The sequence below is a fragment of the Python bivittatus genome, unplaced genomic scaffold (genome assembly GCF_059951505.1).
Source record: "Python bivittatus isolate LINGU-HERP-01145 unplaced genomic scaffold, Pbiv_v1 ctg000020_np1212, whole genome shotgun sequence".
In the NCBI taxonomy this organism is placed as follows: domain Eukaryota; kingdom Metazoa; phylum Chordata; class Lepidosauria; order Squamata; family Pythonidae; genus Python; species Python bivittatus.
Genome location: NW_028277030.1, coordinates 83,257,272 through 83,329,360, shown reverse-complemented (window position 1 = coordinate 83,329,360; position 72,089 = coordinate 83,257,272). Strand labels below are relative to the sequence as shown.

The following is a 72,089-nucleotide window of genomic DNA, read 5'->3' as shown; positions in this document are numbered from 1 at the left end:
TGAGGACTACCTGTACATGGAGGTTATTTGGCCATATAGGGAGAATGAATGAGAGTCAAGTTACAAAACAAATAAATGAAGAAAACTGAATAAGTGAAGAGGAAGGGGGAAACCAAGAAATCTATGCTTGTTGGATGGAGTGAATTAGTCCACAATTTGGGGGTCCTCCTGAACTTATGGTTCCTGCTCAAGGAGTGGGTGTCAGTCATGGCCAGGAGGTTCTTTGTACAAATACATCTTATGCATCAGTTGCACTCATTCCTAGATCAAGAAATGCTGCTCATGGTCACTCATGCCTTAAAAATTTCCTGACTGGATCATTGCAATATGCTTTGCATGGGGCTGCACTTGAAGAATATTCAGAAGCTTCAGCTGGTCCAGAATGCAGTGGCACATGCAGTATTGGGTATATCTCAGTAGGTTTCTGGGTGCAGTTCAAGGTGCTGCTTGTCACCTTAAAACTCCTACATGGCATGGAACCAGGTTACTTACAGTGCCTATCCCTGATGGTTTCTGTCTGTCCCACTAGATCCGGCAGAGTGGGCATACTCCAGGTTCCTTCAGTGAAGCAGTGTTACCTGGTAGACCCTAAGACGCATGCCTTTTGGGTTACAGAGACCGCCTTAGAGAACACCCTTGTGGAAGGCTTTTCCCCAGGGACTGGAACCAAGATGTTAATGGAGTCTAGGGTGTCATATGTTTTATTTATTTATTTATCCCATTTATATGGCCACCCATCTCAATGAGTGACTCTGGGTGGTGAACAGAATTAAAGTAAAATAAAAACAATTACACGCATTACAAAAGTTAAAATACAAAGCACCTGAGAAACAACAAACCCAAATCATTAACACAGCCAAGAAGCAAGTCCCTGCACACAGTTGGGGCCCCAGGCCTGGGCACGTGTCGATAAGGTGTTTGCCACAGTGCCTCAGTGGAGCTCTTTTAACTGATTTTTGTATTATGTTTTGATTGTTTTGTTCACTGCCCAGGGTTCCGTCAGTAGATGGGTGACATATACACTTGCCAAATAAATAAATGTCAAAAAAGAGAATCATAAAGAACAAAAGACCATGTATGATATAATGTAGAGAAGTAGCGGGAGCAAAGATGGCTTGCAAGAATACTGTAGAAAGGTATAAAGTAGTATAGAGAACAGTGTTGATGCAAGCTAGATTGAACTAAGTTTCCATTTCTCATCTCATCCCTTTAATGTGTTTGGCCTACTGTGTCTTATTCCCTTTCCACACTTTGGTTAATGTTGCTTCCCCCCAAAGGGAATAGTATGATGGGCATCTGTTTATATATAATACCTAGTAGCATAGCCAGTGTTCATACTGAAAAATAGCTTTAAGCGCCTATACCTTCATATGGAAATGCTACTGATTGGAATTCTGCCTCCTTTTAATACGCCTCTCACAGCAAAGGCTTACATATATTTTGGGATCTTAGTGTGGGTTTAGGTGAGCACTTCCACCAATTGATCATTGCATGTCATAACTGGAGGCTTGTAATTGCAAGCTATGTTGATATAGCCCTATGCCATTGCATCCTAAGTGTAAACAGCGAAATACTGTTTCAAGGTAGCAAATCCTGTTTCAGGAATGGGAATGTATTAAGCTTGAAAAGACAATCTGTGCTGTCATTGGAGGTATTCTTGGCTTGCCTACCTCCCAGCTCCTGTTGGGCTAGTATAATAAGGGAAGTGGAGTCAAGTGTAGAAGTGCCAGCACACTACCATTAGAAGTTTGAAGGCACTGGGGGCTTACCCTCATGGTGTGCACAGGAACATGGGAAAATTGCCCACAGTTCATTTTCTTCTATTTTTTGACAGGTGGAGAGGCCAGCATGGTAAAGTGGCTAAGATGCTGGACTAGGGGCTGGGAGATCCAGGTTCTAGCCTTCCCTTAGGTATGGAAGGTAGCTGAGTGATCTTGGGCTAGTTACTCCCTCTCAGCTCAAACAAGCTTCAGGCTCTCCAACAAACTGCTTGAAAAACAAAACCTCACATTACATCATGGATTGATAAGTTTTGCTGTAAGAAGTAGGTACAGGTAGTCCTCGGGTTACGACCATTCATTCAGCGACCGCTTAAAGTTACGAAGGTGCTGAACAAGGGGGACTTACAACAGGTCCTTGGAGTTTCAGCCGTCACAGCGTCCCCACGGTCATGTGATTGTGATCTGGGTGCTCGGTGCCCGGCTTGCAATTATGATGTCACAGCAAGCCATGGTCACATGATTGCGATTTCCAACATTCCCTGCCAGCTTCTGACAAGCAAAATCAATGGGGAAGCCAGCAGGAAGTCAGAATTCGTGATCACATGAGGTCCTTGCTTAATGAGCCACACAGTCATCATTTAACAATGGCAACCAGGACTGCTGGAACTGCAGTAGTCAATTGGAATGTGAATTCCAATTGACTTGCAGCAGTCAATTGGAATATGATGTCGTGCTTTATGACCATGTCGCTTAGCAACAGAGTTCCCAGTCCCAGTTGCCGTCATAACCTGAGGACTACCAGTAAGTGCAGGGCAAAATAAGCAGACCCTGAAATTAAGAGGAAGAAACTAAGAAGAAGAACATCAGCTTTCTTATGGAGATGGTGAAGAAATGTCCATTTAGGCTTGGTTCTGAGAGCATACAGTTACGAGCTGGCAACCAAGCACTGACTGACTAATAGTACTCTGTGCTGAACAGTTGCCCAGAAAGGGCAACAGTTGATTGGCACATGTGATTCTCTATAAGCTCTAAAGTTAGAAACTTACAAAGGGCTCTGCAGCATTTTGGATTTGATTCCAAATAAGTGTAGCGGAGCTCATGGGGCCCATGAATGTAGCAACTCTGCAGTTCTTTAAAATAGCTATGTCTTTTACTTGGATTGCATTGCAACTGCCTTGTTAGTAATTTCAGGAAAGGGCATTGTTGTTTAATGGGTTATAGACAACTATTACATGTATGCCTCTGCACATTCAAAAGCCCCTTTGTCGAATCAAATCCAAAGTGCTTCCCAGCTCTAAAACAAACATGACCTTGCTTATATCCTGATGTTTGAATAGATCTGGAAACAGTCAAAACAGTCCAGCTTAGTCCTGGGCTCAGAGACAGAAAGGTTGGTTATCTGGAATATCTGTTAGATATAAATGTGTTTTAGAAATACATCTCAGCCAACCTTGTCTCAATGCTGACATTGTTTCAAAAAAAATCATATCTGTCATTCTGATTTTATCTCTGGAGTCAAAGTCATAATCCCATGGTTCAATGTCATGTCAAATGCTGCAATAATGTACATTTGACCATTCAAAAATAATGTAACTGAGGAAAGCAGAATAGAATTTGAACTCCTGGCTTATGAGAATACATTCTAACGCTAGGCCATATAAAAAAATTAAAATTTGGCAGCAATTTTGGCAGCAGCAGCATACAAAAAGTGAAGGCAAGAGAAGTGGCTGCCTTGGGACCCTCATGTTCAGAGGCCTTGATTTCCCTCTTAACTCACCCTCTCATTCTTAAAAAAAAGAAAGTAGCATGGAAGGAGGAAGGAGCTGCCAGATGCCACTTCAGTCAGCACCAATAGTAGCAGCCAAATTCCTCTCCCAAGTCAGAGAAGGGATACTTTGCAGTGGCCAAGGAGATGCTGCTATGGCAGCATCAGGAAAAGAAGATGTCCTGTGAGCCTTTTTCTCCCCTACTCCCACCTGCCCTCAATTGCCCTAACTGGAGAGAAGGCTCTGTGTCAGGGTTCACTCATCATTTGGTGGGGAGACACATATGAGAGGCCTGGCTTGGGATCTGGAGAGCTGTCCTTACACTGTTGTGTGGGAGAGGTTTCCACCAAAAGATTTGCAAAGCCAGATATACTCTTTATATTTGAGTTTATGTATCTCTACTTATTAGGGACGCGGTGGCGCAGCAGCTTAATGATGCTGAAAGTTGCCGGCCAGAAATGGTCGACACTTCAGTGGTTCGAGCCCAGCTTCGCGCAGCAGAGTGAGCTCCTGCTTCCTCCCTAGCTCCTGTCAACCCAGCAGCTCGAAAACTTACATGAGTAGATAAATGGGGATTCTCACTCCGGTGGGAGGAAAAATGCTGGCGGCACCTTGCAAAAGGAGTCGGGAGCAGTTGCTGGTAGTGTGGAAAACCGTGCACGCCTGAAAAAGGCACGAAGCAACAGAAACCCCGCTTCCTGCGCTCGCCAGCTGGGCTCTGCTCTAGGAAGGAGGCACTGGCAGACCACTTCCGAAACACCTTGCCTTGAAAACTGCAGGGACTCGTCCAGGCAGTCACCGCAGAAATCAGTAACGATTGAGTGCGGATAAAAGAAAAAAAAATCTCTACTTAAGGTGCAAGCAACTGAGGAATGAACATGGAATCTCATAAATATGAATCCGACAATTGATGGAATTGTGTCCCCCCTCCTTCTTCCTTCCCCTTAAAGCCAAACAGATGATTTTCAATTCCTCATTTCTTCTGTTATGAATATATATAATATCTTCTATAACATTTACTGTAAAAAGGGTGTGTGTGTGTATGTGTTTACTGACGAAGAACAATTCCCCAATGGTGACTTGGAATCCATCCTTAGACAATGAGAAGGATGGGTGTGCCATCACCAGATTGCCAGAAGTAAATAATTCCTTCATAATAGTCAGAGGGAATGAAAAACAAGAGCTTGAGGAATGTAAGGCTATGAGAACAAGAGAAGTAGGATAACAACAAGGCAGAATGACTGTTCTCAGAATTAACAGGAACATCCTTTCAATCAAAGAACCAGTTTTCACTTAAGAAAACTCCTGATTGGTTTGCTACATGAACATACATATTTAAAATTTAGCAGTTCACAAGCCACACCAGAACAAGACTAACCTGAATTTCAAGTGCTTAAGAAATAGATTTTGCTATGCAGTATAACCTAGCATGTGTGCCCTGTGAAAAAAGTACATTCCTTACCGGGAGCATTACAAAAGGAACACAGCAACTGATATTATCATATCTTTGTATACATCTGTGAGATACTTGCAATTCTTTTCATCGTTCCTCAAAAATGTCATTGCAGAGTAACCATAATTGCAATGTTTAGGATTTTTTGCCTTAGGAAACAGAAATTAGTATGGATGAGAGGTGTCCATGTATGGTCAAGAGAAACAGAATTATGTTTTGGATGGAGAACTCGTACCTCTTCAGTTAATGCTGAACTTCAACTCTTAGCAGTTGTAATTAGTGAAGAGGGATCCTGGGAAGAGTAGTTCAACAAACTGAACATTCCTTAACTATGCTCAGTAGTAAGAGGAGCCTTCCTCTACAGCTGGGGTTCTTAACTCTCTCTTTGATGAGAGTCTGGTGAAACCTATGGACCCCTTCTCAGAAAAATATATTTAAATGCATAAAGTAAAATAGATAGATATAGACTGTGTTACAAAGGAAACCAATTAGTAATATATGTGAAAATGAAATAGTTTTTTTTTCTCCTGTCCAAGTTCATGGCCCCCCAAGGGTTCTTAACCCCCAGGTTAAGAAGCTCTGCTCTATAGCAAGCTGCCATGGAGGACTTAATATTCTTCTTCATTCTGTGGCCCAAGGGCCTGCTGTTGTTAATAGGATAGCCTGCTGAAAACAGGGGAGACTAGTTGATGTTTCAGACAAAAACTCTCCCAACATGAAGCAATTTCCATGCAATAGAATGGAGATCATCAGAATTAACCTGGAAATTCTTTAGTTTGGTTGGAATTTTGTATTCTATCACTTCTTCAAGTGCAAGAAGACAGCAAGGGGAAAGACGCAGAAGAAATAATAATTAAACAAAACATTATTGCCTCCTTTTTCTCATTAAAAAAAAAGCATCCATTTTGTATTCTGGGCAAAGATTCAAGTCACTTCATAATGCACTTAGACAAACTCACTCATCTTCTCTAATAAAATCAGCAATAGTGCACCCATTTAATTAATGTAAGAAAGTGGCCTCTGAAGAATGCATCCATATGACAATATTTAGGAGCTCAAATGTAAGATGTTCTGTCCCCCTTACGTTAGCTTTTCACATCATCCTCATAGCTCAGCTTACATAAATCATTCCAATCCAGCATGTCATTATTTATTAAACTAGTTATTAAACTGGAGCTGAGACATCCTTTTAAGCTGAGCTCTGCAAAAGATTTGCCATCTCAGAAGGGAAGGCTGCAATTCTATATATATAGAAATATATACAGGGATGGGAAAACCTCCAGAAGTTGCTGAACTAAAACTCCCAGTGTTAATTTACTCCCACCAAATAACGTTTTAGAAAGAAAACTTCCTTGTATGTTGCTTGAAAAGGGCCTTTCCATACTATTGAGTTGAAGTGCTCTCCACTCATCGTTGCATAAGTAAAAAACCATACACACAGGACATCTGCCGCCCCCTTAGCCAACCTCTATCCTGCCTCTGTTTCAGTCCCATGGGTGCTGTCCTGATTTTGCACATGCAGCTTATAATCAGCTAAGCAACTGGTTGATTCTTCTGGCTTTTTTGTATTCCCTCTTCAGCACATCACCAGCCAATAGGAAAAAATCCACCAGTCACAGCTCTGCAGCATGAAAGGTATTGGTCCTCTATTTGTAGGTAGAGAATTTCTGGTATAGTTGCTAGACTCTACTTACCCTCTCTAGACTCTTTCCTGCGCGCCTCTTCTCTTACACCTATTCAGTGATCACTGCAGCTGACTAAAGTAGGGGAAAAAATCTGAGTCACAAGCAGCACTTTTACTTAGAACTTCTCTCTTTCTCCTTTCCTTTCTTTCTATAGGCAGCATATGCTGACTTCCAGAATCCACTGGGCACAGTTCAGGGGGGCAGGGCCATTGGTCCTGTCTTTCCTCTATTACTCTATTTAAGCCTTGCACTGAACCAGTAAGGACCAGCTTAGCAGTCTGATGCTAGCATGATTTTAATACAGTGATGCATCCAACTGCTTGGGGAGACTAAAGCTGAAAGGCGACAGAGAAAGCTTACCACAGGCCAGGGAGAAGGCCCCCCCTGCATCAGCCTGAAATGGCCTCTAAGTGCCACTCTGATCACACCCACTACTGGTGACCTGACTTCATCTCTGGGTGTGGGTGGGGAAGCAAAAGAGATTTTACACACACCTTACAGCTGTCTTGGATACTGTGGCCTAAAGGGTGAAGCACTACATTAACAGGATGATTTAAGCTTGTTAGGTCACTGCTCAGGGATGTAGCACAAAAGAGGTCCTGGCAGGGCATTTTGGTGTCACTGTTAGGTGCAAGTGAAGACATAACCAAAGTCATGGGTGTATTCTTTGGAGCTGAATCTGTGAACAAAAGTCTATGACAAACAAGTGCTAGTATTTTCACCCGTTCTGGAGTGAAAGCACTTGGATTAATGCCTCCTCCAGTTTTAGCCTACATGTCTTCCCTTGCCCTCAAGAACGCAGTGCATGTGTTGAAGAATGCTGCGAGTTATGCTCTTCTAGAATTCCTCTGTGCTTCAGTATGGTTTGCAGTTAGTAGGCATTTATAACAAATTGCTTCTTCCTATAGCCAAACTTCTGAAATGGATCAAGAATCACAGCAAAGTGGAGAATAAGTTTATTTGATGTGGGCTAAAAGAATGATGAGAAGATAAAAGAGAAGACATTTATAAGGGCTGATGTTTGGAAAAGCCAGCTGGTGTTGTGAAATACAGGTTTTTTTTATGTTTGTACATGAGCAAAGATATCCCGGCTATGTTTCCATACCATGCTAAGCCATGGTTTATTTTAAGCAAGTATTTTGAATAATATATAATGGTTAGGATTCACCCAATGCTAAGCTATATACCATGGTTTCCAATCCACAAAGACTGGTTCACACATCACAGAAAACAAATCACATTCAAGTCAGCTTTGATGATTAGGCAGAATAGATTATAGAAGAAAGAGTTATGTTGTAACCACAAAGTAAGAGGTAAATTTATAATTGTACTTATAACTGCTGTAAAGAAGATCCGAAACTATTTCTTTGTAATTTTTTCTTTCTTTTCTGTTCTTCTTTTATTTTTTCCCCTTTCTTGCACTTTTAGCTTTCTCTTTGATTTCTTTCTTCTTCTTCTTCTTCTTCTTCTTCTTCTTCTTCTTCTTCTTCTTCTTCTTCTTCTTCTTCTTCTTCTTCTTCTTCTTCTTCTTCTTCTTCTTCTTTTCTCACTTTATATTAGTTTGTATTAGCTTTTATCTTTTTTTTTTTTAATCATTAATAAAATTATTTTTAAAAAGCACATTAAGGCTTAGCCTGATGCAGAACCCAGCCTAAACCCAGACTTTCTAGACTTTTTTGGACCTAATGAATGTAATCCTGCTGGTAAAAAAGTGTTATTAGATATTATTACTTCTTTCAGACATTTAGTGCCCAGGCCTGTGGCCCTGTTTGGATGAAGGGCCATTTTCTGGCTGTGTTAATGACTATCAATTTTCATACCTTTCTCAGCTGCTAAGTGTTTTAATTTGTGTATTTCTGGTTGTAACTGTTTTTAAGTTTAATATTGTTTGCTATCCAGACTGACTTGTTGAGATGGGTGGCCATACAAATTGATTAAATAAATACATAATTTAGCAAACCTAGATATATTTATCTTGAAGACCTCCTTATGTGTCATCCATGCTGGCTGGCATTATGGGAACTAGGCTGGGGAAGGCTGAGTTACCCTATTCCAAAAGTTTAGGATACAAGAAGTAACATGTTAAAACCAAAGATATGCCAGACACCTGCAAGCAGAGTGACAACTAACTTCACCCATTTTTGATCATCCATGCACTGCAGAGTTAGCAATGGGGAACAGAAAGTATCACTTAAAACCAGCAGTGACACTTACAACCTCAGTGCAGTCACCCCCATTTGCATTTTCTCTTTCACTGTTCGGGGTTTGAGAGTGGGGACCCTGACAACTGGAAGGGTCTGGACACATGTGAAATGCCCATGGTGAACTCTGAATATGCAACTCTGGAAATGTCCTTTCAAAGAAGATGGTGAGGGAAGTTTACTACTCTCAGCATTTATTGCTTCAGCTTGCCTTTGCACCCCTAGTTACATTTGCTTCATCATGTTTACAACACATCCCAGCAAGACATGCTAAATTACATTATAAAATGGGGAGAGAAAGCAAGTCGAGAGGCTAACACAGTGGCATTAAGCCCAGAAGTGAAGCCAACAGAGGAGACCTGGAAGGCCCATCTGCTTTCATTTGTCGCTGGCTGTAGGGATTCCAAGTTTGAATGACTTTTCCTCACTGTAACCTGCAGATAATTACTACTGCCTTTTCAAAGCTTCATTGGCTCACTGCCTAGCACTCACAGTACTGTTCAGGTAGTAACCTCCTGTATCTCATTCAGTGGACCTTGACTGTTCTTTCACCCAGAGCTAATTGACTAAAGCAGCAAAAGTGGGTTGGCTCCATGCGTGAGCAGAACAATATTTCTGTTCAGCTGCTGCTGTTTTTGTTTGCAAACTAGGTAACTTTACAAACTAAGTCACCAGATATTATTTACAACACTCCCCAAAAGTGTTATTTACTATACACAGCCAAGTTGGGGGCAATGCTCACCAGACGATCAGAATGGAGACACAATGCCTAGTTTTGCCCCCAGATTACAGCCCTAGAATGATAAATATGGAGCTGTACTAAGTGGGGATGGGCTTCCCTCCCCTTAATGTCTTAATCTACACTGGGTAGCTTTATAGAAAATTTTTGCTGTTTCTCATGGTTATCTGGATTTTTGCAACCTAGATATGCTAGCCCAATGGATTAAGCCATTTTTTATTCTAGCCATGAAGGCATAGGTAACTGATTTGCACATAACCCTAAACAATAAAATATGATTTACAGACCATAGTGTCTGGGCTCACACTTCAGAGTAACCAAACCACATGAGCTTACAGTAATGTCTGAACATACCCACTTTGATATAACCAGGCTGACACATTAAAGGGTATATGGCTTTATGTAACTGTTGCATGAAGCAGAACTGCAAACGCTGCAGTGTTATCCACCCTGTATCTTTATGGAATGAAACATTGCACTTTTTAATGTTTTGCTTGACTTCATGGTGCACGACATCTATTAGGGAAAGTACTGACTACTTAGTGTGCCAGGTGTACAATCGTTTTATGCTTTCCATGTTGTGAAATATATTACTTAGGTAACTCCTTCAGTGCTTAATACCTAGAGCAGGGCCTTTCATGGCTACGTGGCAAGCTAACACATGGCAGATCTGTCTTCTGCTGTGACATCAGCAAGGGTTCCAGGCATGCCTTGTCATGCAGATTGTACGGGCAGAAAAACAACCTTCAAGGCTAGGCATAGCATCATCATTTACCATCACTGATAACATAGCTAATGTCCCTCTGTTCTGGCACCAGAAAAATTATTTTAGGGGAGGGGCTGGAAATGGACAACATGGGAATGGGCATCTCACAAGTGAAAATACCATCTATTCAGCAGTGGTACATTTGAAGGCCTTTAAAATTCCAAAATCCTTAAGAGAAATTCCTCTCTTAGGATTTCCACTTCTTTCATTCCCTGCTTTTGACACCTGGAATATAACCCAAGACGTCTCTATGCTGGATATTCCATGATTCCCTAGCATATTTTCTGGCCCCAATATTCATTTCATAGCAGATATTTCTTTTTAAATATTTCTACTCTACAATTGATGCATAGCCATATGCATCACTCTGGGCACACCAAGAATATCTTTGCTTCAAATAATCACTGAGGCCCAATAATGAAAAGAGAACTGTCTGTCTATCTTCTTGTTCCCCACAGAGAATTCCATAACTTAACAACAGGAGGACAACATCCCATTATTAGTGTTACAATTATTTGTCTGTGAATCAGACCAGAGAGTTCTTGTCATAAAACCTTACTACAGCATGATGGGATTTGGGAATTGTAGTCTAAGCCAGACGGAGGGCATTAAGTCAAAGAAATAATAATAATAATAATAATAATAATAATAATAATAATAATAATAATATCCCCCAGTGGGGCACCACCTTGACATGGTTGTGGAGCTTGCATGCTCCAAGGAGGATAAGAGCTATGCCAGAGATTCAACCATACTGGACAGCAAAAATCCAGTTAAAATAGGTGGCAACAAAGAGAAGAAAAAACCTCTAACCCTTTGCTTTAAGTGGATGTCTGGATTTTTGCTGGCCAGAATTGGTAACTCTAACCACTTGTCCAGTTCTGGGAAGCAGATAGGATGATTGCAAAAAGCTTTGAAAGAATCTCAGTTCCCAAAAATTAGGTTATCGTGGCTATGGGGCACATGAGAGTTACTTTATGACTAAATGTGGGACAATGGCCAAACCATAAACCTGTATGGCTGGTGTGGGTCTTCTGGGCTGGGTGGCTGTGTTCTGGAAGTTTTGTTTCCTAACATTTCGCCAGCATCTGTGACCGGCATCTTCAGAGGACAGGAGCACAGACGGGACCTGCCCTCTGAAGATGCCAGTCACAGCTGCTGGCGAAATGTTAGGAAACAAAACTTCCAGAACACGGCCACACAGCCCGGAAGACCCACACCAGCCATCGTATTCTGGCCGTGAAAGCCTTCGACAATACATAAACCTGTATGTTTTTGTTTTGTTTTGGTTTGTTTTTTAAAAAAGGTAAAATCGGTCTATCTGGAAATAAATGCCTCTGTGTTGAATAGGATTTGCTCTGAGGCAAGTTGGAATAGGGCAACTGTCTCAATCAAATTCATACTGCAGCAATCTTTCCCATTTGTTGATTCTTTTCTAAGGGAGAACTTGCAGTGCACTTTGACAGGGACAAAAATGTGGCATATATATTATTTGGTATTAAGAAACTTTTTAAGTACAAAAAACAATTAGCATGCTTTTGCACTTTTAAATTATATTGAGGGAGGAGAGGCAGGAACTGGATCTGACAAGTCCTTTTGCAATTTTCTTTAACCTTGTTTGATTCCGTGACTCTGCATCATCAAATCTGTCAGACAGAATTGTTACTGATTCCAGGGAACATCCATCTGGTTCCAGGAAATACGTCTATTCTGAATGGGATTCTACTTCCCCTTAAGGATCAGGTTTTCAACCTTGTCCATCCAGTCTTGATTCCATCAATGGCAAGGAGGGTCTTTTATCAGCTTTAACTAATAAAGCAGATGTGCACCTATAAGGAGGAAACCATTGTTGCTTCTGTGATTCATGTGCTGGTAATTTTATAATAGGATTATTATAATACACTCTACATGGGCAGCCTTTGAGGATGGGTCTGGACCAGTGTTTCTCAACCTCAGCAGCTTTAAGATGTGTGGGCTTCAACTCCCACATGCTGGCTGGGGGAACTGTGGGAGCTGGAGTCCACACATCTTAAAGGCTGAGAAACACTGATCTAGAAGCTGCACCCGGCTCAGAATAATTCACCTTGGGGAATAAATGGTGCCTCACAAAAGTCCCACAAAGCTGTTATGTTGAGTCCTCAGCATAGAAGATAAAACATTTCACAGTTTAGGCCCAAACTACCAAGGCAATCAACTGGACACCTGGTAAGGGTTCTGCTACAGATGTGGTTGACATCAACACCTAATTCTGCTCTTGCCATGGCTGGTCCCAAATTGCCACTGGAAGTGAAACAAGCCCCCTCATTAGCACAGTTTAAGAAGTGGATACAAAACATTAATTCAGATCATTCAGTACTTTTAACAAGTTCATGCTTAATTTTTTTCATGTTAAATGCTTATTGCTTGGTTTATAGTGGGTTATGTTTCTTGTTTTAATTATTATTTTATTTCATTTTTGTAAGCTGGCCAGCTTCTAAAAGCATGGGCAGCATATCATTTTCTAAATACATAAATCCTATACGTGTCATTAATTTCAGGTGAGTGTGTATGTCTATAGCCTAAGTAAATCAGGGTGGCTCATAAAAGTCAGCTGATAAATATATCTTCAGCCTATCCTGAATGAAATAGAGCAAAAAAACCCACCACTCATAGTTTACTTTGGGTCAGCAATCTAGCTGTCATGACTCAAAGACTACAGCTTTTGGAAGTGAGTTACTAAACTGAATGCAACTCATTGCAGATCTTAGGAGTGTTCTAGCTGTAGGTAGTTTTCAACAAGAATTAACTGTGGATCATGCTGACATCTGTAGTTTGGGTTCATTAAAGGAACATTGTCTGTCTGTCTGTCTGTCTGTCTGTCTGTCTGTCTGTCCGTTCATTCATTCATTCATTCATTCATTCATTCATTCATTCATTCATTCATTCATTCATTCATTTTATATAGCCACCCATCTCAGACCAGTGACTCTGGACAGCTAACAATAATAAAAACAAGTAAACAAGTAAAACAATACAAAAAATATAAACACAGCCAAGAGATCTTAAAAAAACATCGGTGTCAGCACAATCATGAAACAGGGCCCTTCACACACTCAGGTCCCCAGGCACGGGCACAAAGCCAGGTCTTCAAGGCCTTCTGAAGAGCCAAAAGGGTCAAGGCCATCCTAATCTCAGGAGGGAGGATGTTCCAGAGGGCAGGCACCACAGCAGAAAAGGCACATCTCCTGGTCCCCACCAGCCGACATTCCTTGGCTGGCAGGACCCGAAGCATGCCCATCCTGCCAGCCCAATTTGGACGGGTAGAAATAACTGCAATAAATAATTACTTTTGAAATCTAATTCCGACAAATATCTTACCACTTCTCAGCTATTTGCAAAATGTCTGCCTTATTTTACAACTGTCACAACTGAAGAACAAGATCATTATATTATTTAGTCAACATCCCAATTCTAAGGTTGATTTTTATAATACATATTTTCTGCTTTAATGACGCTGATTCCTTAAATGTTGTTTATGGCATGTATATGGGTGGGTATATCTAAACAATGCAGATAGTTTAACTTCTTGCTAACTAGTTGATACTGATCAGATTTTATGAGCTGGCAATGCATCAATCACTCTTCATTAAACCATACCCAAAGTAAATGTTAATGCACTTCTCTTCTTATTGAAGTGAAAAGAAATCCATACTTGAATCTAGATGATTCAACTATGCTTGCATGCTAGCATTAAAAAAAAAAAACTTTTCATAGATGTCATTCCAAAACAATATTAGCAGTTTATGCCCTGCGGAAAAAATGCTTCTTTGTAATATACCTATGTTTAGAATGGATGCAAAGGGGGCATCTATGATATTACACAAATGGGATTGTGTACCTATGATATTACACAAAACCAAAACCTTAGCTTTGCTCCCCTTTTCTTGCAACTCCCTGTGCTTATCCTGTGCAGATCTACTCTGTAAAGACTCCCAGCCCTTGGAAGCCAATTTTAGGAAATGTAAGGCTACAGCAGGAAAAAAGCTTTGAATTTATTGGGTGCTTTCCAGAAGTATCCATCAGCTGGATGCTGCTCAGAATAGCTAACAGTGGAATCCCCAGGATGAGAGCTAATCCCTGATCAAGGACATCCAGCACAATGGTGAATATCTCACCTCTGCAATTTGACACACACCCCTGTCAGTTGCTTGCCATTGACAGCAAAGCAGTGATGAAGCATGGTAAATTCTTACTTGGGGTTGTCAGAACTGAATGTACCCAACCCATCTGGTAATCGAGAGACAGCCTGTTGTGGATCATGCCCCCCTCTCAAGGTGCTTGGGATAGTGAACAAATGACAGGCCTTCTTAGTGGTGGCCCCATGCTGTGGAGGACTCTCCTCTCAGGGGTCCAAATGTTTGTTTTTCGCATATAGGTTAGAGCAGTTTTGTTAATTGATTGGCCACCTATGATACTTATTTGATTGTTCATTCAGTGGTTTTAATTTTTTGTATTTGGTTTATTTTTTTATCCTGTTGAACCCCACCTAGAGTCTGTGGGGATGGGGGGGGGGGGAGTGCCTTTCTTGGCACTCTTTGCAAATAAAGATTTTTTTTTTTCCCTCCTTACACCTCTGCTTGAAACAGAATGTACACTCTCATGGCTGTCCTGCCTCTTGCTTTTGAGGGGAGGGATGGGGGGTATCACAACTCCATGCCTTCCAACCTGCACATTGCAAACTGCAGCAGATGAGGCTGAGACACAGCGAAAGCAGGCCAGAATTACTCTCTATTGAAAATGGCATGTGAATATAGCAAGTGGCAGCTCGGCTCGGTATTATGTAGCATATAGAATCTGATTAGAGATCTTAGTACTATTATCAAATTGGAGACATAAATTTAAGTGGTCAGTTATTTAGAAAGTCTAATACAACTGCATTTAATTTTCAGTTATGGAAGAGTCTGTTCTCCTGTCCAGTGAATGAGGTAACTGGAGAGGCTGAAGCTCTGGTGCCTCCAGGAAACATGAATATTATTGTAAATATTTTCATGTATCATGTTAATGTTCAGACAAAAAGCATACCATGGATTAGAAAGAAAAGGAACAAACTTCCAAAGATGCCAACATGGTTAAGTAGTAGAGTTGGGTGAACTGGGCCCAATTCCAAATATTTAAACTGATTTGGAAAATCAATTAAAATTAATTTGATTTCAATTTGATGAACTGATCTGAATACTCCCAATTGGTCTGAATCAATCTGGAACTTTGAAAGTTTGCCCACACCTGTTAAATAGCAGTAAAGAGACAAATGCAGGAAAGAAAAATGCACACATACCAACACAAATTACAAAAAAAGCAAAAAAGTGCTAAAGGCATTAAACCAATATTTATTCATTAAAAATATCCAGAATTGCCAGGAACAGCTAATAAAGTACTGAAGCAAAAATGGTATGATGGAATACTGGAGGATGCTAAAGGCAATGCTAAATTAATTCTCAACATTAGCTGTCATTGAATATTGAGGAAACCATATCAACTATTTCTTTCAGGAAGTGTATCTAATCAACTAATCAAATCTAGTCCAATTCACTCAACAAAGGATGACATTTAAGAGCTAACTGACACATCACAGATTAATAAGTCACCGGGGTTTGGCATTCAACCAGAAGCCCTTAACAATGTGAAATCAATGTTAAAAATCAGCCTCCTTACAAGAGGTTTGTGAGGTAGTCCATGTAACACCAATTTGTTAAAGAGTTAAAATTTTCTGGATCTTGCTGTGTTCACAGTCCAAACAGCTATAGTACATACTCATTGGTTCGCACTGTGAGCTTCCCTACAGAGATGTCAGGGAGGCGTTTTCAAACTTTTTTAGGCTGTGGAACCTGATGTTAAAAAAAAATTCCCAGAATTCTTGATCAAGAGGTAAAGCTCTAGAGATTAAAAAAAAAAACAGAAAAGAAAAGAAACTGGTGGCATTCAAGTGATTTTTACCCCCCTTGGTCTATCCCAGAACCCCATCAAGTTCTCAAGAATCCTAGAGTTCCATGGGACCCAGTTTGAAAAGCCCTGGTTGAAGGGTCTCCCTTTACATTCCAGCTAAACAGTTTCTGGTTCTTGGGATTGCAAATTTTAATTCTACACTTACCCGTTATTTTTAAAGCAAATTTGTTATACATAGAGCAAGGATGTGTGGCAGCATGGAGCACAAACTGTCCCCACAAGGTTGAAAGACTGTTGTAGCACATGGGAGGTGGATCCAAATCCAGACAAAGTCACACAGCTTGCACATCTGCCAACATGATTGCAAGCGACACTGAAAGGTGTCAATCCATCTCCCTAGTATTGCTCACTGTGTCAGGAATGGCAATAGCTGAGCTCGCCCCTTTTCTCCAATGAGGTTGTATAGTAGCTTTGCTTCTCTCCATCATTTCCCCACCTGAACTAGATGGCCACCACAAAATCCAAGGCCACTAGGGTTCTTCAGTCCTTGTTCCATAATGCAAGTGAAAGAAAAGTGTCTGACCATGGCTGGGTCTTGTTCATAAACTTCCATCACCACATGTAAAGTGAAACTTGTTTTCATATAAAAGGACCCAGATCAGTTACACTAAAGCAAGTTATTATTGTATTGCTAATAACTTATCCATGACTCTGCAACTAGTTACACTTTGTGTTTGCTTCTGAGTTTGCAAAGTACTTTCTAGTAACTTTCCCCCCGTGCTTTCTATTTCCCCTGTATTCCTCTTTTAATTTCTTTTCTTTTTTTCTTTTTTTTTTTACTGTTTCCTACTTATAGTGTTCACTTCCACCTCTGTGGATGCATTCCAAGGGCCCAGCCTGGCAGAGCAGAAACACACATATGCCACAGTTAATACATAACTAAAGCCAGAGAATAATTTTGATTTTAATCATATTTAACCCCTAATACTTAAGAAACCGATTGCCAGTCATGTCAAAATAGAGTAAAGGATTTTTTTTCATATAACTCATCATTTAATTTATGGAATTTACTGCCAGTGGGGAATAAATGTCCATGAGTTTAGAAAGCTTCTTAAAAGATTTAGGCTGCAATCATATATGTGATTATTTAAGCTCCACTGAATGTAAATGAACTTATTTATGAGTAAACCTGAAAAAGATTGTACTTGTGAGTGTTGCTAATGGTAGATAGGACAGATAAGAGTAATAACAGATTGGGGTGGCCTATCAATCTCATAAATAAATACATAAACTGAATTGGTCCTTCATTCAGAAACTCCTGTGTCCCTGATGTTGGGGTTACCCAACAAGGAAGTTTCCTTCATACCCTCCCTATAGGTACCTCAGACCCATTTGCCTTGGAACAAATGGTGAAAACAGGATGCTGGTATAGCAAGAGGAAGGAGGAATGTAAAGGAGTTCAGAAATGGCCTTCAAGAATGAATAATAACTTGTAATGCCTGGCTTCCATCAAGATTGCCAAATTAAATAGTGTGACCTTAAAACAGATGGTTAAGTGTTGCTTTCCTCACTGCTTGTAACTGCCTCCCATGGACAGATGTTTAACAGAGAATGCTACTCTAGCAAAAACATGAAGATACTTTGGGGTTAGAAGTTGAAACAGACAAATAGGAAATAGGAAGGAGGGATTCACATTTCTTTGCAGAATATTTAAGTAAAGCTACTTTCTAAAAAGACACTTTTCAGGCAGGCATAAATTATAGCATGGTCATGCTGGCTGGGCCTGATGGAAGACGTGTTCCAACATATATAGGCAGTATGTTGGGGAGGGACAGAAGTTTATTTTATTGAATTTACTTAAAACATTGATGCTTCAGATGGAAAGTGGCTTAGGGATCAATAAAAAGCAACGTTCTCTGCCTTCAGGCGCACAATCTGAAAAGACATTATACACAAGAAAAAAAATGGGATATGTGGAAAGAAAAGGAAGACAAGAATAATAAAATATCCATCAGTATCTTGTAATACTGTATCTTAAAGCAAGGGGAACACAGTATTTTGAAAATAAAGTTGGATCTTGTTGGCTTTTGTTCACCTCTTGGTGGTACAGAAAGAGATCATAGAGAAGAAGACCCCAAAACTGTCATCCATCAATCAGTGAGTAGCCCAATGTTCTTCCTCTCCTTTGGTTACCTCTTGATGGAAGCATCTGGACTACTATTGAGAAGTGAAACCCAAAACCCTTGTAGCTGGTTTCTCAAAGGTTCCTTCTGCTATAAAAAAAGTGGATGGATAACAGGCTAGAGGAGAGGCAAGTCTGATGATCGGGCTTCTTAGAAGAGTTGCCCACAGCCCTGTTCTTCTCCCTTTAGATCTCTGAATAAAAAAGTAATTTGCCTTGGGATAGTCACCTAATCCATGTGCAAACTTTCCCTGAAATGATTCAAAATGGACTTTATTATAAAATATAATGCCTCTGAATAGTTCAGTATTTGGTAGTCCAGATAGCTTAGGGTAAATGTGATATTATTTTAAGTAATCGCCTCACAGTTTCCAAAGGGATTAAGAATGTAGTCAAATGCCACGAAGAATTATAGGGTAAGCATTTACAAATACTGTCATTTCTGTCCAATAGCTCCATAATATGCTTTAGTTAACCTAATTTAGTAACAATGGGACAATTTGTTGATTTGAAAAAGAAAAGAAAAGAAATCTATTTGCAAGTCAGGCCAAGTCTGAAAGCAGTTCTTCAGCTGATTGGGTAATGATGAATATGGTTGAATTTCAATACCTATTTGAAAGGTCACCTTTCTCTCTTTTCCTCTCTGACACATACACACCAAGCTTCATCCATTAGTATGCCTAATCTATTAATGTAATATCCCTTGTTATCAACCAGCATGGCCAACAGCTATAGGTGATCAAAGTTGCAGTGGTCCAACTAACATCCTAATGTAACACAGGAACCAGTAGGTGGAAGCTTTACAGAGGGATATCCAAATTCAAAATAAGGAGGAATCTCCTCACTGTCAGAGCTATTAAGCAATGAAACAGCCTCCCTCCTGGGGTTATAGATGCTTTATCACTAAGATTTTCAAACCAACATTGGACAGCTTTTGTCTGAGAGGGTATGAGGACTTCTGTCCTGGCAAGGGTTTGATTAGAAAACTTGAAAGATAATTTCCAAACTTATGATTCTATGGTATTTGAAGACAACAAGTCAAGAAAGGATGGCTGAAAATGATTTAGGTTATTATTTTATATATTATCAGCGCTCAGAAGGGCAATAGTGAGCATTACAAGGATGTAATATTTTAGGAGTGAACCTTTCCCCTGCAGCTATAATGTACTTCACAGATCTATTCTGGAGGATCAAAGCAGAGTTGGTGGTGCTGGAAACTTTAGGAAAGACAGATAATCATCAAAATAATCCCTTCTTGTTTTGCTATTTTGCCTTTTTTTCATCACTGGTGTTGCCATCATTGGGTAAACCTCATAACTGCCAATCCAAAAGTTATTATACATCTGTATTGCAAGGAAAATATATTTATACCAATTTCTCCAATAACTGAGACATACGGTTCTGGGTTCTTTCCTTAAGAATACAACTGTAGCAACCACCATTCATCAATCAAATTAGCCTCATTCTAACACTCTAAAAAAAACTATAGAATGAATATGCAGAAAGAAGATGCATGCTAAAATCATAAAGACTGGTTCTTTCTGCATCTTCCATTCAGTGACTGGCCCAGTGTAGCACATGTAATGGTTATAGGAACATACTTCTACCATTTCAGCCCTAAACCCTTTCATCTTGGAGTCTTCATAGTTTTAGAATTCTACAGAAGACCGGTGAAGTTTCTCTCATCTAAGCAACCCTGGAGTCTGCAGAAAATGGAGTTGAGAAAATATGGTGTGGAGAAAATAAGCAGCCAGCTCATACATGTGAGCCAGTCTGCATAGCAGTGAATCCCTTGTAAAGAATTTAGATTTATCTCTGCGTTGCTCCACTGCTTCATTGCACTCTGGGGAACAGTAGTCTTCTAAAGCTGCCATCAGGACTGATAACAATGAGGCAATGCTTTTTCTACCCTCACAATACTGCTTTCTGCATTGATTGATGTAAAATTGAAGCTGCTGCGGTTAATGGATCAATTCCTATGCCAGAAGGGTTTAATTCACAGAGCTGAAAGCTCTGGAATTTTCTTTTCACGTGCTATATCTGCCTGCTATTTGTATCACTCTAAAATGTTGAAAGATTTATACGTAAGATATAAAACAATTGTATCTTGATTTTTCATCTAAATCCAGGAAAGATCTTCAGCCCTAAATCAGTGTCAACAATTGAAAATTGACTAGATGAGTGTAAACAAATTGAATCTTAATGCAGACAAACAAGTATGCTCCTGGTTAAAGATAGTTTGGGGAATAAAGATTCTACTTATCTTAGATGGGGTTAAGTCCACCAACTTGAAGATTCATGTGTACAACCTTGGACTGAATACCTGGGTTTTGGCACTGGATAGCCATGTGAATTCATAGTAAGGGCTAGTTCCTGCAATATCAGGCTTAGCCATAGTGATAGATATCTTAGCTAAATCCTTTTGGACTACTCTAATATGTACTTTGTGGGATTAACTTTGAAAAAAGTTCAAAAAATGTCAGAAATGCTTCAGGTAGATTCTTGACCAAGGAGGACTATAAAAAGCATGTCCCTTCCTCTTTATTATAAAAGGCATATGGCAAATGAACCTGAACTGTTCCTGGGCAAATTCAGAACTCTAGTTATGATCCCTAATACCCTATGTGATGAGTTATCTGAAAGACCACAAGCTCCCATATGAATGTTAAGACCCTTGGGAAAAGGCCTTCTTTAGCTACAAGTACCATCAAAAGGACATCTCATGAAAACCTATGGCTCCTCAGTGTTTGCTCCTATGTGTTGGAACTCTCTGCCAAAGGCCAGATTATCTCTGCATTCAGTGTCTGTTCAGTAAGAGGCCTGTATGCTTGCAATTGTTCTACCAGGTAGCAAATTCATTTTTATTTCAGATAGATTTCCAAACTGATTTATTTGCTGAAGTAATTTTTTAATGAGTGGATGTTTCTTTAACACTTAATGCAGCTGCTGGAAGACAAAATAGGAAACCAAATTATGAAAATATTGCAAATATTTAACAGTGTTTTCTTTCATAAAAAATTATTAAATTACATCCAATGTGGTATTTTGAAACACATGCTAAACTTACAGTGTGACTTCTAAAAGTAGGTTAAACAGGGTTTACATTTTTGTTCATCAAACATGAGTATAAGACTAATTTCTTTCTAACCTGAATGCAACTCTCAATAAAAAGTCCTTAATGTAAAGATTTCTTGCAATAAACAAATTACAAACAAACATTTTACTTGTGACAACTCCCCACCAGGGCCTGGGCCAATCACAATCAAAACTAACAAGTTAATATGGTTAAAATTACACAAAAGACATAGAGTTTATATCTTTGCCATAAAATGAGGATCATGGTTTATGGAGCAATCCAAGAATGAATGAAACTACACATGCACTTTAATAATTCTAATATGAAACAATATGAATTATATCTCAATTACTAATCTACCTTCTAGAGAAGTTAATGAAATCTATATATCCCACCTGAGTACTATACTTCAGTTGTAACCAAACATCCCATTCTTCTTGTAATCATGTAAGAATAGTTCCATTTGAGCCCTGGCCAAGATGGCCACCATGTCCAGGACTCTCCTTTTTAATGTTAATATCAGCTTTACTGCCTCATGGATTGTATACCACTATAACTATGTTGGTGTGGGACATTGGGAGTTGCAGACCAACACACATCTATAGAGGAAAAATTATTTTTCAAATGTTTTCAGCATGTTTCATAATCACTCTGTGTGATATCTTTTTCTCCCCCTGTCTTTCTGTTAGCTGAAACAGCTAGAGCTGCCACGCCATTATGCCTGAAGCTAACTTCAGGCAAATTTCTGTTCTTAGTAAACCTTTCCCACATTGTGAGTTTCACCAAAACAGCAGTAAAAGAGCTGTCCAGAAATTCCTTCTTTTAGTTTTGTGTCTTATTTATAGAAACAGATACTTCAAGGAACCAACAACCTCACCCTTCTAGACTGCACTGGAATTTTATTTAACAAATAAGCAGACTAAAGCAAACAAGCAGATGAATTTCCCCCCCCCCCCAAAGGAGGGTGTCTTTTCCTCCCTCACATCCAGCCATGCATAAAATCTTTCCCAAAAGTTATTGGCACAAGCTTCAAAAGTGGTGTCCTGCAATTAGTTGGATCTTTTCACTTATGAAATTGTATGTCATCAGGAGGCTTGTCCATGAAAAGAGCAATAAATAGTACCTTTAACCAGCATTTAATAATTAGGATGTATCTAATCTTGCCATAATAGACTTGAATCCAAGAACCGTGAAGGGCATTAGACAATATTATTCATGCAGCAGTTAGCAGAGACACAAAGAAACTGCCCTGACCTCAACAGAGGGGAGGCTACGAAGGGTAAAGTATTTCATTTTGGAAGCATCCAGGAAGGCTGAAAGAATGTATGTATTATTACAAGCATTTTTGTTGCTCTATTTGCAAAAAAGGAAGGAAGGTTGATTTATGAAGTACTGGCACAATGTAAGATATCAGTATTAGCCAGATACCATCCCCATTACATGCTGCATAGAAGATGATTCCTTATGACAGAAGCCCATATGATTGGTATATAGAAATCAAATCCTTCCAGTTGGGTGCAGAAGATCTACTGATGTGATTATGAGCAAGAGTTAATACTCTAACTCTTAGAAGTCTCTTCTTCAGAGGAAAAAAAAAGAAGGACCTTAAGCTATAACATGAGAAACTGCTTTTTGTACCAGCAGAATAAATAATTTTTTAAGAAATTGTCCTGAAGACTCAGAGGCTGATTAGGGACTTTTGGTCCCCCAGTGGAGCACCTGCTCTGATTCCGAAAGAGGTTGAGCAATCACCTAGGTAGATAAGTGAGAGAGCATAAAATCCAATCAATGGTCAAGGAATGGTCATTCTGTGGAGAATCTCTAATGAACCTTTCCTTAGGCTCTGAGAACTCAGCTTTGATAGTTTTCCTTTTCAATAATGGAATAAAGCCACCAGTTAATGGAATAAAGTCACCAGTTTATCCTGGTTTATGCTGTATTTCTCCTGCAGCCTGTATGTTGAACCTTAATTTGGGATCTTGTTTCTGGTAAATATAAGCCTACACTGACCTTGAGCAAGAGTCTTGCTCATTGTTACGAACTTTGATTCCATTCGCAATTGATGAAGAGCCAGTTCAGATTATTGATGTGACTTGGCTCAGAAGAGGGCATGAAACTCCATTCAGAGATTGCACACTGTTCTGTATTTGGGAAAAGGGATTTCTAATCTATGTAGGGTTTCTAATCTATGTATTTTGTTAGGAATGGGGTCTCCACAGCTGACCTTGGAATTGGTATATATTAATTTACAGGCTTAACTTAACGAAGCCCATTCCTGCTTCTGTTCACAGATAATTCCTCCACAACTGAGTCTTTGAAATCTAATTCACTAGACTGGTGAGATTAACTAGGCAAGCTCCCTTTATGAGACTTCTTAAAATAGAACAAAAGAAATGCAAGATTAACTTTGTTAGGCAAAGTGAGTCTTGAGGTTAAGATGGGGTAAGATGGGGGAATTGCAGAGGATTTACGGTACTTTCAAAATGATACTTTATTACCCCAATGGCCATTTTTGTAAGGAGACTATATCCAAGCAGACTCAGATTTGAATGAGACAATTTACTATTGTATGTGCATCATGGAATTCAGATTATTTTGTTATGAGGATGTGGGAGACAGTTCAGAAAAGGACATTTATCAAGCTTTTATCTTAAATTGTCAATTCATCTGTATTGCTCTGCCATCGACCATTTAAGAGATTCAGAATCTTTTTCCAAGTAGCTGAATAGTTAGACCAGGAGAAGGACAGGCTGGTCTGGTGTTTTATTTGCCACTGTGAGCAGGTTCCAGAATCCAATAAATACAATTCTTTTTATTCTCCAAAGTTCCGTAAAAAGACCCTATGATGTCACTCTATTTTCCCAACTGGAATTAGACACTATGTTCTTTCAAAATTCTATAGCAAATATATTGACACAAATGCTGAGTGGATGATTACTCTAGGAGAAGGAGAAATTCTCCAACAATTTCTTAACAGCAGAATTCCCCTGCAGTAATAACAGTAACACCTCTATTTTAAAAGTCTAATGGGAGGAGTTCCTTTAGGAGGTAAGGGAAGCAGGGCAAAGTGAGGAGGCTAAAGACCACTAGAGAATGATTGCACAATGAAAGACAAAGCATTCACACATGCACAAACCCCAATGTCATCCTGTAGCTAAGCAAATGCAAGAACGCCTTTCTTTGAAGTAATTTCTCATAGCAAATTGTCTTTCAACAAATTGAATGAGAACTGGTAAGAAAAAGATGCAGGAGAACTTCTCTGCCCAAAAGTAGTCCCAGGCTATTTTGTAATGAGACAGTGGAAAGGCTACATCAGATGTCTGAAGACTTTGACACAGTGTCAGAGTACCATTGCTACAGTCCCTTTGCTGACCAGAAAATATAACAGAATGCATTGCTTTATAGGGCAGAAGTATAGCCCCCCCCCCCCCCCGCGAGTTCATGCTTATTCTATAATGGAATAAGGAATGAGTTCATCCTGGAATGAAGGAAGCGTCTAACACATAAGCATGTTCAGGGAGGGCAAAGGGGGAAGATGGTGAAAAAATGTAAACGAAGCAAATGTCACTTTTTCATGTACTGGCGCACAACATTGCAACACAAGTACCAAAGCAAGGAACTCTGGATGTCACAATACACATTTCATCATGGTCAGGCACGTTGTGTTTAGTAACAGAAACCTCTGCCTTAATATAAAGCCAGCAAATACAATTTCCCATGAGTCAGGATTTATTTTACATTTAATTGGTGCATAGTAAATTATATGAGCTCTGGATACCCAATAAATGACTAAGTGATTAGTCTATTTTCTGCTACACCTCCTAATTTAATATGCTCAATTTTAATTAATGGGATGCTTTCCTACTCTGTTCTAAAACATTAGGAAAGATAAATAAAACAAAACCTTTTACAACATCCTATTTGTGTACTTCCCCAGGACTCAATCAATCACTCCAAATTGTTACCATCTATTTTTCCCTTTTTTCAGCCATGTGACACTGCTTGTAACCAGGTTATTAAGAACTGCCCTCTGAGTAGAGCATTGGGAGGCACACATCTAAAAGTAACAGGTAGGATCTGGACTAAAACTAAAGTTCATTTCCATTTCCCTTTTAATTTTCATTTAATTAAAATTAAATGGAGTTAGTGGAACTACATCTCAATCATATATTCAAGAATTTCCCCCTTCTGTTGTATTATAATTTGGTTACAAGGTTTGGAGGTATTCAACAGCTGTTTCCAAGACGTTGAGGCCCCACAGAACTTGGCCTGGTCTCCTTTCATAGAGTGTTCCCTTTTGCAACAGAGAAAGAAGCAGTTCCTGAAAATCAGCAGCAACAACAGCTAATTTTGGGCCAAAGTCTGTGAGTGGGGAAGGCATCCTTGTGTAGCCCCAAAACATTCCCACAAAGCTAGCAAATGATTAAGTGCATGATGATTCAAAGATGGCTATATAGTTATTTGACTGTAGGTAAACTGTTCTGTAGGAAATTTGCCTTGTGTCTCTGAAGATAGGCTGAAGGTTTTAGGTTGAGGGACCAGTAGGGGAATAAGGATTGTGGCCATGGGGAATGATGAATGACAGAGAGAGCTTAGAACAACAAGATGAGTTCTAGCTTCAGTCCTATCAGGGAACCTAAGTAAAGGTTCTCTCTCTCTCTCTCTCTCTCTCTCTCTCTCTCATATGCATTCAAACATAGACACATGATTCCACTTAAGGCTATAAGTAAAAGTACTCCATCAGTTTGAGGCCAGCTGAAAGAGGCCCTTGGAAGGAGGTTTTGATCAGGACAAAGACTGCCAGATCCAACTTCCCAATTGCAATCAATTTGACCATTTGAGAATCTGGAAAAGGAGGTGAGAAGATCAGGTGGCCCATTAAATACTATATTCGTTTGTCTCCTTGAATGCAGTTTTTCCTCTCTTCTCCTATTACATATCCTCTCCCCAATCTCTTCATCATCTTCATCTCATCTTCTCTCCACCCCATCTACTTCTTCCTCTGTAAGCTTATATAAGACTATTCTGGATCTGCTATTATATGAAGCATGATAGATGCTCCTACAAGAAAGGTGCTGCATCTAGGAAGACATTACATTAAAGTCCCATCATGGCATTAATTGAGTACAGATATTGGGGCCACTTGATCCCATTTTGTTGGATGCCACAAAGAAGCGCAGGGGGAATGGTGCTTAAACAATAGTATGTATGCATGGACTGTAGAGGTCTAGTCATACTAGATGTGCATTTCTCCAACTTCAAAATTATCATCTGAAACTACCCAGTCAATCCTTTTATTGATATAGCATTCTTCCTTTAGATCTGCAAATTAAAAAAAAGAAAAGTAGAGCAGAGCAGTGTCTATTTAGAATGTATTTAAATTTCTGCTGATTTTGCAACAAGTCAGGCAGAGTCCTGCCATCTTGTCTATTCAAAAGGAAGCCCTTCTGAATTCAGATGCAGGGTTGCAGTGTGACTGTTCATGCATACACCAAATTGTATGCATAGATTTAGCAATATACAGTAGCCTTATGGCATAAACCAATACATCTTCATTAAGAAGTAAATTCCACTTACTCCCAGGTCAGCATGGATAGGATTGTACTGCCTTTTTTGAGGAAGAACATATTCACTAAGAAAATAACCTAAAAAAAAAAAAAAGTGGAAGCTACAGGAAAGGTCTGAAATACCGTACCTAAAGAAACTTGGCAGAGGCAAATGAAAACTTGCAATAGATGCTTCATAGTTTGCTTATTAAAGCAGCACAGCCGATGTGAAATACTATTTTAAAAAATTATCCTTTTTCCCCCTCCTTTGGAGGAAGATTTCAAAACAGGGAGTTGTACCCATATAAATTGAGAAATTCATGATAGCATATAAAATATAAAATATAGGTGGCATGCATTTTATGTTCCCTAAGAGGAAAATAAAGGCATCTCTTATTGGTAACTGGAGTTAATAGGAATTGATGAATTACTTTCCAGCTCAATAGGCAAGAAATCTCAAAAAGTTTTTGACAATTCCATTGTCAAATAAATTACTTCCACAATTCTGCCAGCCAGAGTGAATTTAACTGCATCTGATTCTCCCCTGCCCCCACCTACCCAATCTCATTGGACTGTGACAAAAATCAGAAAATTCACAGCTTTTTGATCGCAACATATGAATGCACAAGTTCCAAGGGCCTTGTTTAAAAAATTCTAATTTATGAATGCCACCTGCATATTTGCTAAGGAGGAAACCCGAAAGTTCCAAATTCTTTGTCTGTTGGAAGACTGTTGCTTTTCATGGCTTCTCTGCTCATTGCCTGGAGAAGTTAAAGGGAGTGTGCAAAGAGGCTTGAACTGAACACAGCAAGCATATCTCTTTTGTCCATGGTTACGCAAGCACGTTCTGCAGCTAGTTAAAATATCATAGTCTGTACGAATCCACTTACTGAAGTTTGAAGCTACTTTTAGGACCACAAACATTAATAAAATATGAACTGGTTAAACAGAAGAATACCTTTTGTGAATAGTTGTTTTGTTTTATTTTTTCCAGGAAGGAGGAATGGCAGGGAAGGGAGAAAGACTTGCCTTGATTTTATCCCTGCATTGTGAGGTTGGGAAGAAATGTAGGGTTGTTCCTCATAGTTATGTGAAGGTGCCTTCCTCCAATGCCTGATAGGAATGAAAGCACAAATTGCTTTGCCCAAATGCTGAGCCTTGTTGTGCCTCGGGGGCCTGACTGCATAATTAGCAGCAGCATCCATGAAGCAGTGTAGAGCATGACATGGCAAGACTTGTGTTAGGAGAGGAGGAAAATACTACTCTAAACTAGTGAAAGATAAGTGTAAGCTGTGGATGAGACAAAGACAATATCCCAAGCATGCAGCCTTTAAAAACGGTTAGCAAGGCAACTTTAGGGGGCGGTGAGGATGAGGCCTTAGCTCAGTGTTTTTCCAACTTGGCAACTTTAGGATCTGTGGACTTCAACTCCCAGAATTCCCCAGCCATGCTTAGACTCCTCTTTGTATAAACAGTGGCAACCTCAATGGCTGCAATACATAACATGGTCCCACATAAAAATGCTGCATAATTACAGCAGAATAAATGTAGGGTTATGCATGAGGTTTGCATATAATATTTATTAAAGAAGCACATTTTGCATATGCATTGTTCCTCTGCTAATAAACATTTGGGAGAAAATCTACTCCCCAAAAATGTGCAGGCCTCCACTTATTTGTTGACAGAGATCACCTGAGAGTATTTGAGTGTAATGTAATTAGCATTTCACTACAAACTCCTGGATAGAGGGATTCTTTAGGCTACTGAGGTAGGTGCTGGGTAAAAATGTTGTTTTTCCTCTAATTCATCAAAGCTTGATCACTTTTAGGTTAATGGTAGATTTAAAAAAAAAAGTTTTAAGGCCTTGGAGAAAAAAGACTTTTGAAATGTAGACACACAGCATCCACACAAGTGAGAAAACAAGAGGTTTTGTGAAAGACAAAATAAACGTTGCCTGTAGAGACACTGCAGACAAATGTGGAACTACAAGAGCAAGCCTGATAATCATCTAATCATCTACAGTGGGAATGTTGTTACCAACATTTTCTCTCTAACCAGAAGATATCATTTTATTTTCTGGCCTACGTAGCTGTTCAGTCAGTGATGTCTCTGAGGATAATTAGTCCTGAGGCCAGCAGTATCATTTATCTTACACTGGGGACATTCCTCCATGTTCTCTATCACACTGAGCTTGCAACAACTGTCTGTCTTTCTCTTTGTCTCTCCTGCCCTCTCCCTCTGTGTCTGGAGCAAACTACCTAAGGCAAAAGAACACGTTGGGATTTTCAGTGATATTTCTGAAATGACAGGAGCCCTAGAGTTCAAAGGGGCCTTCAGTTCAACCCCCTGCTCAGGGCAGAAATACAAATCCAAACATCCCGGCAGATGGCTGCTTAGCCTTTGTTTCAAGGCATTTAGCCAAGGGGAGCCCACTGCTTCTCTGGGTAATTGGTTCCACTGTGAAACTGCTCTTACTGTTAGGAATGTTTTTCTAACATTCAATCAGAACCTGCCTTCCTGTAACTTAAACCAATTATTCCACAACCTACACCCTGGGATGAAAGAGAACAACTCTTGACTGCCTTCCATGTTGCACCTTTTTAGATATTGCTGGAATGATGGTGCATCTAACCCTCCGTGGCTTTTCCCCGCTTCCTTTGAAGCAGAAAACAAACGTGGCCCAGCAACCTCTTTTTCTGCCATGTCCTCACGTTGTTGCCTTCATCTCCTCCCCACCCATATCTGAGGCAGCTTAAAGTTGTCCTTAGCAGTTTAGTGTATTCCCCTTTAAGCAGGCAACAAACAGCAGCAGTTTTGCTGTGGTGCAAACTGATGTGCTTCACCAACCATTGGTATCATGGCCAGATGACCAACAGTGGCTAAGGGAGTGGGTCAGCACAGTGAAACAGGAAGGAGAGAGTTATCTCTCTCTCTTGCTTCAGGGCACAGTTCTCTATGCATCTGTCAGCGCTAGTTTGGACTGCTTTTGAACTCAGATGTAGCATATTCTGGATTAGCTCTAAAGTCATGTTCAGAAAGAGCCCAATTATCAGTAAATAGTTGGGCTCGCTTTGAACAAATCCTCCACAAAACCAGAGCAAGTTTTGATAGCCATCTCTGAAAACTCCCTCCCTCTTAGCCTTGTCCCACATTTATGAAGAATGCTTGATGGATGTTTTCCTGCCAGCTGATAACATTTGGTGGGAAGGGAGAGGCACAAAGCTAGGTAAATCCCCTAATACCTAGTATGCCCTGTACACGGTAGACAAGGACAGCACCACTTGCAGCATCATGCCTGTGGCAGGATAGGGATTGCTGGTGGGGCAGACTGTATAGTCTTCTTCCAGCTCAAGGACTGGTGAGAAGCAACCTAAGTCAGCTGTGAGATAGAGCCCTTCGTTTTCACTTCTCAAGGCTATAAAGTCCGTGTTCCTTCAGCCTCTTTTCTTAAGATTTTATAGTCTCCTATTCATCTTCTTTTTTGGAAAAAAAAAACTTGAACTATTGTTTTTTCAAAACCAAAGTGAAAACAGCTCTGATGCGCAAAGACTGTGCATTGCAATGGTGGCATGTGGTCTTAGAATAAAAGGGAGCAACGTAAAGGGGATCATATATTAGAATGAATATATGATTCTCACTGCCATTCTCTGAACTTTAAAATGTGGTGCCCAGAAGTGGATACAATGCATGAGGTGGCATCTGAACAATACAGAATAAAATTGATTTCCTACTTTCTGTAATTTGAAAACTATACTTCTGTTGATACAATCTAAAATGTCATGCACCTCATTTGTAGCCACATCACACTCCTGACTCCTATTCAGCTTGTACTCAACTACTATTCTAAGAACTTTTTTCTTCAAGCACTATTTCCATAGCAGGTACGTACATTCTATATCTATGCGTTCGATTTCTATATGTTAAGTGAGGAAAATTGCATTTATCTCAGTTAAATTTCATTCCATTATCTCCAGTCTATTTTTCTAGCCTATAATCTAACTTCTGCCTTTTAGAATATCATCTATACTGTCCAATTTTACATCATCTGAAAATTAGGTAAGCATTCTTTCTGCATCCTCATCTAAATCACTAATAAAGTATTTTCAATAGGACAATACCCAGGATGGATTCTTGTAGCATCTGCTCCACTTTGTGGAAGAACCATTGAAGGGCGCTTTTTGAGTATGATTTGACCCAGCCATATGTGGACATTATTGTCATGTCATCCAGCCCATACTTAACTAGCATGGTAATTAGAATGAAAACAGATATTTTATTAAATGCTATGCTTCAAGATATATAATACCCATGTCACTCCCACAGTCTACTAATGTGCTAAGGAAAGGGGCAGAATTCAATCTTAAAAATTTTTTACAGATATTTAACCTCAGAATCAGTGGGGAAAAATCGGAGAGGAAGGCATTCCATTCTAGAGTGTTTTTGTTGTTCTTAGTCCTTTCCACATTCTACTCTGCACAACAGAATGAAGAAAAGATGGATTTGAAGGAATTGCAGTACTGATTGATGAGAACTGTACCTGATATTTACAAAGGCACTTTATAAGAATCCAGAGATGTTTAGCAAGGTCTGACTGAAAATGTTAATTCTATAATCACACGTGCGAAGACCTACATGGTCCAAAAACATCTCCCAGTGACAAAAAGAGAACTCTTCTGATGCATTTCCTTTCTAGACGGAAATAGCAACAATGGAAGTTTTAAAATACAAAAATAACCTTTTTTTAATAACCACAGTGTCCTTTTCTTTCTTGAATTTCTACCACTGACAGTAACTGAGAACTTAAAATGTTAAACTGATTTCTATGTGAAATTGTGAGATCAAGAAAACAAAAATGATAAATCAACTGTTTTCATGTAGCATATGCAGGAATAAGAGAAATAATAACAGCAACTCGACTGAACAAATGTTGATGGAACTGATCCTCTTCTGACTCAGGAAAGGAAAAATTACAATCAGCTAATTATATTATGGGCATAGTAAAACATATCCATACTATTAGTCTAAATATATTCACGTCTTCTTTTAGCCTTTAGAGCAAAATGGTCCGGCAAGTCCCAGTTCAAAATTATGCTGTATGATATTCCTTTTAAAATAGGTATTAATCTTGGAAATGACCTGCCTTATTCATGAAAATTATTGGAAGCCAAATTAACAGTTCTCCTTATGAAATCCTCCTATGTTACTGCCATGTTTTTCATTTTTCACCAAAACATCCATTAAAGGAGAGAAAGACAGAATAGCTGCACAAAGTATTTTGACTGGTAGTGCTCAAGGATAGCCATCTAGGGAGCCACTGGTCAAATTTTATTTCAGCAGCCAGTTCATCATAACAGTCAAAGCAAACTGTGAAACCAGATGCCCTATGTATGCATGTGAAATTGACAACATCACAGAAGTCAGTACTGTAGATGTTGTCATCGTTATCTTCCATGATTGGATCCTGTCTTTGCAGGCAGAATGTTTGTGGCTTACCTATAACACACTATTTTTAACGAAAAATTGAAAGACAGACAGAGGATCTATCAATTAGGTCAGAACATCAGTGAAGTTTGGCCATGTTGGCTGAGAATTATGGGGGTGCAACACATTAAGGTACCAGGTTGGAGAGAATTGGGTTAAATAGTTGTTTGGATCTTGATTCAAAGCTCATTTCAGTTATCAATTCCCAGGATGACCTTTGGAAAGTCATCATCATTTCTCACTGTCAGCTCTTCCAATGTGCAATAGAATCCTAACTGCATGTATACATTGTAAAAATGAATGAAATTAACAAAGCACTGGATAGAATAGGGAGCCTGAATAGAATGATGGAGACACTGCACTCATTCCTTTAGCTGTTTTCATCTCTTAAATTAGCTCAGGAAGCATTCTTCTCTTAGAAGTTAAGAAGTCAGCTGTTGTCAAAGGCTTTTTTGGTAGTAACAGAACAATAACCCAGGAAGTGAAACTAAAGTTGGACAGTATTATTCTATTTTTTGAACTCTGGCTTACATGTATAGATGCATCAGAAAACAGTTTTATTGGTATGCCTTCACGGTAAAAAACATTTCTACAAAATCAGAAATAGATTCCTTTGTGCACCAGAAGAACACATTTTGCAAACAGAGTGGAGTTAATGGTTGTGCTGCCGTCATAGAAGAATATAATAGAATCCAATTCTGTATTTAACAGTAGCATAAAAAAGTAGAAAAGTAATAGCACACACATATTTTGGTGTTGGAAAAACAGTCAACACAATCATTGCGTAAGAATGCATCTCTTTCCCTAACTACTTATCTAAATTACTGCACTTTAAACTCTCTTTTCTTTGTAGATATATAATGGAGGGCACAAAATGCTTTTTTGCCTTATACATTTGGAAGAATTCCTAACAAACAAGAATTGAGCACTGAGAACACTTTTTAAATGTAGAAACTGAAATGTGTGTATCATTCGATCACATTGGTCTAAAAATAAATGAGTCTCTTGATCTTACCAAAATGAAGTTGTAACAAACTGTTCTTCTATTGCCAGTGATCAAGAAGGACTCAACATATTCTCTCTTTGGATAATACTTATTCTTGGAGACTATGGGGTATCGTATAGAGGAGGACTGTGCAAATCTTTGAGCAGGTGTTTCACTTCAAGTGTTCAGACAAAACTGAAGCTGCTTCATGAAGTAGCATGGCAGCCTTGCTTCAACCACCAAAGCAGTGTACCAACAATATTTCCTATTGCTCTGTGTAGTTTTCCTCCATGGTGGCTGCCGGTGCTGGGAGAGATGCAGTAGGGGCTGCTAGGCAATATGAAGTGAAAGCAAAGCTCATTGCCTTACTGAACAAAGTGCCTTGTTGAAATGAATGAAAGCTGCCTTGCGCTGCTCCAGATAAGCATGGCTCTTTGGAACAGAAAAGAAAAATACAGATCCCTCATTCACTAAATGAATATCAAATGAAATGATCAAAGGAGGATGCCAACCCATGCTAAATGCAACTGTGTAAAGCCTAAGTATTAGTTTGGCTAAGGAATAAGCCATTACAGTACATATCTGAATGGAAAGGGAAAGGTTAAAACTCTTGATAACACAAGAAGGAATATACAGATGCAATCATTGTTCTGCTAGGCTTTCTATTATAGCTTTCCATCATCCCATCCACAAAGGTAGTCTTATAAGCCCATATACATGAACATGAGATCAAGTCTGTAAACATCTGATCCATAGTAAATGAGTTCAAACAGAAAAGAATGTCAGAACTATTGTAGAAATCATCAAGAAACTCCAACCAAGCCAGACAAATTCCCTTTACTTTTTCAGCGGCTCATTATTGCTTCTTTCAGCTGAAATAGCAACATATACAGTAAAAGCTAAATTCTTATATGTCTACTTGATAATGTAGTTAGATAAAAGAAAGAATTTACTTAATAGAGGCTAAAAGAAAAAAAAAAAACAGACTAGTTGTACCTATGCTATACCCATGCAATTAGAAATGCAATTTTTAAAGACTACCATTTTCCAGAATTTATCTGGTTGGAAGAATACATCTCAGATAATATATACCCAAAGTTTCCAAGGAAAACTTTGGGTGATCTCTTGTTGTCAAGATTAGAAGGTCCATCTTGATCCTTTGGTCCTGGTGGGAAGGTACCCCATATGTATCTTGCTGAATTTCTTCTGAATAGGACCGTGTTGTCCAAATTTGGCCACTTTAAGATGAGTGGACTTCAACTCCCAGAATTCCCCAGCCAGCCATGCTGGCTGGGGAATTCTGGGAGTTGAAGTCCACTCATCTTAAAGTGGCCAAGTTTGGACAACACTGGAATAGGATGACTGCAAGCTCTGCAAGCATAGCTTTACAAGGGCTACTTCTCTTTGCCTTTGGCAAACAACATTTGCACTTCTTGTTCTGTGCCAAGTATTGGTCTTTGACAAGTGTGGCACACCTGGTGGAGATTGTGACCCCACTATCCCTCTGGGCCACTAATCAATGTCTAGCTGCTATCATATCTACTCATCTGGTGGGTGGAATAGCATCCATACTGAGTATAAAAATATCTTTATTGGGAAGTTTCTCTGGGCCATGACTTTTAGATCCAGCCTGGTTTACTTGGGTCTTCACTTTGAGACAATCTCTCTTGAGATGTCCTGCTTCTCCCCATTTGAAGCCCTTGAAAGTTGGTTGGTCAGGAAATTTGACCAAAGGTACTCATTTGGGCTGGGGACTGATACTGTGTGATAAGCATTGGTCAAGGTGTACATCTCACTTCACAAATAACTTTGGATGGCCATGTTTCTCCATCTCCACTACCCCCTGAAATCTGGATTCTGCCACCATCTAGCCATCTCTCCTATTTTCTTTAGCAATACTTGATTGTACATCCAGGCAGATAGTTGGGTCATGAACTCTTCTAGTTTCATGCAGTCTTTGACTTCCAAGATTTGTTTGGCTCCTGCCTCTTCATCCCAGATATATATGCCCTACCCACTTTGTAGGTAAAGGGCTGATAAGAATCAGACATGAACCACAGAGATCCAGGCCATTGACAACAGAGACCCAGTTAAACATTCTCAAAAAACACATATATAGGTTCCTCACATGGCAAATCTTTTCAAAATTATCCAATAGAAAAATATACAAGGACTCTTGGCAGACCTTAGTATGATTTTGCTCTGTTCCCGTCAGTCCCACTAGGTAGACCAGACCAGGAAATCAACTCCACAGAAATGTTTCAGCCCCTTCTGCCTTGGTAACAGTTCCTGCATATCTCCATCAAGGTCATCTTTCTTACTGTCTACAGCTACTTAATACACACAATTACTGAGCTTGCATAGAACAAACTCACAGACAATGAAGTAGTCTTAACACACACTGAAAATAAAAGTAATCTCCTTTGCTCTTCCTAGCTGAATGTCTGAAACTTTTCCCGCTAGCAAAAAGGGAGGGAAGTGGGTAATCTCCCTGCTTTTGACTATGTGATCCTCAGACATGCCTTGTTGGGACTGAATGTTTGAGTGTCTGAACCTGCCTGTCATGAAGGTCTGAGTGGGCTATCCTGACAACAGCCCCCCCTCCCCCATCCTGTGGATTCAGTGAGATGGCTGAGTGGAGTAGAATGTTGTGAATATTGATTCATATTCAGTTTCATCTTTGCCATTATTTCTGTCTTGAAATGTAGTTGCTGTAAGTAGTTTCAGTGCTGCATTTCTATAATAACGCATGTCTATAGCCATCATGATATAACCCAAACCTGTACCTCACAGCCCTTATCATCTGGGGAGGATGCTTCAAAGGTAGAAGTTGTTTCTGCTTGAAGATCATGTAAATTCAGAATGGAAAAAATGGTTTCTAACTGCATTATCAGATGTGTGCATAGGATTTTGTTGTTTCAGCACATGGAGGCCATGATAACCTACTAAGTAAGTAAGTAAGTAGTAAACAAAGATGTATCTGGCTTGATTGGAATTCCTTTATGAGTTCTATTCTGGTTCTGGCATTTCATTCTGTTTGTTATGGAGTAGACATCTACAGATTTGGTTTTGAATATGTATGTATATATAGGCTTAAAGGGCTGCTTTTGAGAAAGCATGATGGAAAAGTACACAGAGAGCCCTGATGGAACCATGATTGTACCTATATATTCCTTCTTGTGTTACTAAGAGTTTTAACCTTCCCCTTTTTGTACAATGCTTATAGTTTAATAAAATTATGCATAGTATAGACTGGTCTCTTACTCTGATTCTTTTGTTTGATATACATATTCCCATATTTGATATTTGCAAGTATATCCTCATACTAACAATGTATAATGATATTAGATTTCTCCTTTTGGGATACTTTTTGTCTGCTGATGCAAAATAAATAATCTGTTTAAGCCTATGCAATGGAGGGATGCAGCAACATTAATCAAAAAGAAAGCTCCTGCTTAAAATGGAATTTGTTAAAGCTGCCGTTTATATCATATTGGTAAAACAACCCATTGTTTCTTCTTGGTTAAAAGTTTTATGTCTTTCAATGGAGTGATTTAACAAGGTAAGAAGTATGCCATAAAAATGTGGTTCATTGGATACATCGTTGAAACTCTCAGCAACTTCCAACCACAAATCTATCAAAACTTGGGTCCAAATCTTTCCAACCACAAATTTGTGATTTTTGCCAAGTCATTTTTTTCTTACTTTGTGGATTAATACTTACATTTACTATGGTTAAGCTGCTGTTTCCTTTATGGGTGTTTGCAGACATTGGGGCACTGCCATACATTTTTTCTACATCCCAGCACATAACCACAGATGAATCTGTTTTCCATGGCACATTATCAATCCTCTATTTCCATTCCTGCTGCAAACATTATGTACACATCTATGGAAAAGATTTGGTTCACGCATACATATTTCTCACTTTACTGCATGAAAGTGTATAAAAATCACAGAGCAGATATGTTTTTATTCATGTCATCTTACATAATCTCACATAATTCAGTGTTTTCCAATGGGCACAAATTCACACAGTCAGCAACTGTTCATCAAATACATAGTAATAATAAAGTGATGGGAAATGAAGTTTTACAATGCAACTGTGAAACAAAAACTCAGAATGCTTTTCAGTGGACTCATTCAGCAACTGTTCATCAAGTATAGAATAATAAAGGACAAGAGAAATAAGACAGTATAATGTGAGTGCAAAGTAATCCATATGGTAGCAAAATGCTTATTAGATGTGATTGGGCTTTTAATATGATTAATACTTTGTGATTGTGGAAACATCTTTTTATGCATACCCAAGCAGTTCCGTATTAATCTCAAACCTCCTAGCAGATTGACCATTCAGTCAGGAGATAAATGCTAATTGATCAACCCATTGCTTCGCTCACTGTGAAGGATTGCTCATATTAGAATGTTCTTTTCCTGAGCCAGACAAACCAAATGGAAGCCATTTTCAATGTTTGCATTGTGCTAATTTTTGCCTGAGCTCAACTTTGTGCAATATTGTAAGACTAGCAAATGAACAGAAAAATAACAGCCATGGACAGGTTTTTATTTTTCCAGCCAGTCCCCAATAGATTTGGGGGATGGGAAGTGGTTATGTTTGGATATTGTTGTTACTAAGCTGTACCCCTGAATAGTTTTTCCTTGGTTATGGTAGTCACATAGCAACTTTATGCTAAAACATTCAAGCAGCCTAAATATGTGAGTCTGTCTTCCTAGAATCACAGAATGCAAGGTTTGGAAGAGATCTTGGAGATCACTTAATCCAGCCCCCAGCCCAGTGCACAGATCCATCACTACAGCAACCTAGGCTGATGGCTATCCAGCCTCTGTTTAAAGATTTCCAGCAAAAGAGAGTTCACCATCTCCCAAGGAAATCTACTCCATTTTTGTATAGCTCTTGTCTTAGGAAACTGACTAACTGAATTTTTTTTTTCTAATCCGCACTCAATCGTGACCGATTCTGTGGCGACTGCCTGGACGAGTCCCTGCAGTTTTCAAGGCAAGGTGTTTCGGAAGTGGTCTGCCAGAGCCTTCTTCCTAGAGCAGAGCCCAGCTGGCGAGCGCAGGAGGCGGGGTTTCTGTTGCTTCGCACCTTTTTCAGGTGTGCGCGGCTTCTGCGTTATCGGCAACTGCTCCCGTCTCCCATGCAAGCGCTGCCAGCATTTTTCCTCCCACTGAGGTGAGAGTCCCCATTTATCTACTCACGGAGGTTTTCGAGCTGCTGGGTTGGCAGGAGCTGGGGAGGAAGCAGGAGCTCACTCTGCTGCACGGAGCTGGGCTCAAACCGCTGAAGTGTCGACCATTTCTGGCCGGCAACTTTCAGCATCATTAAGCCGCTGCGCCAGCGCGTCCCCCTAACTGAAAATTAGTTCTTGTAATTTCAATCCATGTTTCTTGTTTTGTCTTCTGGAATGATTCTGAAATATTCTGGTCCCCCTTCTCCATAACAGCCCTTCAGATACTTGAAGATATTTATCATGTCTCCCTATAGTCTTCTCTTCTCCAGTCTAAACATAAGCAATGCCTCCAACTGCTCCTCTTAAGTTTTTCTTCCAGAATACTTATCATCTTGGTTGTTCTCCCCTGGACATGCTCCACTTGGTCAGTATCCATCCTAAAGCAAAATGCCCAGAACTGAAAGCAATATTCTAGGAGCAGTCTGATCTTGATCTTGTCCATTACTGCTGATAATGCAATCTAGAAATAATACATGCTGGAAGAGGGAGATATTGAAATTAAAAGTAAAATTTCTTGGTGAAACAACAACCTCAGATATATTGATGCTATAACTTTGATGTCTGGAAGGAAGGAAAACTTAAGGACTCTTCTGTTGAAGGTGAAAGAAGAAAGTAAAAATGCCAATCTGTCAATCAGTATTAAACAAAAACACAATTATATCAATAGACAATTCCAACCCGATTCAGGTTGTGGAGAAGAAGTTGATGAAGTAACGGAATATATCTTCCTCAAATATTCACAGGGTTAACAACTGTAGCCATGAAACAAAAAGATATCTGCTCCTTGGGAGAAAGACTATGACATCAGGATAAAATATTAAAGTGCAAAGACAGTACAGTGACAACAAAAATATGGATTGTCATGGCTATGGATTTCCAATTTTAACATATGGCTGTGAAAGACTGATCATCAGAAAGATGGAAAGAAAAAAGAATGAAGCCTTTGAATTGCTGTGCTAGAGAATATTATTGAGAATATTTTGGACCACAAGAAAAGAAATAAAATTAGATTAAATAAGCCTGCTAGAGTGCTCACTGAAACCACTAATAATGAAGCTAAAGTTTAGATATTGTGGACACCTAGTGCAAAAGAAAGCACCATTGGAAAAGAACCTGTTCCTTGAAAAAATCAAAAGCAATTGGAATAGAGGTTACAAGAAGACAAGGAGGCTAAATACAATCACTGATACACCAAGATAAGTTTACAAGAACTCAAAGAAGCAGTTACTGATTGACAGGCCTGGTGAAACTATGCGCTGGGTCACAAAGGCTCAGAAGCAATGGTAGAACTTCAGGGAATCCTGAATGTGATTGAAGCAGGTTTCTCTGTCTTGTGCTGTTATAGGCTGAGCTGGGCTCGTAGAAAAGTGCTTATATAAAGTGAGTATAGCAATTTATGCTAAAAGACAAGAGGAGTTATTCTTCTGGTGTAAAAAAAGAGGGGGGAAAAGCCAAAACAATTCCAGCACCAGTTGCAACGTGTGAATGATACAGATGCGGCCGCACCACTGCAACCTGCTTGAGTTGCCAGTTCCACGAGCAACAGATGAAAATTCACCCAGCCTTTCTGACCGCTTTTGATTCACAGAAAAGGTGGCCCTCTCCTTAAAGGAAAAAAATAATGCTATCTTTGAATTAGTGCTATATATCAATAAGTAGTTATCAGATATAGCCCCAGGCCAGGGATTTTCCTGCCGTTAGATATGCAGAAACACACCACCTGTAAAACAGAGTGACAAAATGCATGATGATGCACAAATGCCTGAGCAGATTTTACACTGTGCACACCAACATATGCAAGGCCAGGCACTAGCTCTGAGCAGCATATGTAAAATGAGGAAATGGAAAGTCATTTGTTTCCCTACAGACATCCTCCTCCTCAGACAACTCCTTGCTGTCATGTACAATAACGGGCAGTCACAAAGCCTAAGCAGTGAATTAATTAGGATTGAGTGTGGTCTAGACTCTCATTCAGGTGGAATGTTTTAAGCACTGCATCAATGTACTTTTGGCTAAAATGAATTTATAAATCCTAGCTGTGCAATATAGAAATTTGCTGGTGGTTTGGACTTAGAACTGCTAAGGGGGGCAAAAGGGGTTTCACAGAGAGCAAATTTAGGTACAATTTTGTCACTGATTTACTCATTGTGCTAATAATCTGTCATTCGCATTAACTAACTATAGCTGGAAAATGAATTGGTAAATGCATTGCTATCAAATTAGATTTAGGGGATCTGGGAGATATTTTTGCAAAATGTCCTCTGTTTTCAGGTTTTTCCAACAATTTTTCTGGCTATGTTTTTCTGAGAAGGCACTATGTGTATGGTAAATGGGTCTTTTGAGGGCCATCAAATGTGATGAAGAAGATACTTGGCTTGGCCTACTTTATATTTCTTTGAAACATCTGATGTGGGATGGGGAGAGATTTCCATTCTGATGTGAACCATGGTGCTGAGACAGAAGATTTATAAAAGATAGAGCCATTTTCAGTCTAAATCCTTCTCCTACTCTTTTTCCAAAGCTGCAGTTATTAATTCTTGGAAACAGAAAGCTAGTTAATAAAAAATTGGGATAATTTCCCACCTTTTTCTTTTTTCCTCCGTGGAGACAATAGCACCTGAGTTGGGGAAGTAATGCAGAGAAAAAGTTACAGGTTGTCCAGACTCATCAAGTGGGTGACTATAAAAATCTAAATTATGAATACATACATACTCTTTCTCCTTCTCAGTGCAGCTGTTGCAATGGAAATCAAAGCCCTCAAAACTGTTTTAAAGGACATCGGACAGCATAAAGAGATCCAAACATAGAAATCCCATCAGATATCTATCTTTGCTTTGAACTTCAGCATGAGCTCAAAGAGAGGAGTGATATATTGCACTCTATTTGGAAATCTTTCCAAATAGAAGCATAGGAAGCTGCCATATTTTGAGTCATATAGCTAAGCTTTCTCTAATCTGATTAAGCTCTGGGTCTCAGGAAAAGATGATTCTCAACACTATGATTTCTGGTTTCTGACAGTAATATAGAGTTTTGCTGCTATTCCCAACACTGTTTCAAGGCTGATCATGCACATCAGGTGAAAGATTCCTCCAGAATCCATCAGTGGAACAAGATTATACCTTCTCATATTTTCACAATACTGCCACCTGGCATGTTTGATCAAATCGGATCTCCTCATATTCTCGCTTCTGTCAAGTTTCCAATGTTTACCCCAAACTACATGACTGAAGCAGAAGGAAGATGGGACCTGGAGCAATCACCTACTCTTGGTGTTGGTGCAGTAAGAATATTGGAGGTGTCATCTGCTCCACCGATGGACAGATACTCTCATCTGGAAGAGACCTAAGAATCAAAAGCATGAAACAAAGGCAATTGTCAAGATCAAAGCATAATCAGATTCAAGGAACAAGTCATGACAAAGGGCAATCAAAGGATATGGTTGTTAGAAAATGAGATATGTGCAGATTAATATAAAATAACCACAGGGGTTAAGTATTAGTATCAGTTGAGTTGAATATTCAGTATCAAACATTAATATTGATATGCAATGTCATAGATATGTCCTACAATATAAATCTCTCTTTAGCAGATGCAGTATATTAACCTTCAGCTATGAGAGAGAGGAAAACAAACAAACTGACCAAATTTAAATTAGTGGATAGAATCATACCACACAAATCAATACTTGTAGTATCTGCCTAGCTCCTGTTAATCTGTCCAGTCCACCTCTATCTACCTAAATTAGGCTGAGCTAACCTAGCACTGTCAATTCAAGTTACTTAACACTGTAATAAACTGAGTCGCTGATGTTTCCCAGCAAGTTAGCAGTTTTGCTCCAACAACAAGAATATACCAGAGCTCAAGAAGACTCTGCAGCTTAAGGAAAGTTCAACTGTCCAGGAGTATCCAGTGAGCAGCATGGGTCAGTGGCATTGGTCCAGTTACCAAATATTTTCTCTGGTTATTCATTGTATAGTGAGGCCATTCACAGACAATGCAAATATTCCCAGTGTAAGCCCCAGCAGATTCTCTCTGTTTGGATATGCATATAAATGTATTCATTTGAACATCTCTAATTATGCATTTATTTATTTATATGTGACATTTATATAGCCACCCATCTCACACAAAGCAACAGATTTTAGTTACAAAATTTGTGACTAAACAACCAGAACGCCCTCACCAAAAAAAAAAAAATCTGCATTTTTCAGAATGTTGGTATATGGTCTAGAATTCAAGAAATGCACACAAAAGATTGTTGCACTTTTGTGTAGACTTTTCTTTTGGAGGGGCACAAATTCCAGATTGATGCAGAAATGGACCAAATAAAAGTTTCTTTTTGTGACGCAAATAAGCAACTCTACAGACCTGAGTTTTGCTGATTTACCCATCCGCATACCTAACATACTTCAGCTGGGGATCCTGCATGCCAAGCCTCTGCAGTGCTACTGAGCTATCTCCCCTGCCAACAATGTGTTTGGTGCAACAGTGCGTGAAAGTGCAATTTCACACAATCCATTGATTGTGTGCACAATGCTGAAAATGATGACTGCTGTGCATGGAGTGATAAGGTGGACTTGCCATTGATTTAGAGGTAAGAGGACAAGTAATTTACAGGGAAGAATATTCTAAGGACCCATTCTGGGGATTATTCATGCACATGATTCAGAAAAGGTAACTCTGATTTTTAAAAAAATTAAAAATATCTGCTGGCATCTGAAAATGCAACTCAGACCAGTCTCTGAGCTTTTTATCCTTCCCCCGCAACACTACCTTTTGATAAGTTAAACTGGGAGAGTTTTAAAATATATTACAGAAGGGGGAAAATACCACCAAGCATCCATATTCCAGCCTGCCTATCTAAAAAACATTTCATCTAAGTGTCTGGAAGGTCCTGTGGCACAAGGTTGTTCACCTTTCTCAGTAAAAATAACTCTGTCTAAAAAGTAAGTTCAGGAAAAACGGATGTGAAATAACATGACAGGGCCTGAGCCATTCTGGCACAGCTATCAAGAAGATTTGGATTCATATCCATTGGACTGGAGGTCAGCAAGGCATCAGGTATTGAGGTGTAATGGTTAGAATGTTGAAAATGCCATGCAGTCATTACGAAGCCCATTGGGTGACTCTGAAAGCCTCATTATCTCACAATATCTGACCTATCAGGATTGTTCCAGTCTGGGAAAAGTATATGCATTGGGGAAAGGATGGGATAGCATTGTGACATTCAAGGAGGTCCAAAACCCATCCAAGCCAAACTCTTACATGATCAATAAATCCAAAACTAGAGGGGTTGGTCTTGGTATAGCCTTTCTTGGAAGCACTCTAACAGCTCATCCAAGCATAGTAATTAGTTTCATTCTCCAAATACTCTTACCATTAAAAAGTTTCTTCCAATGTTCTACGAAAGTTTCTCCCCATTCAATTAAGTCACAACAGAGAACATAAATAAGCCTTCAAGTATCTGATCACATCCTGCTATATTAGAAGTGCCATATTGAGAACAGATATAAACCCAGATTCTGCCCGAAAATGTCTTTATGGGTCTCAGCACAAGAAGCATAGGAAGCATTCTACGGGAAAGAAACAGTAGGTAAAGAAAAAGTGTTAACTTATCGAGAATTGTTAGAATAGGAACATGAAGAATATAAGATGAAATCAAAAGGGCAGTTGGCTGCAGAGGGATTTAGTTTTCAATGATTTTTGTATGCACAGCTAAGAGAAAGATTTAAGGTAGATAATAGGACATTTGGAATTGAGCAGCAGAAGACAGAAGTTGAAGTTGAATTATGTATTTATGTATGAATGTATGTATGTATGTATGTATGTATGTATTTAGCAAATTTATATAGCCACCCATCTCACCAAAAGCAACTCTGGGTGGCGTACAGCAATGAGATAAAAACAAATATAAAAACAGTATGAAAAATATAACAACCACATTAATAAATATCATAAAAACCAAGATACAAACCATAGGGGAGTTAAAATAAAAATGGCCCTCAGCAATGGAGCCATCTAAGCAGGTCTCCAGTTCCCTGGGAGCTGCAGGCCTGATTGCATAATCAGGACTTGAGGGCCTTTTGGAATAGCAAAAGGGATGGCACTAATATAATCTCAGGAGGAAGGATATTCCATAAGGTGGGCACCACAACAGAGAAGGCAGATCTCCTGGGAGCCACCAAATGCAGGTCCCTAGCCAATGGTACCTGCAACTTGCCTTCTCTGCGAGATCTGATGGGGTGGGTTGATATAACCGGGGGGAGGCGGTCCCTAAAATATCCATGCCATGAAGGGCTTTAAAGATTAAAATCAGAAATTATGTACAAATGATGAACATGTAATTGCTAAAATGCATAAACTTTTGTTGAAATTTGAAACGGAAGAACAAGTGAAAGACTGTATGGACTAAGAACTTTGGACATAATATACTGATGGAACAGTAGGAAAATATGTGGTTAAAAATATTGAAATTTACATTATCTTATAACCTAAAAGATCATTTTTATAAAATGACATACTTTTGGTATATGACTCCAGAAAAATTGTCTAGAATCTATAACAGTACTTCACATTTATGTTGGAAAGTATAATGGTATGTGAGAATGACCTTGGGAGACTGGGCAAAGAGGCACTGACAAGAAGAGACAGCATAGCCCATAGCTGGATAGTGGGCAGGGCAAGAGGCTCGGAAGAGACCCTCCCTAGTTTTTTGGGATGTAAAGGAGATGGGGAGAAATGTATTTTCAGACTTGCAAGATTCTGTCAATGCTGCTTTACAATAAAGTAGAATTAGTTCATCTGGCCATGTTTCCTATATGGTCTGCCCCACAAAGGCAACAGAAATGTGGACAGCATGAAGGATCATTTTATCATGCCTGGTGGATTTGTAAAAAAGCCAGAAATTTCTGGGTTCAAATATATATAATGATGCAAAGAATTTTAAAGATCAACATTTACCTGAACCTAGAACTTTTCTTGCTGGGATTAATGGATAGTCAATTAGAAAAGAGCCATGGAAGATTTATATATATATGAATACTGCTGCGAGACTATTATATGCACAAAAATGGACAAACTCCAAAATACCCACAACAGAGGAATGGTTGGTGAAGATGACAGAACTAGTAGAGATGTCAAAATCAACTTGTTGGATTAGAGAAAGATCAACAACTACATTTATCAGTGGAAACCCCTTATGGACTTTTTGCTGAAAAAAAAAAGAAAAATGAACTTGTGATTTATGGATTTGAAGATTAGAAAGGTTAGCTTATGGAAAGAAGGAAATTATGATGTAACTTGAGAGAGAGAGGGTAAAATATAAAAGCACTTATACCCCCTGTCAAAAATATTGAAAGCCACTTCTTTATAATCTTTTCTTTTTCTTTCTATTTATTTTTCTTTCTATTTTCCTTCTTACTTATTCACTATTCTGTCATTTTCCTTGTTTATTTTCTAATATTTGTATTGTTTTTATCTTGTTAAAATTTCTTCAATAAAATTATAAGTCTGTTTTTAGATGGTGAATACTTGAATAGTGTATTCACCACTGACTGTTTCAAACTGTTTCAGGAATCCAGGTAAAACTCCTCTCAATGGAGTTTGACTCCTCATGACATCTGTGGCGCATTCTTAGCAATCAAATAGAAGCGGTTTGATATTTCTTTCAACTTTCCAATCTAATTTATAGCCCTAGGATTTCCCAGTGATTTCTCATCCATGTACTATTCCAGTCTGAGTTTTTGAGAATAGCTAAGGTTAATTAGGTATATCACACATTCCACTGAGTATCCCAGACAAATCCTTTCTAGGTTTGGTCTAATGCTGGAAAATCTCCCTTGTTTGGCCCTGATCAGAATGCCATAGTGTAGGACTTAGATGCTGTGCGAATGAATGAGTTTAGTGACTTCCGTGGAAGGCTAGAACTCATGCAGCATGCTTGCTATGCTTTTATTGTAGTCCACAGACACTAATTATCTTGTAAAGGAACTCACATTAGCTTAACCATAAAGAGGCACTGCAATTTTTATTTCTAGAAAATGGCAATCCTGCTGATCTCCGTGGAGTGTTCAACAAGAGCACGTCCAACAGGTTAGCTGTAAATGAGAAGAGGCATTTGCACCCCTTCCTGAGCTCCAAATCAGTTTTTCAAATAAGCAAGCAAATGGATTTCCCACCTGTGGTATAATATAGTCATGGCAACTCCAGGGCTTGCATAGGTTCTGCATCCATTTGGAGTGTGTGATGGAATCAAGAGTCTTTGGATCCAGACAATCCACAGCCTACCCACCTCTGCCCCATGAGCCTGTTTTTGGCCTCTCCAATGTTAGACTTTCCTGATATGGGAAACAGGCAGAATTCAAGGCTGATCAGGCAATACAAGGGGTGGTGCTTGATGTCATACTCCCTTCCTCCTTCAATCTGAGAGGGATAAATCCAAAGCATTCCTCTTCCAGATGAACTGCAATTGAAAGAAACATAAAAGTTGAGGCCACAGGAGAAGAGAAATTGTCAAGAAAGATCAATGAGGGACACCTGTCATTGAGTCAGGAATGTAGAACAACTGAGAAAGAGGTAGAATAAAAGTCATCATCTGCTAGCTTTCTGTAGAGCTCTGTCACTGCCATTCTTTCTGCCATGAAATCTTTCCCCACTATCCTATTAGTAAACATGTAGGTTGGGAAAGAAAAGTGATGGAATGGACCAAAAAAAAAAAGTTGTGCCTCATATTTCCATCCTAAAAAATAACTTCAGCTGGCAGTGGAAGTTATGTGCATTCCAAATATCAATTTCCATTTGCAGAATATTTTAGGAAACAAATAGAATCTGTTCAAAGCACTTGAACTGATTCATTGCTATAAATGCAATACAATATCCTAAACTGATCAAGAACAAAGTGCGTTAGTAATGCAGAATTAGAACCCCAGCTCTAGAAAAGCTGTTTCATATATATGTGAAATGGATGGAGTGGCTGGATAATGTAGTGGTTAGAACATCGGCCTTTGATGTGGGAGACCAGAGTTTGAATTCCAGCTGGTTACCTACCTTAACAGTAGGAGTCCTTGGGCAAAGAGCCCCTAACACTTCACCTGCCTACCTCAGATATGAAAATGACGTGAACTAAGAGAGTCATGCTGGCCCAGACATTGCCCGGATTAACAAGGTCTGTGCCAGATGTTGGGGAACCAGGACAATCTGACAATAAGTGGGCTACTGGAACAAACCATACATGGATGAGACAATAGAACCTGGAATTCATAGAATGCTACTACAACAGTAGACCTAATGAGAGGGGATATATGAAACATATGAGGGAACTATGGATGGACAGAAGACCTACTTCCATACTAACTGAGAAACAGCTAGTTACCCAATGCTTCAACATAGTGAAGAGGAAGCTGCTCTCACAACTTGTGGTAGACCAACTACACATTGCATCCCAGACTCAAGAAGATCCAGAAGAACAACTGCATGTGTAGCCATCACCTGAAGCTGTAACATCACTGCCTCCCCCTCCATTACAGACCACAGCAGCTGATATGAGGCATAAGATCATGGATAAACTAGCTACAGTTATCCCTCGAGACCAATTACCAAGGCTCAGTGAAGAAATACTATCAGATATTATGCTAGAAGATGTCAGTAGAGCCCTCACAACAATCCCTACTACCACTATAACTCAAACCAATGAACTGGTATATGCTACAGCCACTGTAATCTTGGAGATGCTTGGCTACATGATCAAGAAGAACAACAGTACATACACACACACACACACACACACACACACAGCCCTGGAAAATGAGGTTGAAGGCTAAGATCAAGGCAGCTCGGAGAGAAGTTAGTCAGTTGGTGGAACTACAGAAGGGTGTGGAGATTAAGGATAAGACTCGGCCACTGAAAAAAATACAAGGGCCTAACTCCATCTGAAGCTGTAGAGCCTGCAAAGGCTCACAGCACTGGCTACTGGCCTAAGGAAGCAGAGGCCAAGAAGATAAATGCCCTGTTCTCCAAAGAACCATCCAAGGTGTACCCATAACTGCAGTGCAACAACACAGTAACAGCAGAGCCACCAACAGCAGAAATTGAACAGTACTGGAAGAACATATGGGAGAAAGAGAAGACACATAACAGCAGTGCAAAGTGGCTGCAGGACCTGAGAGTAGACCGCAGCAATCTCCCAGAACAGGAACCAGTCACTGTCAGGCCCAGCCCAAGAACAATCGTGAAACAGTCCAGTCGAGTATAGTTCCTTTATTTGCTTACACCTTATAGACAAAATCTTGCCAAACTAAATCTGTACTACAGCAAATAGTGGATATGCCCTGGGAGATTCTAGGGAGTGGCTATCTTGAACCTCTTTCACTTCCCACACTCCCCTTGAGGACTGTATTGTCTCTTGTTCCCCTCCTGGAATGCAACCCCTCCCTCCTGATAGCCTTGATCTCCCACATCGCTGTCCTCCTCATAGATACATTCCATCACAGTCACCATCACAGTAGCAGACATCCAGCAGTGGGTCAAGAACATGAAGAGCTGGACAGCACATGGCCTGGACATGATCCATGCCTACTGGCTAAAGAAACTAACAACAGTGAATGAATGCCTAGCAGCACAGATGAACCAGCTGCTAGCAGCAGGCTAACACCCGGGCTGCCTAACACAAGGAATGACAATGCTGATCATGAAAGACCCCCACAAGGGAACAGCACCATCCAACTAATGGCCAATAACATGCCTCCCCCTAACATGGAAAGTCCTATTAGGCAGCATAGCCACCAAGCCCTCATTTACCATATGGGCCAGTACATGAGCACAACTCAGAAGGGCATTGGGAACAACACAAGAGGCTCAAAACACCAGTTGCTCACAGATAGAGCAGTTGCCCAAGACTCAAGGTCTAGACAGACCAATCTGAGCACCACCTGGATTGACAACAGGAAAATCTATGATCCAGTGCCACACACATGGATCTGTGACTGCCTGGCACTATACAAAGTCAACAGACACTAAGGATCTTCCTCAAGAAGTCAATGGGACTGTGGAAGACAGCACTGGAAGTCGACTCAAGACAGCTTGCACAAGTGGCCATCAAATGCAGCATGTACCAAGGTGATGCACTGTCCCTGCTGCTGTTCTGCATAGGCTTGAACCGCCTCAGCCAGATGTATGGAACAATATATGGGTTAGACCCTCCCAAGTCCAGATGGGAGATTCCACAGAAGGTCGAGGAGAATAACAGGGCTAAGATCCTGTGGGACTTCCAGATCCAGACAGACAGACAGGTACTAGCCAATAAACCAGACATAGTGGTAGTAGACAAGGACCAGAAGACAGCGGTGATGATAGATGTAGCAGTCCCAAGTGACAGCAACATCAGGAAGGAGTATGAGAAGCTGGAGAAGTACCAGGGCCTGAAGGAGGAAATAGAGAGGATGTGGAAAGTAAAGACCAAAGTGGTCCCAGTGGTGGCAAGGGCACTCAGGGCTGTGACTCCTAAGCTGGGACAGTGGCTCCGACAGATCCCAGGAACAACATCAGAGCTTTCTGTCCAGAAGAGTGCAGTGCTAGGAACAGCTAAGATACTGCACAGAACCCTCAAACTCCCAGGCCTCTGGTAGAGGACCCGAGATTGAGGAAGACACATAGCACCCATAGGGGTGAGAGAGGATTTTTTTTTTTAGGTTTTTTATTATATAAAATACAAAATATTGACAAAACATCTAAATATACTTTAAAAAAAATCCATACACAATTAAACTAAACAGTCCTTTAAAAAAAAATAATGGAAACCACACATACACACACACACACAAATTAAAAAACTACACAAAGTAAGAAAAAAAAATCTACCTATTAAACTTATCAATAGTTCCTGGTTTACTAATAAATACGTTATAGTACTACAGTATAATCAATATACTTTTTTTCTTCCTAGCATTTTTCCCATATGTGCAAGGTCCACTTTTTTTGGACAGGAATTGATCGACTGTCTTGTCACCCAAGCCTGATATTGTGGGCTAAGAGAAAGTGACAGGCCCAAAGTCACCCACCCAGCTTTCATGCCTAAAGCGGGACTAGAACTCACTGTCTCCTGGTTTCTAGCCTGGTGCCTTAACCACTAGACCAAATTGGCTCTATAATCAATACACAATATTACTGTAAAAATCACAAAATCTTTGCCAAAGTAATACATATTGCTTCATCCTTTAATTAGTAGAAAATATTTCCTTTTCCAAGATGGATAAGTGATACATTTCTAAAAGCCATTCCTAAACATTTGAAATAATTTTACTTTTCCAATTCCTCAATTTAATTATTTTAGCCATTCCCCCTCCCTTCCCCTCCACCCCATACAACAATAATTTCTGATAAACAGATTCCAAAGCTTTGGTATATAATTCAACATCACATTAACATCTTTAACATTTAAAGAATTTCTGTAAATCTACTTATATACATTGAAATATAATTCCAAAAAGATGCCAGGTGACCATGAGACCATGTCATATAGGTTAATGAACCCTCAAATAATTCATTCCTCCAACAAAGAAAATCTGATGCCCATCCTTTTAAGTATGTTATTTGGGGAATCCAATACACTCTAAATACAATTTTTGGATGAATCAATTTAATATCAAATTTGTTGATACCATTGTAACATTTTTAGGGACTTGAAGCCATTGATGGGGTATTATCAGAAATTCATATGCTGGTCTATGACCGAAATAACATTGATTGATTGATTGATTGATTGATATTATCAGAGATTCCAATTCTTTAATCCATGTTTGGAATATCCTAGAAATGTCCACTTTAAAAATATTCTTGAGCTTTTGATAGAGATATGTTACAGGTTTTACTTCTGTCATGGAGTCCATCAGATAAGAGAGCATCTCAGGTGCCTTTGAAGTGGCCAAAGTGTCTGGTCCATATCAATTTATTAAAATATGCTGAAGCTGAAAATACTGCCATTGTTGTGAAATGGGAAGACTAAATTTAATTTGAAATTGGGAGAAATCCTCAAAACAGTTATTGCATAATAATTGGTTTAAAGACATAATCCTGCCTTCTGCCCAAACTTTCCAATAGAATATTGTGCCAACTATTTTCAGAGTTGAAGTTTTCCAAAGAGTTAAAAATTCATGAGTCTCATTAACAAAACCCAATCTATAACCCTAAATTTATTTATTACATTCATATAGCCCAAAGATGCCCAAAAATTTCTCACCACCCACCTTCCTGGAAATAAAGCCCCTTTCCTCCTATATCTTGTTCCATGAATTTGCCATGACCACAAGGGAAATAGACAATAACTTTCCTACATAACCTATAAAGGGTAATATTCCACTATATTTTCATTCCACATTCTGAAGGTTGATAAAATATAAGCCCAACTATATTTTTGCAAATCAGATTAATTAAAAACACCTTCTTCAAATGGAAATCTCAATTTAGCTAAAGAAAACCTTGGTGGTCCACTATCCCAAATAAATTTCCTAAGTAACCTATTGATTTCTAGGAAATATTTATTTGAAATTGATGTCTGTTTCTTAAATAGTGGATTAAACTTCTGCTCCCCAAACTGTCAGTCATTTTCAGGCATGAAATTCTCTTAAATATAATTTTTTTAAAAAATAATAAAACTATAATACAGAATTAACAGAGCATGCAATCGTAATGATACTCATCACAGAACACTTTTGCTGTCTTGATTCCCAGCCAATCCTTTTCCTGCAATCTTTTCCATTCTAGTAAATCAAAAAGTATTGTTTGGCTTCAATCAATCATTGGTTTTTAAGGATGAATCACCTTTGATTTGCTAAGTTTCACTTTTAGGGATCAAAACCTTCAAAGTAATGTGATTTTAAAAAGAAGCCCACCATGTATGTATTGGGTTCTGTCTAGAGAAACTGTCATTGCTTCAGTGATGAAAATATATCCAGTCATGTATAATCTGATGTTGACTCTCATTGTCTCTCTCTCTGTGTCTCTCTCTCATTTTCTCACACAGAGACATACACAAATTTTCCAGGTGGTTCATCCAAGGCTATTTGCCTGTTTTGTTCTGAATTCTGACCAAAATACAGTAAAAGTGGGGAAAGTTGAGTACATTGGTGGTGATAGCAGTGGCTGAGACAGGGGAGACAGGAAGGGGAATCACTTTAAACGTGAGGATGGGCAGATATGAGATATATCACTCTGGGAAGATGGGCAGGCTGGTAGGATATGCCACGCTGAGAACTGCTGAGGGGAAATGGGGACAGAGGGGGCAAATGCACTGAGATATTTGTGGATTTTGTTTGGTTCTTTCTGATGATCCATGGCTCATCTGGAATAGTTCACCAGAAGTTCTGGAACATCATGTGTTTGTTTCCAGTTCAAAACAAAACTTAGTTTCTGTTTCATGTATACCTCTGCTAAAGATGAGGTATGCATCTTTTCAGAACAGAAAACTTGGACATTTAAGATGAAGATGTTGGAGGGGTCCAGAAGTGAAATCTTATTTTCCCTTTAATTGCGGGAAGGCTTCCTTCAAGCAAAAAACATGCACGTGAGAAGTATGCCTTGTGTAAAACTGCTGTGATCTGGAAACCCCCTGTTATTCAATAACTTCTAACACTTATGAATAAAGAATTGCAATCCAGAGCAGGATTCCCACATACGTCCCACCCACATCACTGTATTAAAAGGAAGGGTGGGAGCATGCCTGCAAGCTCCATTTCTCTATCACATCCTTTCCCCAGGTGTCACTGCTTTTCCTGTTACCCGAAGAGTAATGCTTGTTCTACTTGTTAATGTTTCCCAAGCAGTTCTGAACTGTGTGAACTGAATCCAACTGAATCTGTGGGCCCTTTCTTGTGGTCAAATCCTTTCTACCTTTCCTTGCACTGGCAGAAACTATACAGGGTAAAATATGCTGTTGTCACCTGCAATCATTACCTTGACATCAGCATGGTGTTGGCAAATGGTGCTGCCTTTATTTTCAGTGTACCAACTACATGAAGGACAAGAATTGCTGAATTCATACTGAATTCATACAACTTTGTTTCTCTTCCTTTCCAGCCATTAGGAAATCATCATTCTCCTTCATTTGGGCTGGGAAGGAGATGAGTTTTGACAAATGGCTAGACCAGTGAGCTTAGCCATCTACCAAAACTTGCTCTGTTTTGCAAATGATGTATCTTTTAGATTCAGGTTTATTGCTATTCCAGAAGAGGGGTAAACCTGCAGCCCAAACAACAGCTAATTGACATGCACCATGAAACAGCAAAGAGAGGGGAGCGAAGGATGAGCCAGTGGGGTGCAGCGCACTCCGTTGCCAGGCAAGGCAGGAGACCTCCACCCCCTCTCCAATCCTGGCAAAAAGTTGTGTCCCACTTTGAACACATCTTTTCATAAATCTTTAAAGATTTTAGAAGCCAAACATGAGCCAGAAAGAGAATTCAGAAGTGTTGTATGCATAGTGCTAAATTAATTCTTTTTTTCTGAAGAAGGTGTAGAACTCTCCATGTCTGATTTTTCTTTTCCTGTCAGGGAAAAAAAAAGGAAAGAAAATTAGACAAATTAGGGGTGGAAAAAGTTACCAGAATTGAATGGCAAGAATTCTTTAAAAACGTATATGTTCAGTTTTTCAGCTTTCAGATATAATATATAACTTACTAAATCAGATTCTTTAACCAAAGATTGACAATTAGCCAATTTTTAAAAAATGAATTAGGGGAATTTGCTCACTTAATATCTATAACAGGTAAATAGGCATATGGGATTATTGATGCTAAAATTATGATATAGCAAGAAGGAAAACTCAGTGATGGCTTTTGCAAAACTTTTTTTTTTTTTTGCAAAACACAATACCTGAGTAGATAAGAATGACCCGTTACACATCTGGGTTGTTAAAATTCTAGCTGGTGTCACTTTGGGAAAAAAGGAAAACAAGTGAAGGGCGCCCTGTAATGGGTTGACAAGTTGCAAGGCCAGGGAAGGTAAATGATAACCAGCCCTAAAAATGCTAAGAGCCATTTCATTTTTTTTTTTTTTAAGTAGGGCATTGAAAAGATTTAGGAGTTTGTGGTGTAAGGAGTAATTATAATCCTAGTGGAAATGTCCAGTGAGAGTGTACCTCTTGCCTCATATTGACTGAAGTAATTTCTATCAGAAATATTTTTTAATATTGGTGGTGGAGGGTGCCTTTTTTTTTTAAAAAAAAATTTTTAAAGCACTGTTGCCTGCAGATTGAAAGGGGGACAGAGGAATCCATTTTATGAATAAACTGACCACCCGAGTAGATTAGAAGTGCAAAATAGATGAGTTGAACATTGAAAGAACAACAACCAAGAATGTATATTGGCTGGTTTATTCCGGAAGGAAGGAAGGAAGGAAGGGAGGGAGGGAGGGAGGAAGGAAGGAAGGAAGGAAGGACAAGTTTGTGTTTCTCCCACAAGCTTGAAGACTTTATGGTAACACCCATCAATTTAACTTTTCGATGCTCGGCAACCTGCCAGCAAATGCTCCGGTTCCATATGCTCAGCAAACAGCCCAACAGCCACTATGCAATCCTATTGTCAGGCTGGAGAGATAAAATACAGCACGGTTCTTTTCAAGCAGATTTCTTGGACTTGCTGGGTGACATTGACAAGTCACCTTCTAAAATTAGCACACACTGATAATGAGTCTATATCCTTCTGCTAACAATGTTAAATCTCCGGACATAGTTGAGCAATCTGGCTCTCCTTCAGTAGGCCAGCCAAATATCTGACTGCAGCTTTTTCTCTAGCAGGGAACGGCAGTGGAATGGGAATAGGATTTATAAGCAGAAGAAGATGTCTAGGACAAAGTTTATGAGTTCTTTTTTAGAAGACTGAATTACTGGAATGTCTTGCATGGGTAGCTGAAGTCAGAAACATTCACAGTCTACACTGTCCCCCAATAGAGGGCAACTTATGCGCTCAGTAGTCAGGCCTGCCAAAATATTTTGTGTTTATGGAAATCTGGGGAGGGTTGGTGGCCCAGTTTCACCTCTTTCTGTTCCCACAGCATGATCACAGGTGCCCTTTAACTGTGCACTTATTCCCTTAATTTATAATCCCCATTTTATTTAACAAGCTCAACAAGCATTTTAACAATATGAAAGGAATGAAATGGCTGGGGGAAAAAGTAATACAATGAATGAATGATCACTCTTAAAGCAATAACTGCAAAACAAATGAGATAAGCTAACGAACATTCTCAGAATGATACCTTGCAGAATTAGCATGCGTACCACACCTCTCTCCCTCTCTATATCAATTCTTGCTGGATAAAATGTGTATAAATAGTACCTGATGGTGGTGTGGTGGTGGAGGGTGCCTGAAATCCCCCCTACTCCAGATCACTAAAATAAGGAAGTAGCTTTTCAGAAATACAAGGAAGCTCTTGTTCAGTCCACTTCTAGATTTAATTTTTTTTTTTCAGTTAACTGGGTAATGGATTGAGTAGTCTATATCCTACCATAATGGATACAGGTTTGGCTGAAGAAATGGAATTAACCTGCCCAGCTTGCTTTCAAATCTCTCTCTCTAAAGAACACAGTGATCATAAGCCTCACACTATGTGGGCAAGGTAATCTTATCTGCCACCTTCAGGTGCCCTGAATTAGGGCCCCTCCCCCCCTCCAACCCTTCACTGGGCTTATACCAAAATAGAGGAAGGTGAGAAAGCAGCATTCCTCCCTGACTTTCATTCTATGCTCGGGGTGAGGAAGGGATCAATTTTCCTTCTATTGTAGGCAGTGTAATAGAAATTTAGCTTGCTGTACAACTTGATGAAATCCCCCCCCCCCATTATTGTAAGCATGGCTGGGGAGTGGAATGGCTAAATCACAGATCCAGAATTTGCTCTCATCTACTTATGCCCCATATCTCCTACTTGGCCTAATATCTGAGCTTTCATATTGATAAGGGAGAGGTTTGGGGAGTCAGGTCTGTGGAACTGAGTTTGGATTTTCTCCTCCAGTGGCAGCTCACTCATCCTGCCTGCCTGCCTGCCTGTCTCTCTCTCCCCCCCCCCCCCCCTCAATCTGAGTGGGAGAAACCCAAATCTCCATTGGCCTTCAGAACAGATTCCCAGGGCCCATAGGATTTCCTTTCAGGACTCATTCTAGGTGGAAAACTTACAAAGAACAGGCACGTGGACTGATCTGAATATATTTAGGAGAACTCTAGAATCTCCATAGCCCTGCAGAAGTGGCATTCATCAAATTAGGAGATCCCAACTCTGTCTGAGACAATCAAGGTCAAGATAAGAACACAGGAGAAAACCATGCATAGATAAACCTACAACTTGGTTCGATATTCTTCTGACTTTGCTAGAACAGCCATTACCCTTCAGAATAATATTGCCAATCTAATTTCTGTTCCCCTACTTCCACCCCAGCTTTAGCAGGAGCCAATTTGCTTGTACAGAAGCTTGCAGTAAGCCAAACCTTTCCTCCCTCTGCGGTTCAAAGAACAGAGATGGTGAAATATTAACAATTTCACACCTGCCTTCTTCCCATGTGCTCCAAAGGTAGGCCTCTATCCCAAACAGTTCCATCTGGTTCAGACTGCTGGCCAGGGCTCCTGATGCAAAAAGGCCAGGCTTGTTTTACAAACATCCTCTGAGGCTTGCATGCTGTCAGTGTTCACACTGGGGTTGCTTGTGCTACCCGTGCAATCAGTACAGATGTTGTTGCAGCCACTGAAACATTTTGAGTCCCACATCCAAAGCATCTGCATTGCCTCACTGGTTCTTTGAAGCATCAATTCATAAAGATTAGAATATACATGCAGAGCCATCAAATCTGTTTGCGGAGGATGCCACACATGCATACAGCTAATTGAATCAGCAGCAGAAGTAGCCATCAATTAATTTTTAGTGATTTGATCACAATTTAGATATAGATTAGATTAAAAATCAATGCAGTTCATTAACTGAAGACCGCATACCTGTGTCCTCCCTTCCACCTCTCCAGGGATGGGGTTTTCTTTCTGTCTTCTTTCTTTGCATGGAAATTTTCCTATCTCATGTGTTAAAGTTTGTGCATGCTGGTGCTATACATGTTTACCCAGAACTAAATCCTATCAAACTCAGTTCAAGGTCTTTATCGAAGGAAAACTTCATTGTTTCTCCCCTCCTCCTGCAGTTCTCCCTGCCACAATCTCAAAAATTGCATGAGAGGATTGGGGGTCCCTCCAGAACACTGGAGAAGGAGGGAAAGGGAATGAGCTAAAATTTCCTGCCCTTATTTTCATTGGCAGGAGCATTCTGAGCAGAATGACAGCTAAACCGAACCCCATGAGTTGAGGGGAAATTTACTCCCAGGCACATGTGCATATGATGGTGCTTTGAGACAAAAACCTACCGGCATATACTCATGAAGATCATAGGAAACGAAATAAAAACAGCTTAGCTGGGACAGATCAAAGGGCTCCCTTGTTCTTGCACGGGCAATATGTAGCCTATCAGATGTTCTTGCTCTTCAGTTTTCAACAGCTCTAGTCAACTTGGCCAATGGTGAGAGATTATGGGATATGCAGTTCAGTAGCATCTGAAAGGCCATGCATGGTTCAGCCTTGATCTAGTTCAACAACCACTGAAAGCAAGAGCCAGAGAGACGTTTCTGGGAAATGTACAGCTATAAATGTAAATTTGTCTTGCATCAACTTTAAGCTGACTGGCTTGCAATCCCTTTTTTCTCCCACCCCCCAACTTTTTTTTTTTAAGATAGGAACCATACTTGTCCCTTTTTCAGTCTTCTGGCACTACTGCTGTTTTCCATGCTTTCTCAAGGGTCACAGAAAGGGGCTCCAAGATTACATCCTCAACTCTTTCAAGATGCTTAAATCTAATAGGTTTAATCCTGAATCTTAAACTAGTTCATGGTAGCCAGGTGCTCCCTGTCTCTTTACTTAGCTCGGATTGCCAATCCCTCCAAGTAGTCAGTCGTTCTGCTTAAGTCCAGTTGAACACGGCTCCTCTTTGGAGAGAAGACCAAAGCAAAATAGGCATTAAGAAGTTCTGCCCTCCCAAAATCACCTGCAACCAACGTGCTTTATTATTCAAACAGCAGATCTGGCCCTTCCTTTTTTCCCTCTTTCTATTGACATTTGTTGATTTTAGCTTTCCTTGAGAGGCTACATTCCTTTTGCCATTCAAGTTTTCTAACTTTCTGCAGACACTGTACACTTTCCTGATTATTACATCCATCATCCATTTTCTAGACATGTCCCTTTTAATTCCTAGTTCATTCAAGGGCTCCCTTTGCATCCGCACTGATTCATCTTCAGCAAAGCTTTCCTTTTTATATATTTAATTATTTTTATTTTAATACTTTTGAATGATATACCTGGGACAGATGGTAGACAAATGGACCTTTAATTTAATAGCTCCTTTAGACTGAACCTCTTTATAAAAATTGATCACCTTCAAATCCTCCTGTATATAGAGCCAGTTTTTAGTAACAAAGTAGAGTATTTTATTAGATTATGAACAATTTCACATCTTATTCTCTCCAAATTCCCAGGTGTATATTTTTCAGACTTCTGTTACTTCTTAATTCTTCAGTTATCATTTTATTTTGGAACTCTGCATCTCATTACTTCTGTCTGATTTAATTCTTCCAGTCGATTCTCAGAAACAGGCAATTCAAACATCCACCACTTTGTGCTATAAAGACTGACACAAAGAATACATTTAGCTTCTCTGTGATTTTTCTACTCTCTTTCAGTAAACATTTCACCTCTTTATTAAACAGACTGGCCAACTGATTTCTTGCTTCTAATGAGGTTGTTAATGTTTCTAGCAGTATGCTTCATTAAACATTTTTCTCCCACATTTGCATTATTATTTTGACTTACATTTGCCATTTTTTCATGTTTTCCTTTTTTTTATTCCAGGATTTCTACATTTCAAGCAAGGGTGTGGATCCTTTGGCTGTTCAGCTGTTGTTGGACTCCTTCCCCATCAACCAATAGCATGACCAATGATCAGGAATAATGGGGATTAAAACTCAACAACAGTTGGAGGACCCCAGGCTCCTTACCCCTGTTTTAAAGAAATGTTCAAAGCTTGAACACATCAAGGCCATGTCTATCCCTTCTGAGTGAAGATATACATTCTGTCTGAGGTTCTGTTACTGTGATTTTAAATAAGATACAAATGATTTAACCCCTTGGCTCTCCCTTGCAATTTTTTTTTTTTTAAGTAAGCCTCTTGTTTTCATGAAATTCCTCTCTTGAAAATTTAGTTTTCTGGGTGACACCTATTCCCATGGACAAGTAATGGTGAATCTTTCTATCCTGAGAAAACATGGACATGACTTGTTGGAATGTATCAGTCTGAGTTTCTCTAGCAGCTGTATTTTTCAGTAGTGCTGGACACCACCTTGATAGAAGTTCTAAATCCAAAGCATATTTAGGTACTTTTTAACTCAGTGAAGGCAGAATGGGTGGCTCTTATGTGTTCTGCCCAGATTCAAAGGTTTTCATAAAGTTCTTCTTCCAGCCTGTAGTTTGGCACCTTTGCCATGTGCTAAATGGATTTCAAAATATAGGTGAGTTCTTCCTTTTGTAAAATGCTCTATTGAGAAGGGGTGATTCAGCACTTGACAGGTCTAACTGCGAATGAGCAGACTCCCCTCTATTGTCCACTCATAATATTTTAGGGCTACGGTGGAGAGAATTTGAGGGAGAATTCTAATTTAAACATTTGTTCCCCTCACATAAAAGTCAGAAGGAGGGGTGTGACTATCTTATCTCTCTAGCTGTCATCAGAGCTATATTTTCTTCTAACAAAAAGATGATTATGTTAATCTCTCTTCCCTGTTCTCACCCCAACAATTAGTTCTAACACATTCAGGAGTGGGATCATTATTCCTTGCTTATCTTGCATTCCTAGATATTTCTGACAGGTTTATTTTTGCTGCAAATGTATTACAATCTCTCTCAAAACATAAAAGTGATGGGCACTTTAAAAACACATCTTAATGGGAGGATTTTGGGGGAAACAATGGTGGACTGAAGACTTGCAGAGCTAACGGCTGTGGCAGAAGGAGGAGCCAGTGAATGGATTAGATCCTCGGAACTCCTCTCTTGATTAAGAAGAGGACTAGGATCACCCACAAGTTTGCTTCATACAGAGGCTCCCCATGAAGAGATCGTAGGATAGCGATCTCTGGCATGTGTGAGAGTTCTGGGAACCGGGGGAAAATCATCCTGCCTAAGACGCAGTTCTATGCCTACAAAAGGAAGCTGGGTTTACCCACTTCCTCTCTTAATTACCTTAGGAAATTGCTTGTTATTAATCTTTTGGATGTTAAGAACCTTCTAAAGGGCAAGTTTCATTATGCCAGGAAAGCTTCCTTCTATCCTGGATGAAAGAGTTGCATGTAAGTTTAAGGACTAAAAAGAAAGATTTTAATTTTGGGGAAACAGCAAAAGAGGGATTAGAATGTTGATTCTGGAAGATAAGAGGCCAGATGGACTTGAAAGAATATTTCCTGTGGGTTATTTAAAATTTTATAAAAGTATATATGAAGATTTTGAAATTAACTGTAAGAAATCCTCCAGTGGGAAAGTTTTGTTGATTGGAAAATAAACATATGATAAGAGGGAATGTTGATGGTTGACTAGAGGGAACCAGAGAGAACTAAGGATTACAATTAAAGGATAAGAGACCTATTAATACAAGGGAGCAATATTATCTGACTATAGAAGAAATTAAATCTGCCTGGGAACAATGTACTCAGAAATTACTTTCAAGATTGTCTGCCATTATTTTATTTATTTATTTATTTTATCTTATGTATATAGCTGCCCATCTCACACAAGGTGACTCTGGGCGGCGTACAACAATTAAAAAAAAAAACATAAGAACAACTACATATAAAAAACTGTAAAAACACACAAAACAGGAGGGGATAAAATTAATAAGGGACCCATCGTAAAATCTCCCCAGGAGCCCCAGGCCTGATCACATAACCAGGTCTTGAGGGACTTACAGAATGTTAAGAGGGATGGAGCTAATCTCACTTCCAGGGGGAGAAGACTCCACAAGGTGGGCACCACAGCAGAGAAGGCCTGCCTCTTGGGACCCACCAAATGTAATTCTCTAGCAGACGGGATTTCCAGCATGCCTTCTCTGCCAGATCTGATGGGATAAGCAGATGTAATCGGGGAGAGGTGGTCCCTCAGGTAACCCAGCCCCATGACATGAAAGTCTTTAAAGGTCAAAACCAGCACCTTGAATTGGACCTGGAAGCAAACTGGCAACCAGTGCAGCTCACGAAGAAGAGGTGTAATGTGTACCACCCTAGGGACACACGTAACTGCCCACACCACTGCATTTTGCACCACCAGAAGCTTCCAGATACTCTTCAAGGGCAGCCCCATGTAGAGCGCATTACAGAAATCCAAAGAGGAGATGACCAGGGCATGAGTGACAGTGATTAGGTCCCTCTGATCTAGGAATGGGCCCAACTGGTACACAACATGAAGCTGTGCAAAGGCCCTCCTAGCCACAACTGCCACCTGCTCTTTGAGCAGGAGTCATAAGTCCAAGAGGACCCCCAGATTGTGCACAGGGTCTGTCTGGGGCAGTGCAACCCCATTCAGTACCAAAGATAGCATAATTCTAACACCAGAAGGCCACAGAACCCATAGCCACTCCATCTTGCCAGGGTTCAGTTGAAGCCTGTTGTTCCCCATCCAGACCCTCACAGCCTCCAGGCACCAGGATAAGACATTCACAGCGTCGCTTAATTCGCCAGGGGCAGAGATGTATGCTGATGATACCTCACCCCATGGCGATGGATGAGCTCACCCAGCGGCCTCATGTAGATGTTAAATGGAGGGAGAGGACCGAACCCTGCAGTACCCCACATAATAGGGGCCAAGGGCGGGATCTCCTCCCCAACCACCACCAACTGGAATCGGCCGCAGAGGAAGGAGGTGAACCAGCACAACACAGTGCTGCCCACCCCCAATCCTCTGAGCCGATCCAGAAGGATATCATGGTCAATGGTATCGAAAGCCGCTGAGGGGTCAAGTAGGGCAAGGATGGATGCACAACCCCCATCCCACCCTCTCCAGAGATCATCCAAAAGTACAACCAATGCTGTTTCCATCCCATACCCAGGCCTGAATCCTGACTAAAAGGGATCCAGATAATCTGCTTCATTCAAGGTCCTCTGAAGCTGTTGCACAACCACCTTCACAATCACCTTCCCCAAAAAAGGAAGGTTAGATATGGATGAAAATTGTCCAGTATTATGGGGTCTAGTGATGGCCTCTTGAGGAGGGGGCAAACAAAGGCTTCCTTAAGAGGTGAAGAAACCCCCTCACTCAAAGATGCATTAACCATTGCTAGAACCCACTCACATGACAGCCCCCAGGCTGCTTTCACAAGCCAGGAGGGGCATGGATCTAAAGAGCAGGTGGCTGAGCTCACAGCTCCAAGGATCCTATCCACTTCCTCGGGTCTAACAGGTTCAAACTGTTCCCAGATAACAGGGTAAGACTCCTCCCTAGGCACCTCCACTGGATCTTCAGTAAAGCCAGCATCCAGCTAAGAACGAATCCGAGCGATTTTATCTGACAGATGCTGAGAAAATTTCTCCACATGTCCCTGCAGAAGGTTTTCCGAGCCATCCTTACCCAGGAGGGCTCGTGTCACCCGAAACAGGGCCGAGGGGCCGCTATCTGCGGACGCAATAAGAGCGGAGGAGTAATGATGCTTCACCGCCCTTATCGCCACTAAGTAGGCATGAATAGCTGCTCTAACCCGTGTTCAGTTGAGTTCTTCCCTTGTTGAGCACCAGCAATGCTCTAGACATCGCTTTTCTCGCTTCCTCTCCCTTAGCTCTTCCATAACCCATGGAGAGTGCCAGGATCCCCAAGAGGAGAGAGGTCACATGGGCGTGATCCAATCCAAAATTTCAGCCACCTCTTTATTCCAAGCAGCTACCAAGGCTTCAGATGGACCATGCAGCAGACCAACAAGAACAACCCCCAGCTCCCTCTGGAACCCATCCAGGTCCATTAGTCGCCGGGGGCGGACAAATCTAATGGGTTCAGCCTCCATGCAGTGGATAGTGGCTCTAGGGAATCTCATTGTAATCAGGGTATGATCTGACCATGACAAGGGGACACCAAAAGCTCCCCCAATTTCAGATCACATAGCCACTGCTCTGACAGGAACACCAGATCTGGTGTATGACCACTGTTCCGTGTCAGGATCTGGATGATTTGGGATAGACCCAGGGCCATCATGGTGGCCATGAACTCCTGAGCCCCTCAGACCCCATCCCTAGAAAAGGGAAATTGAAGTCCCCCAAGACCATAAGCCTGGGGAACTCCATTGCCAACCCAAAAATGGCATCAAGGAGCTCAGGCAGGGAAGTTGCTGTGCAGCAGGGAGGCTGGTACAACAGCAGCAATCCCAACTGATCCCTAGAGCCCAACTTGATGAACAGGGTCTCACATCCAGTGACCTCTGGTGCAGTGCCCCTGAAAGCTGTAAGAGATTCCTGGATGATGATTGCCACACCTCCACCCCAGACTCTCAGCTGGTGCCACACTCGAAACCCAGCTGGGCATAACTCCGCGAGGGCTACCCCCCCCCCCCCACAAATCCAGCCATGTCTCAGTGATACATGCCAAGTCAGCTCTCTCATCCGTGATAAAATCACTGGTGAGGAAGGCCTTATTACAGACTGATCTGGCATTTAGAAGCAGCAGCCGGAGACCAGAAGAGCCTCTGAAGGTCTGCTGACAGGGTACAGGGGCCGAGACTGAGGAGCTGGAACACAAAACCGGAAACAAACAACAGTCCCGCAGTCCCAGGAATGGCCTGCTCCCCGTCTCCCACCATATCTCCCCATGCCCATCTCTACCATAATATTTTGGCCTACCCCCAACAGCAGCCCCATCCCTATATCGATGCCCCTCAATTCTGAAAACTGGGGAGCATCTGCTCTCCTTACCAGCCATACCTGGGAGGGGAACTGGGCACCCCAAGGCTCTTTAGCTTACCTCTCAGAGCCATCAGAGCCCAGCAACCCTCCCGCCCACTTCATTCCCACAGCTTCACACACAAACATACACAGGGATCCCTCCCTTGCTGCTCCCACCAGCAGGCAGTGGACACCCTACCCATTCACCCTTCATCAATATCCTCCTCCAACTCTCACCCAGAGAGAAGATCAACACATTCAAACCCACTCACACTCACACACACCCCACTCAGCATCCAGGAGCTCCTACCCCGCTTCTCCCACCAGCTGGCAGAGGCTCCAACTATTCACCCTCCCACCAAGCCCACCTCTGGCTCTCACCCAGAGAAAGGCAAAAAGGGGGAATAACATTCAGTATTGGATGGGAAGCCCACAGTCCAACTCCCAGGCACTTCACCATTAAATGAGAGTAGTGGTGTTTTCCTTCTTCTTCTTCTGGAGGCTACCAGAGGGAAGCAGAAAGGCCTCCGCAGGGGAGGGGAGTCTACAGCTGTCTGCCACTCCACTGCAACCCCCCACCAAACCTAGCCCCCGCCCACACCGCCAGAGCCCCAGCATCCAGATGACGAGCCAACGATAGCCAGATGGTGAAAGGCTACAGCACCCCAGAGCTCCAAGACACAGTTGGAGCAGCAACCCAGTCCACTCCCCAAAGAAACAGCTTAGGCAGTTCTCCAAAGCAGTGTGAAGAAGTCCCTCCAGCAGCAGCAGACTCCTCCAGCCAAGCCAGTCCAAGAATGCTGCTCCCAAATTCAAAAAAACCACCGAGGTTGCAAATGTGGCAAACACTGCAAGCATAGCAACTCCAGCAGCAGCCACAGCAGCAGCAGCAGCTGGGCCAGTCCCAAAAAACACCATCACCAAATTCAAAAGAGCCACCAAGTTTGCAGATGCAGCAAACACAACCCGGGTGGTAGGCATGGCAAGCGCTGCAAAACGCTGAGCGCTGCCGTTGCGCACATTCCTCCAGCTGAAGAAGTCCACACAGACCCGAGCAGTCCAGCTTCCATTCAGATGACTGCCAGTCCAGGGCATCCTCCACACAACAAACACGTACACAACAGACACATACAAAAAGCCTAAAATTAAAAGGACAGCGGCTCTGCAGCTCTTATCTGTGCCCCCCCCCCCCCGCCATCTTAACCGGAAGTTCCCAAACCATGATCATTATAAAAATGGATCTAACAGAGGCTACAGAAGAGGAACAGATTTTACTGGACAAAACAGAGACTGAGGCCAACTTGAATGTTGATTTGAAAATGGATTTTTTAAAAAAATGCCAGACTACAAGAGTGATATGGAAAAAGATGATGTGGATTTGAAAATGGATTTAAAAATGACAGATTATAAGAGAGATATGGAAAAAGATGGCACAATGGATTTACAAATGAAACTGGCTGTTTTAATAACTAAAGGAGACATACAAATAATAAATCAGAAGAGTGACTTGGATAGCCTTATCTTGGATTTACAAAAGGGACGTGTTAAACTATTGAAGCTATTCCTGAGAGGAGACAAAGAGAAAATTATAAGAAATCAACTTGTGGGATATTATTTGATGGGATTAAAGAACAATCTTTTTAAAAGTAAATGGAAGGACTACAACGTGAATGTATTTGATCAAGGTTAAAATATATAAGTTGTGGTTTCTAATAGTTATTAATGGGATTTCTTCTTGACCAGGACTGAATGGCGAGGCTTTGAAGATTTGTTTATAAATGGGGAGAGATTTCTTTTGCTTTATTCCTCAGAGAAAGTGATAAGTTGGAATACAAAATGGATTTGATTAAAGTTAAAATATATATGTTATTATTTCTGATGGCTCTTAATGGACTTTTGCTGAATAGGACTGAATGATGAGTTTTTATAATTTGTTTATTGATAAGAGATGAGATATGGGAAGAATAGGGTTTTTTTTAATTGAAACACTAGAGAAAGTGTTAAGTTACTGGAGTTGTTTATACTTATCTAGAGAGAAAGGGGAGTCATTTTTATATTTCTTTTTTTTCTTTTTTCTCTTTGCACTTTTCTTTCTCTTTTCTTCATGTTTTATATTTTTCTTAGTTTGTATTAGTATTTTATCTTTGTACTTGTAAACTTTAATAAAATTGTTACAAAAAACCCCAAATCTTAATGGTATATAGTTCAACTTAACAGTTTCAGCAAAGTTAGGATGGCAGAGTTACATTTATCAACCAGACCAATGCCTACATAATCATGGTATTTCAGTATCAAAAGAGACTGGAAAAATAAAACAAAGCAGGTTTGGCTGTAGAAAGGAAAAAGAAAGAAGCAGGGTTTTTGAGAGGGAGAGATAAGATGGAATCAATATTTTTGTTAGTATTTTCCTTCATCTGCAAGTAGCAAATGAAGAAGAGACAGTGTAGAAAAGGAAAGCAACATAGCCCCACAGCCAAATAATAAATAATAATATATTAGGGCTGTATTAATCATAGCCACAACATGTTCTGTTAGTTTTTCGCTGCCTCTCGCCTCTCTCATACACACATGCGCAACTGAATGCTCATCAACTTACCTGAAGAACAAAAGCAATCTGTCAGATTGACTGGTGTGCTAAGTACTAATATTGTCATTACATGATATATTTATAGTTGGCCTGCTTTGCGAAGTATCCGTGAGCCTATATTTTCAAGGTGATTGTAGTAATAGAATGAATATTCCTAGAATGTGAGTCTTGGCTTATTTATATACATCGTATGAATTCTGGACAAGCAAGTCAACATAATCTTTTGACAGGTTGGGTGTGGTACATATAAAACAACCCTTACTGACAACAGCTCAAGTGTATTCCCAAATGCCATAGAAATGCACACAGGCCCACAGAGAGCTCTGTCCCCCAACCTCTTAGCATTATTCACCACCCCTGTCAACTGCCCCACTCTGCCTAATAGTACAGCAGGCACTGTGAGCTGAGGTGCTTTCAGATAGACAACTCCCTATGCTATAAACTATGATTTTCATCTTCTTCTCCTCAATTTTTTAAAGGAAATGTTAAGTGTTAAAAATAGAGGGTAGTATTGTCTGGTGTTCCTATTAAATTCTGTGAAGGCTGATGGCTTTATAAGAGCCTTGGTATCCTCTTGACCTGTGCAACTGTGTAGTGTGTGTCTTACTTACCATGTACTGTGCACCAAGACACTTGATTATCACAGAAAAACATGCCAGAACTTGTTTTCTACAAATAACCAAGAAATAGGCTGTGATGGGGAGAACAGACTTTGCCAAGCTATTGATTTCCCTTGAACCTCACGTGGAATGAAACTCAGTGAGTAAAAGTAGAGGGGAGTCTAGGAAGGAGTGAGAGGTGAAAGCTAGAGGGATTAAAAAAAAAAAAAAACAGGATCCCAGGAGAGATTGAAAATCCTGTTTAACATTCATCTTGGAGAGAACAGCTTTCCTAATACACAAAGGAAAAAAGAGATTGATCTCTTTTTCCCCCCTATGTAAGCATTACTTGGAAAAGATGTAGGAGGAAAATAGTGTGTGTATATTTTGGATGGGGGTTTAAATGATAATGGAAATTCATGGGCTGAACACTCAAAGTATTGTTCATCCTGTAGGTTTTACAATGCTTCCTTTATGATACCTGCTCTCAGAGGCCAATTCAATCAGTGTGGAATCATTAGATCAGAAATAGGTGGACGTAAGGCATTTACACTCTTTAGCAGGTGAAGGCTACTCTCTTGTGCAAATCAATAGAAGGTTTCAGTGGAAAACATAGAAACTAAATGGCCTTGTGCAGTCATGCGTCTGCTTAACCTACATTTCAAGGCAAAATTGAACTTTTTGAAGTCAAGATAACACTTAAACATGATAGCAGACGTTAACTCTCTTGGCTATACCTGATTTTGAGCTAAGTTCAGAAGACTTTCTCCTTGAAGACTTCTGGCTCTTATTTGGAGCTCTTCAAGCATTATCCATTCCTTGTTTGGTGTGCGTACTTGTAAATAGGCCCTCTTGCAAGGAAGATTGAATTGCAAATAAAACTTTGCTCCTTAGATGGATGGGTTCTCCCCTGGTGACTTGGGGAACATTTCAGGCTACAGCAGCTCATCTCAGTCTTCTCTTCTCCCTGGCTAGATGCTCAGGAGGCAGGATTGCCCAGTCACACCATTTCATCCTTCTTTTACATCCTTCTCTTGTTAACTCTTTCACATTCCTGTTTATGCCATCTTTGCAAAAGAATATAAGTTTTAAGTACAAGCAACAGTCAACAGCTTGGCCATAGAATGGCATGAGAATGCTACATTCTAAAATGTAGCCAGGGCCACATCAAGAAAAGAGAATTAAATTCAATCTAATTGAAATACGGTGTAAATCAAATTAAATAATTACAGTTGCTGTGATTAATCTCCATTAAGTATCACACTAAACTGGCACTATGGCCATTTTGAGGAGGTTCTGAGATCTCTCACCCAATTTTTATCTTTTTGACACATTGCAACTTTTTTCTTCAGCCCTGGAACCCTCCAGTAGCATTTGACCACAACTTCTCATGTCTCTGGGGCTGGTAAGAGTTGTGATGCAAAGCACCTGAAGGAAACCAGCCTGGGAAATCCTGACATAAGAAACCAATGTCATTTCAGCTTTAAGATATTGAACCTTAAATGTATTTTCTGCTTTTTCTGCTTAAATATATTTTTCTGTATTCAATATGTTTCTGCTTAAATGTATTTTTCTGCATTTACAGTCTTAACACATTGAAGACATGGTAGGTATAGAGATTAAAACTTGTTTGCTCCCCAAGGAACTCACCTACCTTTGGAGTGACTGATGCCTAATCTAGCCTTCTACACATAAGGACAAGGTTTCAATTCAATACCCACCAAAGGGGAGCCTGAACTCTTTGCCCTCTTTTTTCTTTTCTTTTTTTCCAACAAACTCTTGATGAAGAAGATTGCATTTTGTGACACAGGTTAGAATTCAGTAAAAGCATCCAGGCCTGCCAAAATAATATTAATCAGAAAGCAATGTAGAAGAACCTGTATGACAGCAGCATTCCTCTCTGATTGCGATCAGGCACTTGTCCCATCAGGCAACTCCAAGAGTCTTAGCTCCCAGCAAGCACTTACCTGTGGCTCTGCAGGAGCAGAGTCTTCAATAGAAATCAGCTGCCAGTCACCAGCAATTCTGGAAGGATTGGCTGCCCCTCCCTGGCTCCATACTTTTCTCCTGCCAGCCAGCTCTTCTGAAGCTGACATGCATGGTTGGAATGGTCACCTGTCAGGTGGTAGACACTGCTGTTATCCAAGACAGCAGCTGCCAATTTCAATCCACTTTGAACAGAAGGTCCTTTGGCAGGTGGTGGATCTTTTCCACTTCTATAATAATGTACCATTGTAGTACATTTTCTATTGCACTTCATAAACTCTGTCCCTGGTTTTCATTATAAAGCTGCACCATTTTCCTTGATTCACCAAGATGTTCTAGAATACTCCTTAAAGAAGCATTTCCTCCTTTCTCCATGCTGTTGTGTTGTGTTGCATTCATTGGCCTCCCTGTCCCCTAGGCTAAGGAGGTTGCTTGCTGTGTTTTGAGAGAGTTATTGCCATGCATTGCATGGTTCTGAATCTAACTTGTTCTCTGATGGCACTCATATATTGTCCTGATGTCATCCTTAGTGAACAAGGTGGGGAAGGAGGAAGAAAGAGACATGCTCTTTTACCAAAACATTTCACTGTGATCGTTTACATGTAATTTTCCTAACAAGGAGATACTTGCTGGCTTTTCCATTAGAGCAATCTCCAATTGCTTTGCAGGGCAGGTGTCCAATAAACATCTCCTGTCCAACCCCTTTCCCACAATGTACATTATAATACAATGAGGACTTTCAAGACTCTAGACTGGTCATATGGAGAAAAGCTCTTTAGAAAGTAATCTGTGTGATTGCTCTTCCTTCAAAATGGGGTAACTTAGCCCTGCGGTATTTGAGAGATCTCCTTCTCATTTAGCCAAGTGGCGCTCTGGACTTCTGCCCCAAAGGCCAAGCGGGAATGCCTGACTAATCTCATTTAGTCCTATTTAGCTAAATAGGTTACTATTTAGTAACCTTTATAACAGTAACCTACTATTTAGTGAATGCCTTACTAATCCTATTTAGCTTTCCAGGCTGACGTGATAGATACGGACAGGAATTTTTATTTCAGTATTCTGCCTAGAATCACCCTAATTCCCCAACTGTTCCTTAGTCAAAAAGACTCTCAGGTGGCTTCCATACTTCCAATAAAACAAGACATTCTAAAACCCTATTCTTAAGCTTAAAAGGCATAACATAAGAAGAAAATGGATGAGGAAGGAAATTTCTTATCTATTAGTATACTATTCATTTATAAAATCAGTTTGAGATGGGGGTGGGTGGGCAATGAATAAGCTCTGTCAACAAATTGGGGAAATGAAAAGCAAAGAAAACTTGGAGTGGGATCATCCCAGTACCTACTGGCCATTTCAGTTGGTGCATGTGCCCTCCCCTCTGACCCCAGGGCACCATATTACAGGTCATTTTGCTTCAGAAGCCACAGAATCTGGTTCTTTCAAACAGGACTCACCCCCTGAACTCACCAGGTCTCCAAGCCAAGCCCTGACTCAGATTCCTGATCAACCTGAACAGGCTTTGACTAATAATATCAGCATCAGATCCTGTTCAGATTGATCTGGGTATCTAAGCTGGACTCAATAACTTCAAGGTGCAACCCTCACTGTGACTGTTAGTTCTTATTTGGGCTTCTTTTGATCATATGTTTAGTGCTTTTCTGGAATAGCTCTAAATCTGTATTCAACACCTGTTGATCAGGGATTAAGTGATATTGTGACTTAGAATGAAACCTGTGTTCTGCTCCTTCTAATGTGAGTTTAGTAATCTTCTGGATTAGCATAAAACCTGTCTTCATCTCCTTCTGAAACAACCTTAGACCCAAGCCCCAAAGAAGTCAAGGATCAGCTAATAGTGAGGCTTTCTTTGAATGCACCCATGCGTAACAGAGAGAGTTTTGAAAGATGACTAAACCCACTTCTCTCCAGCCCCAGCCCATGTTAAGGAGACTAACTGGTGGATGTTTTCCTACCAGCTGGTCATTGGTAGGAAGGAAGGGAAACAAAGCCTGGGGGTCCATTAATTCCTGCCCTTAACATGCCTTTCACTCTGTAAATAAGGATAGCACTGTCAGCCAGCATCATGCCTGTCACAGGATAGGGATCATCAGGGGGGCAGCAAATGTTATGCTTTATAGTTTTCTGCCAGCTCAAACACTGATAGATAGCACTT

General features: G+C 40.2%; 1 long non-coding RNA gene across 3 annotated transcripts; it reads right to left on the bottom strand.

The window, feature by feature from the left end:
* Positions 1–37,114: 37,114 nt before the first annotated feature.
* Positions 37,115–71,437, bottom strand: LOC148217115 (uncharacterized). 3 transcript variants are annotated; one of them, XR_015796576.1, is made up of 4 exons: positions 69,901–71,437; positions 68,671–69,000; positions 47,069–54,308; positions 37,115–42,120 (listed from the first exon to the last, which is right to left on the bottom strand). It is a non-coding gene; the product is annotated as an uncharacterized LOC148217115 (long non-coding RNA). The 3 variants fall into 3 exon arrangements; XR_015796575.1 differs by having other exon boundaries at positions 46,956–54,308; positions 68,671–71,437; XR_015796574.1 differs by having other exon boundaries at positions 37,116–42,120; positions 68,671–71,437.
* Positions 71,438–72,089: the final 652 nt, after the last annotated feature.